Consider the following 61,887-nt stretch of genomic DNA (forward strand, 5'->3'; position numbering starts at 1 on the left):
AAAATACAATGTCAGGGGCATAGAGATTGCTCCACCTCCGGAGCTGCCGAACTAACCAAGGGTTGCCCATCCCTCGGCAGTTCCAACACATGACATTCATAATGCTAGGCGGGGTTGGTCAATACCAACCTCCGCCAACAGTAGGTGAGCAGCTTCATGAGATGGACTCAGCTTAGCACGCTTCAAAGTACCATCACCCTCATCAGACACCAATTCACAGTGGTCATTCGAGCGTTTATTAACCTTGTCAGGGGGGTCCATATCCATTCCTTGCAGTGCACCTTGGACCTTCCCAACATCACGGACCAGTCTTTTCAAAGAGTGGGGCTTTTCACCTTTTCCCTCCTTTAAACTTTTGAAGACAAAAGTATTAGAGGTTGGAGGGATCATACTACTAGGCGCCAAAGCATGGGATAAAGTGCCCCCATGTGGATAATTAGAACACTCCACTTGTTGAAACGTGGCAGGGGGGTCATAATTGATGTTCCCCACCTCACTAACATCAGCAACAATATTATTCTCCTCCTGAATTAAATGCAGCTCCTTTGCAACAGTATTTAAAGAGGATTCAGCCCCTCTTTCTTCATTATTCACCATTGAACCTGCACTTGCATCATCAAAAAGAATTTTCTTACAGCTACGAAATTTGCTCTCCTCCTCAAGCTCTTTTGTTCTGCCTTTTCGTGGAGTAGCTTTCAAACCCAGATGCCAACCAAGTTTTTCACATTTATCTTCTTCAAGGACTGAATGACAGTCCTTCTCAGAATGCCCCATAACACCACAAGCCAAGCAAAAATAAAGGAGACGTTCATAAGAGCTATCAACCTGAATTTCCTTCCCTTTCCTGTCCCTCATTTTTCGAAAACGTCGTAATGGTTTGGAAACACCAAGCATTACTTTAACACGACGATACCTACCAAAACCTAAAACATCTTCCTCCATTTCAAGAATTTCACCCATATTACCAATTAAAGCCTTAACAACATCATTGGATCTACTATTAAAAGGCAAAATTTTCAAACGAATCCAAAATGGAGAATGGTTTAAAGATACCTGGTCCGGTTGTTCATCTCCGTCGGCTTCTTTAAGCAAAACAAGCATATTATCAAAGCACCACGGTCGACCGTCAAGAACCTTCATCATATCACGCCAATGAAAAAACTGAAACACATATAAATTAGGGCTAAGAACCCTAATAACAATGCCATGCTTCGGAGCCCATACTGTGGTGATTGTTCTTTTGAAAGCTTCGACATTATAATTCCGTTCTGTAAGTAATCGTCCCAATAATAGTAAAGATACGGTGTTCTCGTTATTAGGGTTCACCGCTTCAAGATCAAGAATTTGGTCCTCTTCATCATCTATGCGTAAATTAGAAACAATATTAGTGATCTCCTCAGCCATGAATGACTAAGGAGCGCTGCCGCCACGGCGGAGGGCAACCAGAAGGAGGGTTTCTCTATCGGGTAGAGAAGGGTTTCGCCTTTCTTTCAAGGCAGTCCGACCTTGAAGCCTAACAAGGTTAGTAAAACTTCATAATTACCACCTATATATGCAATTTAGAGTTAGCAAATTAAATTAAAATGGGTCAAGTAATGTCGGGTTTATCCATAAACGGCTAGATTTATTTTGTCAATCTTAACCCAACTCACCTAGCCAATTTATTTTACGGGTCACTTAGCCAATTTACTAATTCATTTTATCAATCACACACATATAAAAATAAACAAAACAAAGCCACCTAGTAACTTTGAACCTTGTCCCTTTAAATCATTTCTTTCATTTTTACAGGTTACACTTTCACTTTTCATATATGTCAATGCAAAACTTTGAGGACATATATCTCTAATTTTGTATTTGTAAAAATTATAAAAAGTACATATTAAAAAATACTCTATATTAAGACGTATCTAGCAAGATCCCACATGACTATATTTTTATTCACGTATAAATCACAAACAATGATCAAAGTGAAATTTGTGAATAGTGTAAATTGTCAAAGTGTAACATGAAAAAAAAAATGGAGGAAGTACAAATAACGAAACAAATACAACAATCAACTAACAAATCTAATATAGTTAAGAAGAAAAATTAAAGCAATATAATATACTAACAATAATATTAATAACACAATTGATTTAAAAAAGGTTATCGTATCTTTTGGGTTCAAGTTTAAAAGTTCAACTCTAACCCAACCCGCTTAATGAATGGGTTGTATCGAGTCAATCCACTTGTTTAATGGGTTGAAAATTCTAACTCAAACCTATTAATTTTATATTGAGTTGTTAGATCTTAGACAGTTAAATGTTAGTTGTTTGTCAGTTGTCACCCCAATTTCGAGTCCACAACTAACCTTCTTTTTGTCCTTGTACTATAAGCTGCGTTTATGACTTAGGTTGTAGCCGTGCTTGATGATGGTCATGATCATGAATTCATGATCATCCTCGTGAAGTAACTGAAGTCTGGCTACTGGCTATAGCCTATGCATGCTTAAAATAAGATGCTTTTAGTTGTGTTGTAATATAACAAGCGTTTGTAGTCCAACGGTTAGGATAATTGCCTTCCAAGCAATAGACCCGGGTTCGACTCCCGGCAGACGCACATATATATTTTTATTCTTTAATTTCTTTATATGAAAATATACCTTTCATCTGACTTTTTGGTGACGTGTCCGTAATGAAGACCAAAGTAATATTCCCCTCAAAAAAAAAAAAAAAAATCAAATATCCAACCTATACAATCTAGTTATTCTCCTTTTAATTCTATGAAAATTTTAGTTTTCAATCATACCTATACATAAATCTTAAGTAATTGATATACAATTATATAATATTATGCTCAATGCAATCGCAAATTCGTAATGTCTGATATTACCTTTGTTTGTTAATACATACAACATTGAAAATTATACACTGTGCACTACATTCCATTGCTAATATATAAAAAAGTATTATAATATAAAATATTGTTAGCTTAGTTTCAATATATATGTTGAAAATATTAAATTTTTATAAACTTTACTAACCAATAATTTGATATTGAGATCAAAATAATACATTGATTAGTAGTATTTATAAAATCTAACTGTTACATGTATTAAGAGTATGAATATTGCGAGTCTTGAGCAAAGACTATGCAATAATGTTGAAAGAAAAATTTAAGAGTCTTAGAGTAGATTTGATAATTTAAAACTCCATCTATATATGGATGATAAATTTGGATTACGTACAAGCGTGTGCACTATATTTGGCGTAGTAAATTTTGGGCTTTGGATCGTTTTAATTTTAACAAAGTCATTTTAATTTAACAGTTGGGGTTCAGGAGTTTAGGCTTCATTGAAATCTCTCTTCGCCTCTCTTTCTCTCTCTTCCTGGTGCTCCATCTTATTGCCGAACAAGAAGAAAACTCAGCAGCTAATTACTGAAAAGGTGAAGCTTTTAGCTTAAGTTAGCTTCTTCAATCTCAATTAACATATAATTTTGCTTAATATTACCATGTTCTTAACTTCACTTAAATCTTTTTCTTTGTTAAGTCAATTTTCAATTCTGGGTATCCCATTTCTAGTCGATGTAGTTTTTTGCTTCTTTCTTTTTATGCTTCTGATTAGTTACTTAACTTCATTCATTAAAAATTTCCTCTCTTTTTTTTCTGGGATTGTTTTTGTTCATCCTTAATTTCTTCACCATTATCAGAAATTGGTTTCCCATTGATAAGTAACACCTGAAATGAAAGATAATTTAATTGCATTTTAGAAGATGAATTAATTTCTTCTTATGTGCTTGAGATTTTCCATTACTACTAGCTTAAACATGGGTGTGAATGTGTGATAGGTTTAGATTACAAAATGTTCTGCAAGATGTAAATGCTTGTTGTTTTTCTATTTTTGTTGCTTGGTGTAGATTTGCTGATTACTACATCAACTTTACCTTGTATGTGTGCAGGAAGTATGACGGTACGACATTAGTAGGTTATCAGTACAAGTTTTGTGAGGATATTAGAGTAGTATGTACTATGTGGAGTAGTTGTTTAATGGTTCAGCAATTTCCTTCAATATTAGGGTTTTTGTAATTCATGAGAAGATATGCACCAATTTTTTTAAGGAAATTATCATATAATAATCTTAAAGGTTTGGTTCATGCGAAGGATTGTCATGAGCAGTTTTCGATTTCCTTTGGAGATCAGGCTTTCTGCCTGTCAACTAGGTCCCATGTTTGGGAATGTGAAGAAGGAAAACACATTGATGCAATTCGAATACCCCATGATGGGGAACTTCTCCTCAAGGATAGGGGTTTTAGGACAAGTCAACAAGTGCTTGAACTTGTTCAACGAGGTTGTCTTCAACCTGACCCCTTTTTGTATAACAGATTACTGAAAGAATGTGTGGAGTTGGGTGATCTTAGAGAAGGCAGAAATGTTCACGCACATGTCCTTAATTCTGAATTCAAGGAAGATATTGCTACCCAGAATAGCATCATCGACATGTATGCTAAGTGCGGAGAATTGGGTGAGGCTCGAAAATGTTTTGATGAGATGCCAACTAAGGACATTGTTACTTGGACTACTATGATTATCGCTTATACAAAGAATGGTAGGCTTAAGGAAGGTCTTTCTTTGTTTCCTAAGATGCTTTATTACGGCTTGAAACCTAACAACTTTACCTTCTCCAGCCTCCTCAAGGCCTCCGGAGCAATAACTAATGCCAAACATGGAATGCATATACATGCTTTTTGCATCAAATATAATTGTGAGTCAGATGTCTATGTTGGAACTTCTCTTGTGGATATGTATGCAAGATGTGGTTATATGGATGAAGCACAATCAATATTTGACAGACTTGTGTGCAGAAATGAGGTCTCTTGGAATGCCCTAATTGTTGGCTATGTTAGAGAGGACAGAGGAGAGGAAGCTCTGAAATTGTTCCAAAGGATGAAAAGGGAAGATTTTGAGCCTAGTGATTTTACATATTCCATTGTGCTCAATGCATGTGCCAGCGCAGGAGTTTTTGACCAAGGCAAGTGGATGCATGTTCATGTGATAAAATCCGGGATGAGGCTTGTTGCTTTTGTTGGGAATACTCTTCTTCATATGTATGCAAAGTGTGGGAGCATTGAGGATGCAGAAAAGGTGTTTACTAGATTGACAGAGCGAGATGTTGTTTCGTGGAATTCGTTGTTGACTGGCTATGCCCAACATGGTCTAGGGCACAAATGTTTGAAGCAGTTTAAGAACATGCTCAAAAGTGGAATAGAACCTAATGCAGTAACATTTCTTTGCTTGCTTACTGCTTGCAGCCATGCTGGGCTCTTGGAACAAGGACAATATTATATTAGCATGATGAAAAGATATGGTATAGAGCCTAACAATGAGCATCATGTCACAGTTGTCGATTTACTTGGTCGAGCTGGTAAACTTGATCAAGCGATGAACTATATTAGGGGTATGCCCATTCAACCTGTTGCAGAGATATGGAAATGTCTGCTAAGTGCATGTAGGACGCATAGGAACTTGGACTTGGGTGTTTATGCCGCTGAACGTGTTTTTGAACTCGATCCTTATGACTCGGGTCCCTATGTGATACTTGCAAATATTTATGCTTTATCTGGTAGAAGGAACGATGTTGCTAAGGTAAGAAAAATGATGCAGCAGTGTAGTGTAAGGAAGGAACCTGCTTGTAGCTGGGTGGAGGTTGAGAATGCAGTCCATTTGTTTGTTGCAGATGATGATACTCATCCTCAGAGCAAAGAGATTTATGAAAAGTGGGAAAGTATAAGTTCAAAAATCAAAGAAATTGGGTATGTGCCTGACACAAGCCAGGTTCTCTTGTTTGTGAAAGAGTGTGAGAGAGAAGCAAAATTGCAGCATCATAGTGAAAAGCTTGCCTTGGCATTTGCTTGTCTACATACACTGCCTAAATCCACCATCCGGATTAATAAGAACATCCGAGTATGTAGTGATTGTCATTTAGCTTTTAAGTTTGCTTCAATGGTACTCGAAAGAGAAATTATAGTGAGAGATACAAACCGTTTCCATCATTTTCGAAATGGTTCTTGCTCTTGTGGGGATTACTGGTAGTGTTAAAGATCTAACAACCATATACTTAATCTCTTAGATAGTGTATATATCAGTGTGCTAAGAGTTATGTGCTTGTGAAGTTCGGTACTGTAAACTTGTGGAGCAGAGTTCTGATTCATCAAAGAGGAGCTGGAATATATTGGGCTTTTTTGCTACATGAGATACTACTAACAATAGGATTCTCTTGTGAAGAAGTACAATTTATGCCAGTGGATGCAAGAAGTGAAAAATGTGCTGAAAACGGTTGCCTTCGAAACTTCTCAAGGTGTTATTCACATATCGGGGTTTTCTTCTTCTTTTTCCCCTCCTGTGTATCGTTTATTTGTAACCACCATTGACCATCAGCTATAGCCTATATGCATATTAGTATTGTCTCTGCTTCAGGTACTTCCGGCCTGGGTGTTCCATGTGTGTGTTCATCAGATTAATCTTGTCGAAATAGTCTGATACGTTCTCGACTATGCCTGTCCATAAGTTTGTATCCCAATGATTAAGTTGTATTAGAGTTATGGTATGTTTAACTGTCAAAAAAAATGAGTGATGGTATGTTTAGGAAACTAGAAATTAGGATTTTATTTTGATATATGAAATATCAAGAAACACTAATGTACAATGTAGCATGTAAATAGTAAACAAGAGGAAGTAACAAATAACATAGCATCAATTTAGTCTTCTAGGCTTTCGAGCATGAAAGGTGAAACAAGACTTCATTGTACAACACTGCGTAACGCCAGTTGTAGGAAGGAAGATCCATTTGAACACATTCAAATCTGTGATCACTCTTGTAAACATGCCAAACTTCACCATTTATCAGATAAATCAACAGTTTGACACCCTTACTAGACCTCAGAAAGTATACTCCCATATCCGGTATGGGGAAACTTTTCCCATATTATTTACTTGATATGATTAGATGTAACCCATATATGATTTAATAGCTAACTGATATGATAAGATATTGTTAGGATATGATATAAGATTTCAACTAGCAAGCCACCAAAAAAAATGAAAAACAAAAAATTTATCATTTTTTAATATTACTTTCTTCATAAAAATTACATAAATGCCATGGTATTGGTCCATACCCGGTATGGAAATATTATTGCTCTACTAGACCCATATGTAGTAAAATGATGTAACCATGGAGTGATTTCAACAGATCTACATGTAGTACGCGTAACATTCAAAAGGATCTTCCATGATCCAACGTCTCCATAGCTTTCGAGCTCCCACACTTGTAGAGAGTCATGCTTTCTCATATGATGGGGTGGGAACGCAATACATAGAGTCATGCTCTTTGATTTGCTATTTGACGCTCTAGTATTTTCTACTAACGCCCTAAATACAGTATCTTTATACTATGTATTTATACCTCCATTTTTTTCTCTCTTTTCTTTCCCTCCCTCTCTCCCTTCACTTCCCCAACCCCACCTTCTCCAATTGCAAAAGTTCCCACACCACCAACACCACCACCACCACCACCACCACCACCGCCACCGTATCCCACACATACCACCACCGTTTGTCAAGTAAATGTACCATCATTGTTTTACTTCTTAGGTATAGATGTAGCTACTAGCCAGTGTAACAGTGGAAGTTACATTAGATGTTTTCTTGTAGGTGCCAGCATTGTTCTTCAAGTGCTCAGTTTATTTTACCCCTCCTCCTGAGTACTTGGCATCGATGTATTTCTTCTCTCCTCTGTTTTTTCTTAATTTTTATTTATTTTTAAAAAAAAGAGGGGGGCGCCCACCAAGGACGCCCCACTACCGGTGGAGGCGTCCTTGGCAGGCGCTCAACCACATGGTGGAGCGCCTGCCAAGTACGCCTCCACCGGTGGTGGGGCGTCCTTGGTGGGCGCCCCCTTTTTTTCTGAATTTTTTTTAAAAAAAATAGGTAGGCATCCACCAAGAACGCCCCACCACCGGTGGACATGGTGAGGCGCCTGCCATGGACGCCTCCACCGGTGGTGGGGCGTCCATGGTGGACGCCTACCTATTTTTTTTTAAAAAAAAAATCATTGTAAAAGAAAAAAAAAACAAAGAAGATACAGTCGTTTGGTGGATGGGTTTTGAAAGTTGGGGTTTTTGTGGGTGTGAGGAGAGAGAACGTGGTGGATTGAGACATTTTTTTTCTCGCCGGAAAGTTTGGTGGATGGGGAGTTTGAGAATTGAAAGAAGTGTATTTATGTTTTATAGAAGTATATATATTTTCCTTTTTTTTCAAAAAAAAAACCATTATGGGAGGTGGTGGTGGTGGTGGTGGAGGGGGGGAGTGAAGGTGATGGTGGTGTGGAAGAAGGGGAAGTGAGGAAACTAGAGAAAATGAAAATTTACAAAAATACAGTATTTTATACAAATACAGGGCGTTACCGGGAAATTCTAGGGCATGATTTAGCAAATGAGTAATGCAAGTGTATGTACCCTAAACCCAATCTTATAACAGGGACAATTTATAATGTCTAGTTTGTATCACCTAATGAAGGAATATAGGTGAATACCCAAATACCATAATTTGGTCTCACTTGTCAATGCGTAGATGGTGCACCAAGGTGTAGGATGAGCATCCTGCACCTTGTCCAAAACGCAAGGCAAGAAGAATAAAACGCACAATTCAACATGCAAAAAGTAATTGATTTGACAGCCAATGTACATTCCCCTTACATCCAATGTACATCCAATGTACAAAATCGAAAATTCAAAAAGTAAATGATTTGACATTTACTGTTCACCATTTAATAACTGATTTGATGTCCCCCCATATACTGTTCACTACTTCTCTCTTTTCCACACTCAACCTCCTTGTACATTCTTGGCTTCGTGGTTGTTCATTAACAAAATCAAAATGTACAATGACAGCCCCCAGCTGAAAGTAACCCAATTCCTGAAGCTGATGTCAAGTGAGTAATTTGCAATCTTTGTACACTAGGTGTGTTGATGTTTGTTCACTAATGAAATTCAATATGTACAATTACAGTCTCATACCGAAATTCACCACTTCTCTCTTTTCCACACTCAACCTCCTTGTACATCCTTGGCTTCATGGTTGTTCATTAATAAAATCAAAATGTACAATGACAATCCCCCAGCTGAAAGTAACCCAATTCATGAAGTTGATGTCAAGTGAGTAATTTGCAATCTTTGTACACTGGGTGTGTTGATGTTTGTTCAGTAATGAAATTCAATATGTACAATTACAGTCCCATACCGAAATATGTCAAGTGAGTAATTTCCATTCTTTGTACACTGGTGTGTTTGATGTTTGTTCACTAATGAAATTCAATATGTACAATTACATTCTCATACCGAAATTCAATAAAATCACAATGTACATTGATGGTCATTGCTTTGATCACTGAAAATCCCTAAATGTACACTCGTAGATTATTGTACACCAAACCATATGCATTTGTACATTAAAAAAATTGTTTCACGTGATGAGAGAGAAAGAGCTGGCCCACTTTCAAAAATATTGCCAAAAGTCAGCCACATGGGCAAGGTGTAGGATGCTCATCCTACACCTCGGTGCAGGATCTAATTTGCGCTCACTTGTTGAGGTACAAGAAAAAAAAGTTGTGGGATTCGAAATTGTCCGGCACTCTCGAGTGAGGAGATTACAAACACATACTGTTTTCTTTGGAATGAAGCCATAAGGCATAAGCACACCAACCCATTACATGAACCCACTATACTAAACGATCCATTAGGAAAAGATTGACTATCCAAGCTAAGAGTTAACCTATTGTTCCGGTATGGGACAAGTTTATCAGGGTATGAACCGGGATGTCTCTTAATCAATGAAGCCGGTTCTAGTTCCTGCAAGAAAGAACACGTAAATTATGCTTGGGGGTTGATCCAAGGAACGCCCCTCCGATGCCTAAGTCAGTTATGGGAAAATCGGTAGGTCTCAAGTATAGATTCTTGGGATTTGTGAACGTACCTCATGACTCAGATCAAAGGGGTATTTATAGGGAACCCCGATAGGCCCGTATACAGGTTGGGCCCTGTATTTACGGGGAATATTCTATGTATATTCCTTCAGGATATATTCTTATCTTGTGTACAAAATCTATCTTCAGGCCCGTAGGTGCTGATAGATGAGACTGGACCTGGCCCAAGCCCTTGGCAGAGGGCCAGTGGAATAATACCGGCAAGACGTATGAATAAGACCGTTATGACGAATTCAGCAATGCCGTAATAAGCGTGTGATCACATTAATACGTCTCGGTCTATTTGGACCGGTATGGGACTTAGTCAACCCCCATACACCTATGAATATTTATATCTTTGTCAGAGCCATTATATGTGTAGCTTACAATAGAAAATGTCAAATCTTTTTTGACCAAAATCCCATGGTATGTAAGTGATTTGTGATTGAATCGTTGGAATTGTAATTTGACAAATTTGGGGTTGAAATTGTGGATAGCCAATGTTTGATACAATTTTTGTTAGGGTTGTGAGTGCGTAGCGGAAGCAAATTAAAGATGTAGAGATTGAGATAAATAAATAGAGTTGGAAATATGTGACAAGAAAAATAGTAAAAGATGGACACACAATTTAACGTGGGAAAAGTCCTCAAATAGAAGCAAAAAACCCACGGACGACGAGTACCCAAAATCCACTATATGAAAATAGGAGAGTATAAGAACCTCAGTTAAGAGGGTGAGTATTACAATAAAACTCTCACTATAGTAGGAACTCACTAAAGAGTATTACAAACAGGGATAGTAGATTAATAAAATAGGTGGATTAATATACAAGGAGGGAATTTAGGAAGGCTAATGTAGTATGTGGCTTCTTGGATTTGTTTTTGTTGTGCCTCCAAAATTTGCCCAAGCTCCTTTTATAGTATGGGGAATGGCAGTGAATAATGTCGGCAACTAAGTCTTGAGTTTTGTAGAAATTTTCAACATTAGCTGCAACCATTTGGAGATTAGTCTAGAACTTATGATATTGGCCAATTGTAGCCTGTAGGTGTTCTAGATAAATCATGAATAATCATGATTATTGCAATTATATGAGCTCAATCCTTGAGTTAGGCGGTAAACTATAATTTGTGACTTACTTGCCATTCTTGGGCCAATAATAGAATTTGGGCCATAAACCCAACAATTTTGAATCCGGGTTACTGAATTTAGAGGTAATCTAGATTCTTGGGAGGATTTCGGTAGTCACAAGGTCTTCATGTATATTAGGTTTAGGGCTTGTCTCCGGCTTCTTCTTAGAGGGCTCTAATTCTATTTTTTTTCATAATATGATTATGTGATATTTCCTCCGTTCTAAAATATAGTTTTTATTTTCATTTTAGGTGTCCTAAAATATAGTTCCCATTTTCATATTTAGTTGCACATTTTTCTGTAATTGCCTAGAAAAATCGTGTCCCATTATTTATTTGCTTCTTGAATTTGGTTTTTTCCTTTGTTTATTCAATCAAAGTGTTACAATTAAGGGTAATGTTATATGTAGCCCTTAGGGCTAAGGATAAGCATTAAATACATTTCTTATTTTAGAAATAGTTTAAGAATTCAAGACAAAATTACACATCATTTGAGATAATATAGCATGGTTGGTGGTTTGGGTGATTATCTAGGGTGTCCGATTATTTCCTCGCGTGTTACCAAAGAGACTTTTGCCAAGCTTTCTTCTAAGGTTGCTCTTCAACTTCCCAAATGGAAAGCTAATTCGTTGTCTCAAGCGGGTAGAACGATCTTGGTCCAATCCAACTTAGCAACTAAAGCGAATTTCCAAATGCAAAGTTTTCTGTTGCCCAAGTCTATTTAGACAGAACCTACCGGAATTTCTTTTGGAATAAAGGGCCGGATAAAGGGTCTGCCAATCTAATAGGCTGGGACAGGATTTGTAAACCAAAGGAAAGTGGAGGTTTGGGCCTGCGTAAAGCGGAGGTTAATAATGTAGCTCTACAGTTAAAGCTTCTATGGAAGATTTTGAAGGACAAAAATAGCTTGTGGGTTAAACTGGTGGTTAAGAAATATATCAAAAATAACAATGTCCTAACTCATTCTGTACCAAGTTTAGCTTCGTGGCAGTGGAAAAATCTTATGAGTTTACGAGATCTTTTTCGTCAAGGCCTCCGGTGGCAATTAGGGAATGGTGAGGATATTCGTTTCTGGATTGATAACTGGGTACTCCAGTATCCTCTAGCTTCTGTTGTTGTTCCACCCCCAGATGCTGATTCTCTGAGAGTTATGGATTTTATTTTTCCCAATAAGTGTTGGGATCGGGCAAAGCTGCTTTCCTGTCTTCCTCCCCAATTAGTGGACAGGATTTGCTCGCTTTTTATTCCGGTTCATTCGCAGCCGGATTCTCTGCTATGGGGGCTTACAGCGGATGGGGAGTATTCAGTCAAGTCTGGAGCCAGACTAGCCCAAGGACTTTCTCCTGAGAGAAAGATTCCTGTGGATTATGCTTGGATCTGGAAGCTTGCGGTGCTTCCTAAGGTGAAATTTTTTCTTTGGAAAGGATGCAATGATGGTTTACCATCTAAGTCGCGTCTTGAACGTAGTCATGTTTTTCTTCCTCAAGAATGTTCCTTTTGTAATTTTCATTCAGAAACTATTAATCACCTTTGTTTTTCTTGTCCTTTTGTGGTTGATACCTTCACTAAACTTCATGATGATTATGCGTGGCCTGACCCTCCTGATCTGTCCCATTTAATTCATCAGCCTTTTAATCTGATTATTAATGCTTATAAGTCGATGGTCCCGGTTGACGTTTTCTGTCAGACTGCTATAGGTTGGTGGTTTATTTGGTATTTTAGGAATCAAGTGATTTTTCAGAATGCTGCTATTCTTTCTCTTCAGCTGCGGTAGTTATTAATAATTTCTTATCTGGCTGGCTTCGCTCTTCGGGGGAGGAGCTGAATGATTTGGATGGTTCTGCCTTGCCTCGGAAGAAGGCTGGCAAATTGCCACGCCGGGGTGATTCGGTCATTTGGGCCCGTCCTCCTGCTGGGTTTGTTAAATTAAATTTTGATGGTTCCAAACTTCGGAACGGGCAGTCTTCCTTTGGGTTTGTCATCAGAGATGAGGCTGGTGAGATTATCTCTGCGGGTGCCCAGTCTCTTGGTTCTTCGATTTCGATTCTTCAAGCGGAAGCCTGGGGTTTGCAAGCGGGTGTTCGAGCGGCTGTTGGGCTTGGAGTCAAGGATATTAGCATTGAGGGTGACAATCTTGTGGTTATCAATTCCATTAAAAAGTCCTAGTCAGTTCCGTGGGAGATTGCGAATCTTATTTCTGACATCTCAGTTGATTTACGGGAGTTCTCTTGCTTCAGGATTTTCCACATCTTCAGGGAGGCTAACAGGGCGGCGGATCTTATGGCTTCCTGGGGACATCAGCATAGCTCTTTAGTTTTTTATTCTCCCCCATTTGATATTGATTTTTCTCTTATCATCCGCAAGGATGTTTTAAGCTGGCCCCCGGACTAAAGGAGCCTATCTAAATTTTCCTTTCCTTATCAAAAAAAAAAAAAAAAATTAAGTAACAACCCAACCAAGAAGATAAAGAATGTCTCAAAGGCCAAAAAAAAGTAAACAAATTCATGAATTCATAATTTCATAATTTCATAATCTCTTGTTCTCAATCAGTTAACCCAACCGGCCAACCCACCTTCTCTAACGCTGATCTGTCCTTCACTACCAAACAACCAAACTCCACATTCCCGTTTTAGAGAGAGAAACTTCTCCAACTTTCTAGAGAGAGAAAGCTTCCCCACTTTCACCGTTCGTCTAACGTCTACTCTTTTCTTCGCTCTCTCAACTCCTTTCTCTCTCTTCAACTTCTTCTTCTTCTGCGCAGATCAATCATCATCGTTTTCTCTCTCCTCAAAACCCTAATTTCTGAAGAATTTCACCTTACTTTGATCGATCAGATCTGAAGGAAGCTTTAAAGCTATTTTAATGGCGGCGGTGAAAGTGCCGAGGTCAAGAGGCCATTCTGGTGCTCCGGCAAAGGAGAATTTACCGAAGCTTGAAGAAAGTTTAAACGCTTTTCGTAATGATAGGTTTGATCCTCAGTCGTATGTTCAGTCCAAATGTTCTCTCAATGAGAAGGTATTCTTTAATTACGCGATTAATTTCGTTTTCGCCTTAGCTAATTTGAATTTCTACTACTTAATTCGTGTAATTTTTGAGTTTTATTTCGAAAAATTTGAATTGCCGAATTCAAGATGATGAAATGCTGGTTAGATCAATAGGTTTGAATTTCTGGCGAAGGTAAATGTAGGAGAAATTGATATAGCAGTAATTAAGTTGATGAGGATATGTTTTCGGTATCAAATTTAAGGAACTATCTTGATGTAAATCAGGTGTATACTAGAAACCGATGTAGTTCTATTTTTGGAATTTTTACTACACAACAAAGTGAGGAGTATTATTTTGGCATATGTGATTATGGTGTTCTTGCTATATAAGACAAGTTCACAGCATTTATACTGGTTAATTTGGAATGGGATATGTATCTAAAGTAAGGTGATTGATATATCAATTGAGGATAAAAGCAGAAGGAATTAGGAGTAACTGCTAACTTTTTACTATAAAATGCTACAAAAGATATTTTCAACACTACTGAATGAGTTGTTTTACTGGAATGATCATTATGCTTTTGTCTGGAAATCACTGTAGTAGTGTAGTATATTGGTGAAAATTATTTTAGGCGGAGTTGTATTTCACCAAAATTGTCATTAGTTTCACTCTTGTAGCCTGAAGGATGCAATTTGACCAAATCGATTGAGAAATATAAGTTTTTTTTTTTTTTTTTTTTTGAGGCACCCCTCCCTTAAAAAACATAGGAGTTATTGGTTTGGTTTCCTTTTTATGGACTTCTCAAGACACAGCTAGCTTGAATTCACAAGAAGTAATGGACAAGGATTTTGGTTAGCTAGAATTATAAGTTATTTAGAAAGGCATCTATCTGATCTGGTTTGTTCACTATTATGGTTTACCTAATTTGTAGAACCCTGGCAAAGTAAGACCCAAAATAGTCGAAACGTTGCATGCAAATGGTATACTTTTGGGCTAGTTTAACAAAACTAGGTCGGGAATTGCGTTCGTCTACGCACCTTTGTACTGCGAATTGGATTACATTGGTTTTGATTGTTAACAATATCTGATGAGTTCCTTGTATGAGCATGGGAAGGTATATGTTAAAGCAATTAGCATTTTGTACACCGGGTGTAGAATATATTTATTGTTGGACTAGTTATGGATCACTTTTAGATCAAAATGGGTAAAAAGTGTAGATTTTCACCTTAAATGGGTTACTTCTATATGGAAGTGACTCATTTAGGACAAATAGTTACCCCTTGACTAGTACTTTTTTTACCTTAAAGGATATTCACTTTTATATGAGTGACCCATTTAAGGCAAAAAATTACTCCTATAGTACAATAAATTACTGCGCACCCGTTTCATACAAGATATATCTACCCGGTCACTTTGGGTTCTATACAATCATGAGAGCTGATAACCCAAATTTGTGCTTTGAACACAGGAAATAAAGCACTTGTGCTCATATTTGATGGATCTAAAGAAGGCGTCTGCGGAAGAAATGCGGAGAAGTGTTTACGCTAACTATACAGCCTTTATACGGTGAGGACTGTATTAATGTGCAGTTGTTTGCTGTAATTTTTATTATACACTTCTCTCCAACATGGTCTGAAGTGTTTGTTGCTAACCCAGCAGATCACATAAATCTAATTTTAGTTGGCTAACCAATTATCAAATCAGCTATTTTCCTTTAGCGCAACAATAAGAGAAATATCTCCTCCTGTGCTGCCTCTTCTTTTTCGCCGACTCTTAGTTCTTTGTTTTGTGCTCTATTCCTCTTTGTAATTTCTCAGTGTAACTACAATTATTTATCTCCATTGTGTTCTGTAGTTGTATAGCCTTGATCGCATGTGAGTTCTTCTGGTTTGCGTGCTGTGGTGGCCAAACACTGCCATCCTATATCTCCTCTCCTCTAAGAGGAAAAGGGGGGGGGGGGGGGTTGAGCCTTATAGGAACGGGAAAGGAACATAAGACTCGATAGTTTGGAATCTTTGAGTTTTAAAAAAATGATATGCTTTGTGTTCGAATGGTCTATTATTAAAATGCTTGATCAGATTTCTTGTATCACCCTCTCTCTTTATTAGATGGATTTTAGACATGGGAACCTAGTTTCTAAATCTACCATTCCCTGAATAATGACTGGAAAAATTGAACATTGTCCAACTGGTGACATGAATTTTTCTGATATGGATATCTGTTCAACTATGTTATATTGTACATCGAATGGAATCTCTTTTGAAGATGTAAGCAGTCTCACACTCTGTACTAAGTAGACCTGTGTTCGGATGTGCAAATAGAGAAGTTTTCTATATGGAATTTTTTGGCTTTTAGATATGAGCATGACATGCAAAGTAATACGACTTCATCATTTATAGCTTAAATATGTCTCTGATGTGAAACTACTGAGACTTGAAATTTCCAGTTTGTCCTAGCATATTAACAGTTGAGGCGTTATAATGCAGTACATCGAAAGAAATATCAGATCTGGAAGGGGAGCTTCTTTCCATCCGAAACCTTCTAACCACTCAAGCAACTCTTATACATGGGCTAGCAGAAGGAGTCCGCTTAGAATCATCAACAACTACTTCTGAGGGGTCTGTTATGAATGGTACAAGTAACAGTGAAGAAAGGGAACCTTCAGACCTGGAAAAATGGTTGGTTGAATTCCCTGATCACCTTGATGTGCTGTTAGCTGAAAGAAGAGTGGATGAAGCTTTGACAGCTCTCAATGAAGGAGAACGTGTAGCCTCTGAGGCTAAGGAAACAAAAACACTCAGTTCAGATGTGATCATGTCACTTGAAATTGCTATTAAAGAACGGAGGCAGAAATTGGCTGATCAGCTAGCTGAAGCTGCTTGCCAGCCTACAACTCGTGGAACTGAGCTTCGTGCTTCCATATTAGCTCTTAAAAGACTTGGTGACGGACCCCGCGCTCACACTTTGCTTCTCAGTGCACATTTACAACGATACCAGTATAACATGCAAAGTATCCGTCCATCCAGTAGCTCATATGGAGGAGCCTACACAGCTGCTCTTTCTCAGCTGGTCTTTTCTGCCATTGCTCAGGCAGCCAGTGATTCTTTGACCATCTTTGGTAGTGAACCAGCCTACACTTCCGAGTTGGTAACATGGGCTACGCAGCAAATTGAAGCATTTGCTCACCTTGTGAAAAGGCATGCATTAGCTTCATCAGCAGCTGCAGGAGGTCTAAGAGCAGCTGCTGAGTGTGTTCAGATAGCTTTAGGGCATTGTTCGTTATTGGAAGATCGTGGTCTTTCACTTTGTCCAACACTAGTGAAACTCTTTAGGCCTAGTGTTGAACAAGCAGTGGATGCCAATTTCAAAAGGATTGAGGAGAGTACTGCTGCCTTAGCTGCTGCTGATGATTGGATTTTGACATATCCATCTAGTGTGGCACGTCAATCTGGGAGGCCTTCGAGCACATCAGTTGCTAGCATAGTAGGGTACCAGTACAAGCTTACAAGTAGTGCTCATCGGCTCATCTTGATGGTCCAGGTGAGTGATTTCTGCTGCATTAAATAATGTCAGTACTTTAGCTTTTCTACTTCTCTTGTCTCTACCTCAGCAATGGGAAGCTGGAGCCTTCATGTGGAGTCTCCTATGAATTTCATATTCATCCTCTGGTTTCTCATGTTACCTATGATTGAAGAAAACTTAAGGAGTGTCTTTCTTCACACAAAGTTGCTGCTGTAGGATTGCACTCTGATTCTTAAATTTAGGTTGTGTAATCATGTTTAGTGACAACAAATGGAGAGGGTTCAGGGAATTGTAGAAATAGGGAAATGCAGAAAGGTTTCCCGAATACCAGAAAAGGGGAAGCATTAATATTTTTAAATAATATTTTCACAGAATATTATCATTATGAATTCTGTTTCTTCTAGAAGAAGATACTAACTCAGAACTTAAAACCAAAAATTGGAACAGACAAAATATGGAATTGGGGAGTGTGAAGTGTAAATTGTGTAGGGAAGAGCCCCTCCAATTTTTCACCCGACTTATTTCCGCTTCTGCGCTCTCTTCTTCTTTTGGTGGCTGTCACTTTTTCCCCTTCCCCTGCTGTGGTGAGAAGAATACACCAGCCACTTGTCCATCCTGCGACTCCCAGCCTATCAATGACAAGACTTAACAACATGACTATCTCCAGCATCCAGAAAATTCTATAACTCACGTGCCTCCCTTGTCAAAAAGTTGTGTCAATGTATAGATCCCAAGGATCTGATATTAAACCTTACATTCTGAAAACAGAATTGGAGAGAGGAATGATTTGAAAATAATAGGCTGTCCATGAAAAAAAAAACTCAGTTCCTTGCATTCCACCAGTACTTTCTAGAACTTGATGTCTTTCCAGTACCAAAATGTTTCAGTTTGTTATCATCTACTTCCTCTGTTCTTCAAAGAATGCAACATTTGAATAATAACCACTATTCATACACCAACCTTATTCCATATTCTCTCACAAATGTATAAGAAAATATATAGTCAAGTGGATCTTATTTGATTTGTCTTAATGTATACTTTCATAATATTAACTTTTTGTACTTTTTTCTTTTACAAATTAAGGATCAAAGTATTGCATTGGATATCGTGTACTATGCAAATGTTGAATCTTTTAAAGAACACAGAAAGTATCATGTAAATAGGCATTGAGTTTTAGATTGTGTCCGCATGCCATCCAGTTTTAAAAAGGTGCAACTACATTGACATTAAACATATCCAAGCCATTTCTTGTTAATTTGCTGGGAGACATTTGTAATATGTATAAATATCATTTGGTTATTTGCTATGGCTGACCCAGAAACCATTTTTGGGAAGTTAGCTGTCCTGATTTATCTAATGTTCTATAGTGCGGAGATAAATGATAATATTGATTGCTGGAAGATTTAGATTTGCAATACGGGTCAACACGTTATATTACATAAAGAACAGCTGGGAGAATTCCATCAACGTTTTTTAGGTGCAAAAGTTACAAATTAAATTTCTGAAGCATTTCCTTTTCCATGCCCTGCCCTCCTAGGCTTTTGCTTTTGGTAAACTTTTACTATCTTCGTCTTTTTTCATTGGGACATTTGCTTTTACACATGGACCAAGGTAGAGAGTAAGAGAATTAAAGATAAAAAGTGAAAAAGGTAGAGAGACGAAGGGTAATATTAAGATAGAACCTACCAGTATAAGGAAAAAGGTCAAATGCTATGTTACTCCGACACCTTCATCTACCTCAAAAACCGGGTGTCGTGTCGTGTCCGACATGACACTTCACTTGGATACTTCATTTTTAACTAAAAACTTGTCTTTTTTCTACAAAATAGCCGAGTCGGACACTTGGACACCTGTATCCGAGTAGACACTCAATCCGTGTCTGAGCAACATAGGTCAAATGTACCAAATAAATAAAAAATTACCCCTAAATGCCAAAATGTCCCAATTAAAAGAAAAAACTTGTGGAATACTTTTGTGCTCTCTATCAATAAAACCCACTATTAAGAGGACAGTCCTGATCAGATTTTCTCTGCATGAGGTGAGAAATCATGGACCTTATTAATTGTGGCATTTGACTGGGTATGACTGTAAACAGAGTCCTTGTGACATCCACTAGCTCTCCCTAATAGCAATTAGCAGGTTCATTCTGAACCACGTGTGCAAAGAACTTCTCTTTTACACTTATGGCACCATTCAGCTCTTGGATTTTCTTCAATTCATCTCAGCTGCTGCTGTAACACTTTCTGCATGCCCACATATCCTATTTAAAACTCGACCATATCTTTTTGTTTGGTGAGGAACATGTTATTATCTTCAGAGTCTTCTCAGTGTCCTTCCAAATCCTCTCGGCTCTCGTACTAGTCCAGTAGGGAAAGGTTCTCTCATCGGGCTACATTCACTTCATTTATGTAAGAAACTGCCTCATGAAGTTCTGAACACAGCTCTCATAGACTCATACTACCTCCATGAGTGAAGAGCCCAACCCCTTGAAAATGCTGGAATTCTAGAACCCAATGGTACAAGATCCAGATGCGAACTTGTGCTATTTAGTGTAATAAAATAGATAATGAAGAGTGTTTTTTAAAGGAATATCAGTGTCAGTAAAGCCACCATCGGTGATTATTCCACTTTCCAGTGTGTCTTGATCGGGATATGTAGTGCGTTGTTATTGTTGTCATGTTGTATATTACTTCTCTGTTAGCTGTCATAAGATTTTTTCGTTGTTAACATTAGATATCTTAGCCTCAAACACCTCTAAATTGCTACGCTTTGCAGGACTTCTTTGAGGATGTGGGACCACTGCAGAGTATGCAGTTAGGAAGTAAGACATTAGAAGGTGTTTATCAGGTTTTTAACTCATATGTTAACATGCTCATAAAAGCATTGCCAAACTCCCTAGAAGAAGAAGCTAATTTTGAGGGAGCTGGAAATAAAATTGTTAGAATGGCTGAGAATGAAGCCCAGCAAATTGCATTACTGGCAAATGCATCATTGTTGGCCGATGAGCTACTTCCTCGTGCAGCCATGAAATTTTCTCAATCTGATTATGATGATGCTCGTAGAAGAACTTCGGATAGACAAAACCGCCATCCTGAACTCAGAGAATGGAAGAGGAGACTAGTAAGTTCAGTTGATAGGCTCAAAAATAGTTTCTGTCAGCACCATGCTCTGGACCTTATCTTTACAGAAGAGGGTGAGAGCAATCTTTCCGCTGATATGTACTTAAGTATGGATGCAAGTGCGGAGGATATTGATTGGTTTCCTTCGCCAATATTCCGGGTATGTTCATAATTAACTGTTATCTTATTGCATTGACTATGGTTAGTATTTTTGTATATTTAACACAGCTCTGAATCTGCCTGCAAGTTTCATTTTATTTCTCCATTTCCAACGTCACTGCTTGGGACTGCATGTTTGATATTTTGCTTTGTGTCAACTGTCAAGTATTCTAGTGGCCACGTGTCATTATTTGTTAGACACTGGATACATATTTCTTGTTCCATCTTACAAAACACCTTTATCTAACTGTTAGTGTTCGCAATAAAGGGGCTGTGTATAATTTTAGCATCTATTCCCCTTTAGCTTTAAATTTAAATCGATGGTTTTTGGCTCAAACCCGCACCTGTTTGAGTATGAGAGCCCCATACCTTAGAGGCTTGGAGGGTGGGTCCTCTTCCCATCTTTTCATAAAAACAGTTGAACGGAATACCAAGTAAGGGTTTGGTTTATTTCAAACCTATAGTTGATTCCAGAATTTATTGAACCAAACGCCTTCTAATATATGTATTTCTAATGTTACAGTCCTTTTTAGCCAAATTCTTTCCATTACAATTGAGTTGGATGTTCAAATTGTTTTTGAACTTCTCTTCCCAAGAACAACATATAATAGATAGTAATTGTGGTTTGTGGGACAACGGCAACAATTACACAAAACTATTGCGTTGATTATATATATGATTATCTTTGTTGGTACGATAAAGAACATTTGTGCAATCCTGAGGTTATTACAGGGTTCATAGACTCTCAGCAATTATAGTTCATGTGGATTAGTATGTTGGGTAACTTGTGGATCATGTTCTGTTTAGTCAATTATTGTTAACATAGCTCCTTTCTTTCTTTTTTGTCTCTTTTCTTGTTACTTCAGACGTGATTCATTTGGAAGTATTCTTATCGAGGCTTATGCTTCTGTCATAACATTTTTACATTTCTTATGAAGCCTGAATATGTGTAAATAATTTCATACAATTGCATTGTAAGTTGTCAATTAACATTTCCCCTTTGTGTCTTATCTGCCTTGTTTTTGGTTCATGGTGTGAGTTATCTTCTGCTCGCTCTAGCTCAGAAATCAAGCTTATACCTGTTGAGCATCAGAAAATGGTGTTGAGTCACTGTGAGTTTGTGATATCACATGGCGGATAATTGATAGTTCATAGGTCCATAGGCCAAAATGATTTTTGGACAGTATTTTGGCAAATTTGGATGGCATTTATTGAGCTTTGCCTACTTACAGTGATGTGGAAGTGTTTAATAAGAGCTCGACCTGTTTTCTTACCCTGATTTAAATGGTTTTTTTTAGGAACTTTTCTTCAAACTCAATACTATGGCTAGTATTGCGGCGGAGATGTTTGCGGGCAAAGAAAGATTTGCAACTCTGCTGTTGATGAAACTGACAGAGACTGTCATCTTATGGTTGTCTCAAGACCAGAGCTTCTGGGATGATATTGAGGATGGTCCTAAGCCTTTAGGCCCTCTTTCCCTACAACAGGTACAAAGATCCAACTTTGAAGTTTCTTCTTCCCTTCAACAATGTGTGGTTTAGCCATTTTAAACTTTTAAGCCATCTGCAAAAATACTAGTACCACCGTAGTCATAATATTGTTGTGCTGCCTTTCTCTGATTTAATGTTTGTCTTGGGACCAAGAGTAGTTTGTAGTTTTCCGCTTGCCTCTTTCTTGCCTGTTACAAAGTTTGTTTTTTGTCTTCTCTCATGCTTTGTACAGCTTTTATCCATTTAGATTGCTTGTTAACTAATAGTAAGCACATCAAACATTGCAGCTCTACTTGGATATGAAATTTGTCATCTGCTTTGCTTCTCAAGGTCGCTATCTGTCACGTAATTTAGTCCGAGTCATCAATGAGATCATATCTAAAGCATTAGCAGCATTTCAAGCAACAGGCAGAGATCCATATAGGTAAGTTCTGTTTCTGATAACTTGCTTTATAATTTGATAGATCTCCGTCATTTTGTCTTCCCCTCGACCAGTTAAATTATGGCATCCTTTTCTGGGTTCCCAATGTAGAACTTTGGATTCTGTCAGCAGCTGGGATTGTAGATCTGTTCTAATTAATTGATTTAGATCTATTTTGACTTGTTATGTTCAGTGTACTACCTGAAGACAATTGGTTTAATGACATATGTCAAGATGCAATTGAGACACTTAGTGGGAGGCCGAGAGAGATCAATGGAGATCGCGATGCGAATAGCCCAACTGCTTCTGTCTCTGCTCAGTCAGTTTCGTCATTCAGATCTCATGGGAGTTCTTAGCAGCAGTATGTTGCTCATTTGTACATTAGACTGGAAATGGAAGCCTCCAAAATTTGCCACCAGATCTTTGTTCATAGTAAATGATTGAAAATAATAATCCTTCTTTTTGTCCCTCCGTTTACCTTAATTTTTATTCAATCTTTTCGCATTATTTCGGTGCATGACTCGTAATTTTGTAGATCAATACACCACAGATCAATACACCACAAAAGCTTCAGGATAGAAATTCTGTGACATCTGGAAACAAGTTTGTAATTACATGCACTTCGATTATGTAATCTAGTGCTATTCTTTGAGTGCATTTTTTAAGAGCCAAAAATTGAAAGGCAGATCTCATTTGTGTCCTGTGCTATTAGTGTACACTGTACAGTTGCATGTCTTTTATCAAGATTGACCATCTTCAGCACCAACCACGGGCCCAAGTGTAAATTTTGCCGTAACTACCAATGTACCATAGCCAGAAGTTCTGACCTGCAACCATTTTCCCTATAATTCTGTCACCTTTTATCCAATTCTTATACTTCTTCCATAACATAAAGAATGCAATAATTGAATATTTTATACCTTACAAATAATATCTGATTGTTGCATTTTTTCTGTAACTGAGGAAGTATTTTTTTCATTGTTTTTATCCTGTTTGGCCGTTCATCATGGACCACCTATGCAACTTAGTTATCTTCTCCTTTTGCGCCCTCTGCCTGAGGTTTTCAACAACTCAAACCCCTTTGGTTTTGAAAGTGCTACAATATTCAATTCAGCTTGTGATATCAACATTAAGAACCGCAGGTTCGCCTCCCCTTGTCTATCTCCACCATCAGAGAGGAGTCAGAGGACGTCTGTACCCTCAGCTGAAGTTTCAGTTTACTTCCACACATTCCGCAAGGCAAATCAAGTCACCTCCTACCTTTCCGAATTTGGTCACTCGGACCACGCTGCAGTTGGAGCTTTTACTTTAATCTCAGGATCTCATCCCCCATCTCAATCAGTTTTGCTAAGGAAATATCCTTGTGAGGGATTTCCTATCTTTTTCCTGTATTGATTTAAAAGAAGAAAAAAAAAACCTTGTGAACTGCTGCACTGTTCATTTTAACAAAAACTATGTTCATGTTCCATGTTGTATTGCACCGCCCATTGGGTTTCTTATCAATTCAACAGTACGTCATTGCACCACAAGCCAGTCACCACTCTTCTGTCTATTACACCCGCTTTAAAGGTTCCAGTTCTAAATGTACTTTACAATCAATCAAAATTTTTGCTTCCTTTAGTAATAGATTAACTATATTACTATTTACAAGTGCTAAAGCTAACAAAGAACATTAATTCAATTAAAACCTCTACTTGAAGACTTCTGAAAACGTCGCTACAATTTCAAAACTATTCCAATGTGAAAAGATGCATCTGAAATATACTCTTGAGAGATGCATCTGAATAATTCACAAAAGTGACAAAAGAAAGAATGAATTGACATCATATTGTTACAGAATGATGAAATGTAAGACTTTCAACTCCGCAAGTGTGTTATTAGCCAGCATCACTAGATCAATTGTTTGCAATGATGTTGAAGGCCATGGGAGAGGCAATATTTTGACTATCTGAATTCTAATAATAGAAAAAGAAAAAGGGGAGAATATCAAACAGTATTCTTAGCCCAAAAGTGAAAAATGAGACCAATATAATTCCCTATAAACCAGTAAAATTGAATATAGGAGTACACAACAGATTTCGACCAAGAAACGGAACAAAAAAAACTCGATCCTCCAAAACCGGATAAACGCTCCTACAGCAGTAAGCCTCTTTGAGTTGGACGACAAATGTTTTACTCTCCAACAGTAAAGCCAAAACCAAATTTGTAATCTTTCTTTTTGTGATCAATCTGCAACGCAAGATTATGGGATGCAGTCAAAATAATGGATAGAAGTACATCACAAGCCAAGTTAAAACCGTGCATATGGATATATTAGAACTCATGCACGGCAGTCACGCATGCCAGGCCCAGCAAGCTGCAGCTTCTGGATGACATGGGCCATGAGGGTTGTGCCATGCTGGCCATCCCAGGGACTAGGCCTATGACACACCACCTTACATGTTTTCCTATTACTCTATTAGAAGTTTGATTGTGCTGGAATGCCAGCCACCCATTAGAGAGGTCTCTGCAAAACACAGACCGCCAGGGTAGGACTTGTGCCAGCACAGCCTACTGCCACACGAGATCATGCAAAACGTTTCATCATAAATTCTGAAAACAATGACAAAAAGAGACACTCTCCTAAATGGTCTAATAAATGAACAGCATAAGCACGAGTACAGAAAAATTAGTAGTAAATTCTAGAGATCAACAGAATTTCCTTCCAATTCGAGATCACCAATAACGCCAACAGGAATTCCCAATCTTTTTCAAGTTAGTATCAATAAAAATTAAATAACAGATTTCGAAAGGCTGCAAACCTACAAAATGAAGATCTGGCACATAATATCTCACCTCTGCAGAAAGTATAAAATTGAGACCCAGATTAAGTCTCTCTTCAAGAAAACCAGTAACACAACCATTGGAATCTATCTTCCCTCTAACACGTGCCTGCAGAGGAAATGCAGCAATATGGAATGTGTTAGCTTCCAATTGAGAATCTACTTTTGATTTAGCAAACATTAGATACGCTCATCATCATTGTAAACATTACCCTGGATGCCTCTAACAAGGCTCGCACAAGGCAGAAGGGAAAAGGTACAAAGCTTAAGCACCGTGATCAAAGAGCTATTTGCCACTATTAGTTTTTGTCCTGAAATAGATAGCTCTTTCTGAAAGATGCATCTCTATATTCTTTGTACACCGAAGAGCATGTAAGAGTTTGTGCTACTATACTCGTGCTTTTAGAATTTTTCCAAATGTTTTTTTTCGATCTTAAATGCACTCCTTTGAACTATCAATATCTTTAGTTAGGTATTAAAAGAAATTATGAAAGTAACTATTGAATAAATCTAATAAGATCCCACATTATAGTATTTTATTTCATAAATTAGTTGAAAGATGGAACCAAAATTTTCAAAGTTTGACCATGAAAAAAGGAAGTAAAACAATTCAATATAATAATAATGGAGTATGAGCAACGAGTATTGTACAGTAAGCCAGACATTCAATGTGGAAGTTATATAACCACAAAAATGCCACGGCTTTCAAAACAATAGGTAAAATTGTATATCAAATTTGAAAATTTCTCCAAATAATCTTTTTCTAAATCAGTCCTCCCAAGTCCCAACACCCCCCCATATATCTCACAAAATTGAGTCAAAAGCTAAGTTGCCAGGGTTCGAATTCGGGTGCGTGGACAGAAAACAGCAAGATTTCAAGGTTTTAGAAATGGGTACACATACCCATACAGAAAACGTACTGGGTACGGGTACGGTTTTATATTACCAAGATTTTCTTTTGTATAGAGAAGCTTCCATGAAAGTTTTGCATTAATACATACAAATATATTAGACACCTCATCTGATTCAAAGATAAAATCAATCACATTATTGCCTATAATATTTAGTAGGAAAATTTGTGAGCAACAACCTTTTTTAAACACTATTTTGCAAGAAACAACCTTTCAAATTTTTTTTACCATTTAACAACCTTAACTAATTTTCTTTTTGCGAGAATAGACCTCAAGGCTTTTTTTCGGCGTTGATTCTGGTTTTCGGGAATCGATAAAGGTCTTTTCTATGTGCAATCCCCGCAACTTAAGTGTTCGATGCCTTGACCAATGCTTGTGATCAAAAATTAACATCGGAAAATAGCCTTGAGGTCTGATCTTGCAAAAGAAATTTTGGTAGATATTGTAAAATGCCAAAAAAAAAATTAAAAGATTGTTTCTCGCAAATTTTCCAATTTAGTAATTTACTATCAGAGAGTGCAACCTACTGAGCAATCAACAAGATATTACAGACATTCCGTATCCACCCTCTGCTCTTGTATGACTGACTGCAAATGATATCTGTTAAAATGCATCTCTAATTTTATCTCCTTTTCCATTTTACATGGTCATCTTCATTATTTGTATCGACAAATATCCTTTGATTTCCACTAGGGGTGCTTATCGAGCGAGTCGATCGCGAGCTGGGGGTTGCTCAACTCGTGCTCGTTAAGTTTCGAGTCGAGTCGAGCCGATCACGAGCTGCTCATTTAATGTTTTGGCCCTCTTGATTTTCAATTTTTTTGAGGAAATTTATTGATTATATTTTCTTTTCTTTATGGAAATTATTAATTATTAAAGTGCATTAATTTATTATATTAAGTGTCAAGGTTAATTTTTGTTTTCAAAGATTTAACGTAGAAAATTATTGATTTTTCAGTAAAATTATTGAGTTTCGAGCTAATTCGAGCGAGCACGAGCGAACTCGAGTCGAGCTTTGACCGAGTCGAGCTGCTTGCGAACTGCTCAGCTCGATTAGCACCCCTGATTTCCACTAAACAAGGAGGATAAGTGAACCTACTTTTACTTCCCATGATCAGCCAAATAAATGAGAAAAATAACTTCATAGGAAATATGAAAACGATCACTAACTCTTTCATTTAAGATGACAAACTAGTGGTCACAAGAACCTCTATGACAAAAGTTCAATGCTAACAAATTTGCACTTCCATTGGGCCCTACTATAATTTCATAACAGAAATACAGCACTATGTAATTATAATAATGATAAGTCAGTTAACAGCAATGAAACAGGAACAACTTATTACTTGTGTTGAAAGATGATTGTGAAAAACATCTTTAATAAGATTAGCTTTAAAGATAACAATACTAAATTGGATCATCTGGAATTTTGAGAAAATACCTGACGTAGCACTGCATCATAACCTACGGTAGCTGTAACATCTTTTGACATATGGTTATATGCAAATTCTGTTGCTAGAGAAACCTGCATCATACGTATGGCATCAGGCTTCAGGCGAACTTATAATCAGCCTCACTAGAGATGATATAGTCGCTGGACTAGTTTGCTTACCTTTTCAGATACTTTCTGGACATAACTAAGGGCAACCATTCCTGTGCTAGCCGCTTGCCCAGTTGCAACCTGCATATGTACCCGACAACATAAGCAAAGGCAAAGTGAAGCATCAACTACATCAAGCAAAGCCCAATCCAGTAAGAATTGGTAGATGCATTAGGTCTGCAATATTGACAGTAAAAAAAGAAGGGAAAAAAGGCAAACAAGAAAATATATGGGCACACAAAGATCCACTCGGCCAGCTAAAATAAATGAGGCCACGAACATAATTCCGAACTAAATAGCACATGCACATAAATTAAACGAATAGCTACTAAATTATCTCACTTACATTTCCGAAAATAAATGAGGCCACGAACATAATTCCGAACTAAGTACCAAAAACACACCTTTTCACCTACATTTCTTTTAAGATAATCAAGAACTTCTTTCAATGAAAAAATAATCCCTCCGTCCCACAGATATTTTCCACCTTTCTGTTTAAGGTAGTCTCTTTTTGTAGTCATCTTTCGTAATTAAGTGTATACCAACCCGATTGAATTTCTTTGTTCCAATTATACTGACACCATTGATCGATGCCAATCATTAAATATAGTTCTCAATATTTGTAAAATTTCAACATGGAAAACATTGTTGGACTGTAGACAAAATCAAACGAGAAATTTGTCAATTTTAGCAGGACTTGATGATTGATGGAAAACCTGGATAACGCTGGATGGTACTTTTACTCAAACAAGTAATATCTCAGATTTGTAGGTTGTACATCTAACCAAATTAAAAGCTTCGAGAAACTTGCCCCAAGGGAGCACGCACAAGTGGAGTGAAAGAAGAAAGGCAGGGTTGTTGCCCCTACAAAGGTAGTGCCCTGACTCTGAAAATCTAATCCTGTACCACAAAGACCTTATTATGCATATACTTGATTAAAGCCCGTCTTCTTCTGAATTTATAATGTGTGCATCCCCGTGCCCAAATGCCTAACACTGCCACACAATTCCTTCTAATCCCCATTCCCAGTCTAATTAGGGAAACAAGAGAGAGAAACGATGTATAATCCCCTAACCCTGGCTATGCTGCCATTCTACTTATATATAAAAATTACACATACTCCTTTCTTATTTATTTTCTTTTAAAATGATGTTCTACAGTTTTATACTAGATTATTAAATATTTGGTGCTTATTAGATTCTTCTTGAAATGCATGAACAATCAAAATCCAATCTCCCACCCAAGAGAACCAAGTAAATATAGCGTTGCAAATTTCAACTGATTAGTTAGGATTAGTAATAGAAGGACGGAGAAACCAACACAACTAAACGAACTCTTAATCCTCGTACAAAAGATGAGATATCAAATAATAGATAGTATAGGCCATACATTAAAAGGCATTGGTTGTCAAAGGTTTCCAAAATTCTAACACATGATAACGCCATACTCTTGAATGTGACAAGTTGCCACATGCCCATATCAGTTCATGAAACCTTTTACTTGACGCCACACCATATACTTACACTCCCGCTGTTTCAATTTTTTTTTTTTTGACAAGAAACACTCCCGCTGTTTGTAAATGTAAGGCATGCACTTCTTGAATTTGCTTTTACTAATATCTCTAATAATATTTAAATAAAATAATAAAAATTTATACCATTAGATTTATCTACACATTACTTTCATAATATTTTTCTATTGTAAATTTTCACAGTATACATTAATTTGACAATCAAATTTTGACCTCTAATAAATGATGTTCTAGAGTTTTATACTAGATTATTAAATATTTGGTGCTTATTAGATTCTTCTTGAAATGCATGAACAATCAAATCCAATCTCCCACCCAATGAGAACCAAGTAAATATAGCGGTTGCAAATTTTCAACTGCATTTAGTTAGAATTAGTAATAGAAGGACGGAGAAACCAACACAACTAAACGAACTCTTAATCCTCGTACAAAAGATGAGATATCAAATAATAGATAGTATAGGCCATACATTAAAACTTAAAAGGCATTGGTTGTCAAAGGTTTCCAAAATTCTAACACATGATAACGCCATACTCTTGAATGTGACAAGTTGCCACATGCCCATATCAGTTCATGAAACCTTTTACTTGACGCCACACCATATACTTACACTCCCGCTGTTTCAATTTTTTTTTTTTTGACAAGAAACACTCCCGCTTTTGTAAATGTAAGGTATGCACACTTCTTGAATTTGCTTTTACTAATATCTCTAATAATATTTCAATAAAATTATAAAAATTTATACCATTAGATTTATCTACACATTACTTTCATAATATTTTCTTATTGTAAATTTTCTCAGTATACATTAATTTAACAATCAAATTTTGAGCTCGAATATTGTGCATGCCAAGTATTATGACACAAGTGCCTTGTCACAAAAGAAGAATTCATGAGAGATAGATAAAGGAAAAGTCATCTTTCATAGTAGTAACAAGTAATAACAGTTTTAGATGGTTGAATTTATGGAACTTCTGCGATCAAATTTAACCACCTAAAAGATTTGATAGTCATAGTGAAAATAATCGATGGGAAGGCGGCACTAGGAATGCGTTGTTGGTGAGAAAGTTGTGGCCAAAGATGACGGTGGTCACCGGTGAAAGGAGGAAGAACATCTGGTGTGAGATAGGGGTAGATGAACAACATATGTGAGATAGGTGAAGGAATATGTGGGTTCGGGGTCTTATTCCTTTTTTCAGTCAAACCAACTAGCATGAAAGAAACTAAAATCATTTTCCTCTCTTCAACGAAACACATTAGGGAATCTAGAGATTTTGTGTTTCCTTTTCCATTTTTTTCGTTCAATTTCCTTTCCCTTTTCCTTTCCCTTCTTTGAACCAAATGCCCCCATGATCTATTTTAGTATCACTAAAATATGTGCACACGGCACCACTATTGGTATTCTATAGGATTGTGATTTTCTCTTTATTCTATTCAGAAGCTAATTCTTTTCTGAAAGTAAGAAAAGGAAGTTATAGGAACTACTAATCCTTTCAAGTCAATATTTTTTAACACGTCAGTTTTACATTAACGTTCAGTTAGTGCCTCGCTATGCTAGTCATATGTGGGTGTTTGATTTAGATAAAGTGCTTTTGCTTTCTAAAAACAATTGTTGAGCAATATTGATGATACTCCCTGTGCTCAATACTAATAAAAAAAATAAAAATGATTTTATTTTGAAATCCTATATTTAAGGAACATGGGTCCATATCATAGTGTTGTGGCGTTGATATTTCAACAGAGTTACTTGAGGTGAAATGAAGTTGTCTATTAACATAATTTGTTATAAGATCGCACTAAAAAAAAATGTAAAATCTGTTGCAAAAGCTTATGCTCCATTTTTTACTTCGCCACTAATGCAATGTCTAGAAAGTCTATTTTAGATAACGCACTCTTTTTCTAACTTGAAATCCTTCATTTGTAAGCAAAAATCTTGAGTCAACCTATACTAAGAAAGGTGGGAAGGACATTTCAATAGTGAATAGATTATGTAGGCAACTGAGTGTTTCTAGCTCCCCAAATTTAAGATCCTAGCTTCGCCATGTTAACACGCTAGTGAAATCATGGGAGTACATAGCAACACATTTTACATTAACATAGACTTGAACCTTCAATGAAGAATCAAATACCAACACTCTTCTAAAGGATTTATTTATCTTCTTCTTGCTGCAGAAGCCTAGAGATATCTGTATCCGGAGTTCTAGACTAGGTATGTTTAAAAAGCTTAAGTAGAACAAACTAGAAATGAAGAGATATGAGAACAAAGTAGAGAGCTGAAACATAACATCAATTTGTAAAACCAAGAGTTTTTATAGACCATGATTCCAATGTAACAAAATGTTATACAAACTTAAACATGTGAAAACTCATAAAAGTTAAGTCATATTACCACTTTATCGTTGCTGTATCGAGCAGCATAACCAACACCAGACTTTCTATGCTGACCAGCCCAGAAAATTTCACCACCTAAAGAGAGATGTGGGGTCACACTCTGCACCCATCCGCCAATCAAAGGAAAATTGATATCAGAAATTATATGTGTATGTACAACTCCACCCATATAAATAATTTACAAGAGAAGAAAGAAGATTCAAGCAAAACACGGGTAAAAGCAGAACTCAGAACAGACACTTTCATACAGGTCCAATTCAAAAAAGCTGGTATGCAAACTAAAACAACAGCTTGACCTTTTTACCTGTATGTAGTTTGCGCCACAAAGTGCACCACTTCCTAGTTGAAGCTGAGCCCTATAGTCTTTACCCTGGCATAGGCAATTGTCACCAGATAAACAAACAAATGAGGATAAATTCATGCAATATAATATAGAAAGATAGATAAACTCAGACTCAGAAATAGTCATCATTATATTAGAAACTAAAAGGGTAAAAAAAAACTCGTAACCTGCACAATTTTAGTTTCTAAATCGAATGACAGTAAAACAGAATTAAATTCGTATGTACAGCTTAAAAGACGAATGAGGCTATTATAAATAAAGTGATGAAATAAAGAAACATGGATCAATATGATAGCTTCATTCAAATGCGATCAACCAGAAATGCGGAGTAAACATAGGATACTTCACAAAAGGAGCAAATTTTTTACATAAGAGCATCTATTTGAAATTAGTGTGGAAAGGCCAAGGAAGAGACTCAAACAGTATTCAACTTGTAAGTAACTATGCGAAAAAGGATTCCCACAACGTTGACATTTGCACATCAAGACAAATTCCATCAGTCTTAAACTGAAGCAAAATAGGGACATTCCTATTTGAAGCATATATAAGCATAATTTCCCAGTTGTCATCTTTGGACAACTAATGAGCCAATATCTCAAATAATTTAGCATGAACTGATGAACTTCATAATATTATATTGCTTTCCCAGCTGAGATCGGGATGGATATCTTGTGAGGAAAACCTTTTCTTTTTCCGGTTCTCATACATGGACTAGGTTGATATATTATAGGGGGGAAAAGAAACACAAGTATAAAGGTCTTACCTTGTGATCTAAAGTACCCATCGCGTGAGACATGTGAGGCTCACCTGTAAGCTGGAAAAGAACACAAAGCCTTATTCATCAATCGCAAAAACTTATCAGCTATAAATTGAAGGTTTACAGAAAAAAATATACTAGAAGAACAACAGAATTACCGAAGCATTTCCCTTCAAAGTAACATTCTCTGTCAAATCACACTTAAGTCTTGCATTTAGTCTACCGTCATGTGAGACCCTTCCAATAAGCATCAACTGTGAAACACCGATCAATTTAACTAAAGGTTAGTGCAATGCGTGAAAGAAGCGATTGGGTGCAAGATCACACTTTCCATTTTCATAGAACAATCATGATCAAGCTTAACTAACCTTTGGGTCTAAAAAGTTAGCACCAAATTCATAATTCGCAACAGGTATTTTAATGGGCTCTGGAGATTGCGAAGGAACTTCAGTCGGCCCCATGGACACACTGAAATAATTCAGAAAGCACAAATGAATTCATCAATACCAACAGGCGAAGTTAACAAAAGTAAACACAAACGAGATAAAAGCATGAAGTACCTGTGACTAAGAAAGAATTTTGGGCTAAGGGCTTTAGTAAAATCAAACCGCATCCCTTCGAAAGTTTCTGGCTTCAGAGACACTGTCAACAACCAAAAAACAGATGAATCAATTTCTTCATAACGATTCTTAAGCATTTCATTTTGCATTCCCAATGCACTGACACACCATTTCCAATGAGAAAATTGAACCCAAAATGAGTGAGCATGAACTAACCAAAATGAGAAATAACCATTAACTATTCATCAACAACAAGCACACATATCATAATTACAGCTCAATTAGAAATTCATATAAATACACTAAAAATATTAGATGTCCAGTAAACACCCAAATCAGCTGAGGAACAAGACCAAAATTTTATTGACCATATCATCATAAAGTGAAATCACACACATCAACTCCAAATAAAATTAGCCAAAATTTAATCAACTTCCTAAATTTAACATATAATGCAGCATTAGTGTATTCTAATGTACCAATTAGAATCCACCCAACAGCACATAAAACAGCAAAACCCTAAAACCCCAGAAAAAACACAAGAAAAAAATATATAAAAACCCACAAAAACGACTACCCATAATAACAAAACCCAATCTTTCTCTCAACCCCCGCCCAAAAGAAAATCAGAAAAAAGACCCATAAAGTTGAAAATACTAACTTAAAGATTCACGGTGAATTTCTTCATAAGGAAGAGGGCAAGGGAGATTGCTGTAATCTACAACTTGTTCAGTTTTTGGAAGTTCGGTTGATTTTTCACCCATTGCTGGCACTGTGGGAGGAGTTGCTGCCATTTTTGGTGTAAAATAAAAGCTTCAAATGTTTAACTAGAGCTTGATAAGTCAACAAATAAGCAACAAAATTTGTCCCTCTTCCTAAAGATTACAGATCAAGGGGTATAAAATAGCAGAGAAGGGTTTTAGGAAGAGAGAGAAAGAGATGGGGAAGAAAGGGTAAAAAAGAGGAAGAAAAAAATGAAGGGTTATGTTTATGACTTTAGAAGAGGGGCTTTAGGAGGGTTTTTGGGTCTCCTTTTTTATGGGTTCGGGTTATCAGTCATGAAAAATCTGGGTAATCCGTTTGAGATACTTCTATAGTTCTATGTGTCTATGGACCATGTCTATGTAATTGATCCAATTTTCAAAATAGAAAGTGCTTGATTGTATATGTATATGATTTTGCTTTTTTGAAGTTGAAATTGAGGAGCTCTTTTGTACGGGTTGGACTCGGTCCACGAATATTTGGAATCGAAGGTGATATTAATATAAGTTATATTATTAGGCTATGTCTATTACCTGGTGCTCTATTATGTTTCTGCTTTTAGGAGTGTACTTTTTAAGACATGAGGAACATACATTTAACTTGACTTTTACATAGTGCATATTACTATATTTTATTCGGATTTTTTAGTTCTATTATATTGATTCTTGATATTATTTACCTATTTTATAATGGTAACTTTGTATTATTACATGTACTAAAACATACAATCATGTGGAATCTCGTTGATATGGTCTTAGCATATATTTTCAAAGGAACGCGTATGTGAGTCAACCTCCTAAACCCATAAATAGATTTGATGGAATTAATGATATCTTGGAGTCCATGGGGATTGCTGAAAAGTATGGGGGTGAATTCGTTGTGGATATTCTTGATAGCTTTCACAGTACTCTAGGTGTCATCGATCTTTTCGTCTCTTTGCGTAGTGATAAAGGCGGAGTTCAATTCTTGAGCAAGCATTGTACATTTTCAGATGATGTCTATAGGCCAGAGATGCCTATAGATGATGATAATATGTTTTATGACTAAGATGGTTATTGTGAATGATAATTTAGTTAAAATTGTGTGACTTTACAGTAGACTACTTTTAAGTTAGAACTTTTAGTTATTTTATGTTTAAGTCTATTTTATATGTGGAACTTATTATGGAACTTATTATGTTACTTTTAGTTATTATCATATTTTATATGTTTGTGTAAATCAAATTGCATTAAATATATATGTGCCTATGTAGAATAGATGAAGATTTGGTGCAACAAAGTTTGACGCGTATAACATTGCATGAGATGAGGAGATTGACAACCCAAGTTGAACGAATGCCTTTGCATTCGGGGGAGAACTGGGGCATCATTTCATACATAGGATGTTGACAGACTATCGTAAGTTGTGTAAAGAACAACTTCGGGTAAGTAGAGAAATATTTATAAGCCTTGCTAATATCCTTAGAGAACAACAACTCCAAGTAGCTGGTAGATGTATAACCATTGAAGAACAACTTGGGTTAGGTTTGTACATGTTGGATAAACCTGCTTTTGTTCGTGATACTGCTGAAAGATCTGAACATCAACTATTTTGAAGTATTTCAAAAAGGTATTACAAGCATTGGAAGCATTGTTGAGTCAAATAATTCGACCATATCAAAGTTTGTATGAAACACCTCCTGAAATTCAAAGCAATATCAAATATTAGCCTTGCTTTAAGGTACTTATCCTACATTCGATGACATTTATTATTAATTAACATAATCTAATATCAACATGTATAGTCTCAATGTAATGACGATATATACTTGTGTTTTTAGGATTGTGTTGGTGCCATAGATGGTACCTTTATATAATCAGTTGTTGCAGATGATGTAGGCAGGACATTTAAAAATCGTCACGGGGACAAAACATGAAATGTGATGGATGTGTGTTCACTCAACATATTGGTTACTTACATCAATGTGGGATACGAAGGGAGTGTACATGATACAAATGTATGGAGGCGAAACTTAGGAGATGCTAGAATGGGATTCCCTCATCCACCGTCTGTAACTAGTTAACTTATATTGCCATGATACCATGGAAAAATACATTACTTTAGCAAACTAACATTATGATTGTTGTATAGGAAAATACTACATACTCGATTCAGTGTATCCTAATACACTCGAGTACTTGAGTCCATATCTAGTATATGGGTTGAGGTATCATTTGCCTGATTTCAAAAGAGGGACTCCACCATAGGGAATGTATTGGCAATTCAATTACCGGCATTCTTCTTGTTGAAATGTAATTGAGAGAGTTTTTGCGATTTTCAAAATAGGTGGAAGTTTCTAAAATCGATGCCGCAAATGGACGAGGCTAATTAGTTGTAAATTATCGTCGCTTGTTTTACCCTACACAATTTAATTCGTTTACATGATTTAGGTATTCCTTTCACATGTACACCAAATTGAAGTCATGGAACAAAGAAATGATCATAATATGTAAGATGATAACTAAAATAATAGCTATGAATAGTGTACTACAGAAAATAATTGAAGAAATATAAGAGTTAATGCAGAATAATCCCGATGTGATGAAGCAAATTTATGGACAAGAAGAAGACGAAGAATTAACCCATTATGAAAACTAGTTAATGTTCGATAGTACTATTATTGTGCCTAGTAGTTCAACTATCAAAACGTGTATTTTCTTTTATCATTTCAACAACGACAAGTATTATTGTTGTTATTATTAAGGAAAACTGGACAGGAATAATCCACATTTGCTTACTAAATCAATTTTTTGGTCCCAGGAACATATTGACAGGTAACAACAAGTTATTTATAGCATTTATCCGGTTTTCCCTTCCCTGTTCATCTCTTTTATCTCTCCCACCCCCACCCCCACCCCCACCCACCCCCACCCCCTTCTCCCATTCGCCCCATGAACTCGTCACTCCTCCCCCTCTCCTCTCCCTTCGTATCTTTTTACCCCTCTCATTTCCTCTCTCTGAGCTTTCCCAACACCACCATTGTTGACGACGATCACCACCACCATCTGAGTCATAATCGTTGTGTAGGAGAGATGGCCGAGTGGTTTAAGGCGTAGCATTGGAACTGCTATGTAGGCTTTTGTTTACCGAGGGTTCGAATCCCTCTCTTTTCGTACTTTCACCTAATTTAATTCGCTAACATTCCTAACTGTAACAAATCAAACAACATAAAATCCTATTATTAGAACATAAGAGTTGGATCCTTCTTTTATTTTGATATATATTTATTCTATTTCGAATTGCCGCGGTAACACAACCATCGCTCGAAGAGAGAGATATCGTACAATCACCACAACATACACGCGATTCGAGGAGAGAGAGAAAGAGGAGAGAGATAGGAGGAAGAGAGAACCGGCGACGGGGAGAGAGATGGGGTGGGGGCCTGGTGGCAGGTGCGGTGTCCGGTGGCTGGGGTGGAATCAAAAATTAACTTGGTTTACCGGTTTGCCAAGTTACAAGTTTCTGGGACCAAAAAATCGATTTAGTAAGCAAAGGTGGAATTATTCAGAATAATCCAAAGGTGGGATTATTTTTGACACAGATCGGACAAAGGTGGGATTATTCCTGTCCAATTTTTCTATTATTAATAGATTATTGTTGTCATTTATTAAAGAGTATGTACTTTGAACAATGACATATATTATTGAAATTTGTACTTCTTAGACTTGAATTATCATTTCAATAAAATTAGCAAAATCATATAGAAAGAATTAGCAAAAATAATAATTAGCAATATAATAATAATAATATAATTAATATTAATCATAATAATAATAATATTTAAGCAATAGTAATAGGAGTAATAATAACAATAATAGTATAATATAGTAATTGTAATCATGATATTGATATTTATTGTTTGGCCTCAATTCAGCCATAGCCCAATCATAAGGTGGGAGGCCCAAACAGGTGATCTTGCCACATGGTCTCAGGGAGCTTAACCAAGTGAATGCTTTCCAGCTGGAGGTTCCAAAGCACTATAAATACCAGTTGCCTCATTAATGAGCATGTATTGAATTCTTACCTAAGAAACCAAATCATCTCTCTCTAGACTTTCTCTCTCTGGATTGATCATCAATTGACTTGATCGTCGGAGAGACGATCCCGGAACAACCCCTGGGCAGTCCAACCTTACTTTTGCAGGATTCCGGTGTACGGACAGATTACTCAGGACAATGATATCTGGACTGATACCTAATCAGCAAACCTTAGCACACATAATTTTTGGACAGAAACATTTATAATAGTAGTAGTAATATTAATAATAATAATTATCATTATCATTATTTTATTATCAGAGAATTAAATTACTGAACTAAACTGAACTAAAAATAAGCGGGGAGAACAACCCCTAAGAATTGTCCATATTCAGTCAAGTCAGGCTATCACATCATTACTTTGTAGGATTCTTTGTCCGAAATTACCTTTAACTTTCATGTTTTTGCGATAAACTATATTATAAAAAATTGTTGTCCCAAACTACCTTAATTTTACCATTTTGTTGTTGACATCTACCTTATGTCGGTTTTCGACGTTGACTTTTATTTATTTTTTCCAAGTTTTTAATGTCATATTATATCACTTAATCTCTTCAAACCCTTTTTTAATTTTCCCATCATAATTTCCCATTATTCTGTGTGCACGCGCTCTCTCTCTCTCATATCTCTGTGACACTTTGTACCACCGATCCACCATTAAATTTCTATTCTACTTAAACTAAAATTAAAACAATCACCCTCTCAGTGTCCTCGAATCTCAAGCAATTTCCACAAGGGTAAATTTATTTTTCCACAATTTTGAACTGGAAAGATAAAAGAAGGCCGAACAGTGGCATAAGGTAGCTGTCAACAACAAAATTGTAAAAAGTAAGGTAGTTTGGGAAAATAATTTTTTTATAAGGTAGTTTCTTGCAAAAACTTAAAAGATAAAGGTATAGTTTGGGACAAAAAATCCTACTTTTTACCTAAACTCTACTAATGGTGATTGTCCTAGCTCCTCCGCAAATTCTGTTTTTTTTTTTTGAGAAAATGTGGAATCTTTACATCCCTCCAATTGAGAAATTTTATATGGAGGATGTGTAGTCATGCTCTGCCTACCTGTGTGGGCCCTGAACTTTTGTTCGTCACCCCAAAATTACTTAAGATCACCCCCAAAAAAGTTGAAATTATATTTATAACCTTTTTTTCCCTAAACCACCACCATCCACCTCCTGCCAGGTTGCCACCACCACCATCCACCTCATGCCAAGCTGTCACCACCACAATCCGCCTCCTGCCAGACTGCCACCAACACCTCAAACCAGCATACCCCACCCACCCACCCCCACCACAACCAGCAACAACCCCCCTATTTCACCTCAAATTGCAGAACTGAGTTCGTTTCTCTCACCACCATCGTCGTATTCGTCGGCTTTTCTCTCACCACCATCGCAATCTAACTAAACTCAAAGAAGCTACCCCACCATCGTTGTATTCATCGGCCTTTCTCTCACCACCATCGTCGATCTATCGCTTCTTCAAAGTTGTCGTCTCTCACCATGGCCAGATCTCTTCCCTGCGTAGTGATTCCATGACAAAATAAAATTTTTTTTGGGACCATGGGGGAGAACGTCCCGCCTGGACGTTCCACCCATGGTCCCAAATAAATTTCGGGCGTATTGTGTACATACAAAATATAAAAATTACTTGATGAAAAAGTTATTTTCTTGATATTTTTATTAGTTGTCAATGGATGTTGATATATTGTTGTTGCATTTCAAAATTTAGGTAAAATTAAAATTTTATGTCTTTGGTTTCATAATTGATTTGAAAAATGCTTTAGTTATGTTAATTTGTTTTTCAATCAGGTATGCTATATACAGCAAAAAAAAAGCTAAATACAACAAAATATATTAAAAGACTAACCTACCTTTTAGGGGGTCATCTTTGACAAATGACCCCCTTTTGGGGGAGTCATCTATGACAAATGACCCTCTTATATGGGGGTCATCTATGATAAATACTTCATTCCCGACATACCCCTATCGCGTCAAACATATAATATAACTTAACACGAAAACTTTAGGTGTCGGCTATTATGTTAGGGGGACGCGATAGGCCTATTTTAGAATTTTTCCCAACCGAAACGCATCCAACTTTATAAATAAATGTGACACGTTGGCTTGTGTGCATAAGTACTTATGATAATGTATTTTGCGGCATTGCTACACCCTGCGTACAAAATTTTTTTTGTTTATTAAAAAAAATTAAAATTAACCATGGTTAAGTTAGACATAATTTTAGAGGCTGTATTTAGTCTTTTTTTTTTTTGCTATATATAGCATTTATGTAAACTTTTTTCTTTCAATACACATACTTTTATGAAATTTTATTTTAATTACTTTATATATATATATTTAAAAAATTTAAAAGGGTTATATTTAAAAAATTAAAAAGGGTTATATATATATGTAAAATTTTTTCTTTCAATACACATACGTAGGGCTAACCTTCCTACGTCCCTTTCCATGGCCACCAACGTCACTCAGAAGGGATACCTAGGGAGAGAAGCTCATTATAATATATAAGATCCTCTCTAGAGAAATCTCGAGTTAATAAATACACCCAACATTTCCCCACTAAAAATCACCAAAACTTTCATGCATTGATTATTCATTATTAAAAATGATAAATTAATATATTTGTTGAGCCAAATTCAAGGATATCTTGTATGTATATACTGGATTTTTGCACATATAGAAAATGGAAATTTCCTCAGGTACTCCTGAGGTTTGGTGTAATTCCCAAATTACCCCCCACATTTGGGGAATTCCTCAGATACCCCTGAGGTTTGTGTTTGTGCTCAAAAAACCCTTACTATGGATGGAAACCTAACGCCGTTAGGTTTTCCTCTCCTTCTCCCTAATTTTCTTTTTCTCTCTCCATCCATCATCCTCCATTGATGAACATGGAAGCTTTCTCTCTCCTCCCACCCCACTCTAAAACCCTAACCACCGAACCCCACCACCTCCCTTTCCCCCCACCCCCTGCGTCGCGCTCAGTCGCATCCCCTGCCTCGGCCGCCGCTCGCCGGAGCTTCGCCGGCCACCAGCATCCTCGTACTCTCTCTCCTTCGTCGCACTCTCTCTCTCTCGCTCCTTTCCTTCGTCGATTTGGACGGGTTGGGGTGGGGGGCTGCGGGGGAAGACCACGAGTGAGGCGAGAGAGAGTTGCGAGCTCCGGCGAACGGCAAGCGAGCAGCAGTGGTGGTCTCCGACGATGTGGCGCGCGGGGGTCGCTACGTATAGCAGCTCGACGAAGGAGAGGAGCGAGAGAGTGCGACAAAGGAGAGAGAGTACGAGGATGCTGTTGGCCGGCGAAGCTCTGGCGAGCGGCGGCCGAGGCAGGGGCTGTGAGAAAATTGGGAAAAGTTTGGAGGATGGTGGGGATGGTGGGAGGAGAAAGAAAGTTTGGAGATTCATCCATGGAGGAGGGTGGGAGGAAGGAGAGAAACTGAAGAAAGAGAGAAAAAAAAGTTAACGGCGTTAGGGTTCCGTCAAGAGTAAGGGTATTTTAGACCCAAACACAAACCTCGAGGGTATCTGAGGAATTCCCCAAATGTGAGGGGTAATTTGGGAATTACGTCAAACCTCAGGGGTACCTGAGGAAATTTCCCTAATTCTTTTTAATGGAATGAAAGGTTAAAAAGTGTTTTCAAAGGGACCATAACTCCCTTACTTATATAGGAGAAATGATAAACATCTAATTGCTAGATGTTTGCCAAACATCTAACATTAATGTGACAACATGTGAGTGGTACACATGTCACTATATTGTTTATCCAAACAAATTACTTTTTCCAATTTTTTAAACTTGTATATCTCAAAAATATATTTTAGAAAAAAATAAAAAATATACCAATATTCATATATTTTTATTCTCTACAAATAGACATCCATCTTGATATAATTTCATCATATTTTTATTTTACTCTTCTCTATCTCTTATTTAGATATGTAAAAAAAAAATATACGAACACTATCTGTTTATACACAAACACTAGTGTGAGTTGCATAAACACTAGTTATAGTTACACGAACACTAGTTCTAGTAGCATGAACACTGTATATTAGCATCGGAATCTTCTGACAGTGTCCAATTAAAAAAATACGAACACTATCTGTTTATACATAAACACTATTTTTAGTTGCATAAACACTAGTTATAGTTACACGAACACAAGTTGTAGTAGCATGAACATCATATATTAGCATCGAAATTTTCTGACAGTGCCCAATTTTCGAGATTATTTTTTTGTTTGACATAACTTTTTTTCATGTATATTGACAATTTTAATCTACACACTTTGACATTTTACACTATTCACAAATTGCATTTTGACCCTTATTTGTGATTTATACGTGAATAAAAACATAGTCATGTGGGATCTTGTTAGATTCGTCTTAGTATGTATTTTATTAATATGTACTTTTTATAATTTTTACAAATACAAAACTAAAAATATATGTCCTCAAAGTTTTGCATTGGCATGCATGAAAAATGTAAGTGTGTAGATTAAAATGAAACAGAGGGAGTAATAGAGATAGTAAACTTCCGGAAATTTTCTGTCGCATTTTCCTCAAAGAAAAAAAAAAAAAAACTTCTCTCATTAGTCATTAGTCATTAGTCATTAGTCATTAGTCATTAGTCATGTCTTGAAGCGGTTAAAAAAAAACCCTAGCCTCCCTCTTTCTTTTTTCTCTCTAAAACCCTAGCCTCCCCTACTTCTTCTTCATCAGTTAGGGGCTGCCATGGATGATTTCATCCATGGTAAGCCCCCTTTTTCCTTTTATTTTCAGTTTTTAGTTTATTTTCTTGTTTTGTTGAATAAATCAGTATCTCTTTATGAGATTTCTTCAAACCCTGTTATGGGTTTTTAGTCTTTGTTGTGGAGATCTCCTTCTCCTCTATGGGAGTTGTGAGTGTGGTTGTTTTGTTTTTAGGTATGAGAAATTGTTCTTGTTGGTTGAAGTTCAAAACTCAACATGAAGGTATTGGAATCTCGGATGCGGTTAACATGGCTCGATCAAGAAGACTCTTCCCAAACTATGTCAGAATGATAGACTTCCTCATCAATAGCTGTTTGATTCAGCAAATACAAGGGGGCTGCGCTGTATTGCTCGATCTGGTTCATTATAGTTTCTTCGAAGACGAATTTGATTTAACCTTGTTTAATTGTATCTTGTTTTTCTTTAATATCTATTGTAGATGCCGTTTGGCCTTCAATTAATGAAATTTCTCTTTCAAAAAAAAAAAAATGTCTTGAAGCGGTTAATGCTCGCGCCCTTTTTTGTGAATGTCGGTAAGTTTTCTCTCCTCTCACTCAAACTTCAATTATTTCCGCTTCATAAATCATATGTAAGCTTAATTATGGCTGCCTTCAATTATATTTCGCAATTTACAGATTCTCACATTTCTTGCTGCTGCTGAATTTGTACTTTTTCTCAATTAATCTACATTTTATGAGTCTCAATTCATTTTGTTTGACATTTTTTTTAAGAAATTGATAGGATTTTACTAGTTTTGATGTCAAATGCAGTAACTTCTTTTTTAGAAGTTTATAGCGTGAAATTCGTTGATTTTTTGATTGATGTTGTCGGAAGCAAGAAAATTCATGTTATTCAGATTGTTAAATTGTTCAGCTTATTCTGTGAATTAGGGCTGCATTTGAGCGTAAAATTGCACCTATGTGTAGCTGTTAAGTGATTGATTTTGTTGAGTTGACGAACTTTGAATGTTAATGGTGGTATCTTACATAGAGAATTTTTGAGGCACTCTTCCACTTCGGCGATTTCACATTGATGAACAATGTCTTTATCAATCTCATCATTGCCTTTTAATAACTGTTCCTAAGTATTTGAAATGCTTTACTTTTGGTATGACATCTCATTTGTATTGAAAATTTTGAGGTTTATGGTATTGGTATCTTGCCTTTGCCTTATCCTTTTACTTTAAGGTTTTGTTCCAAAAGTCTAACTTGTAATTGATGCGTCCAAAATAAGCTAGTTATTCACTTTGATGAACCTGCATTGTAGGAATTTGGATGAAATTTAACGGCAGATGACCGTAAGGTTGAGTTAGGGGTGTCCTTGGTTTTGCTTATCTATGTAACTAAGGTAGGAACATATTTCCATATCGTATAGAGTCAAACGAGTACATTTTGGGCAAATGCTCGTGGGTTTAATTCAACTATGTTACGTGGACTCAGGTGCCCATGTCGGATATAGGTACATGTCTAAGCGTCTGACCCGTCTATTTTATGTAACTTTTTCATGATGTTGGCCTAGAATGAAGTATCAAAGTATCCATACCCTTGTTCAAGTGTCAAGGACCTGGGCACTTGAGGTAAATTGGAGAGTCTGAGTAACATAAGGGTTCAATGCCTTCTATCGAAATGGAAGGAGTTTTATATTCACTTATGATATGAAGTGATGGTTTTTGTGGTTTAGCTTCAGTATATGAATGTTAAGAAGAGCTGAAGGATGTTTTTGTATTTCTCCTATTGAAGGCCATGAATAAAGCTAATACTAATAATGTTTCTTCTCATAGATTTCCTGTGTTTACTCTCTGATTAGGTTGGGAAGTGAGGGGAGCAACTGGCTATATTTGTAGACTTTCTTTAAAAATTCTGCTCTTCTAATTCTGTCTATAGGCTATGATCTAGGTTGAATTTTAGAAACTTGGTTTATAATCTTCCACAATCCCCTGTGCGTCCACATTTCTAGTGGCACCAATTGGATCCGTGGATGAACAATAACTGAATACTGTTATTTCGTATGGATTAGATGTAGCTTTTGTTTAATTTGTCTGTATCTTGGGACTTGGGATGAGTAAATATTTTCTGTTGTTGTTGCCTTCTGTTGGAGGGGAGGGCCCCGACCTTATATCATGAGAGCTTTATTAATAATTGAAGCTGTACTTTCACAGGAATCTAAGCAGGTTGTAACTGCTGTTTTTGTTGTCAACGTTTTCAGTTCCTTGACAGAGTATTTATCCTTTTTTCGGTAGCAGGATTTTTCAAATCTTTATCAAACTGGAACTTTGTATAGTTTAAATACATTTGGTGAGTTGTTTTCGCATGAAGGGTTATGTTTTTTTTGTTATTTTCCATTTAGTAGTCAAATTTTAAAACTTATCTCTTTAATTTACAGATCCTTATTGAGAACACTCTAGTTCGAACAGATTCCTGCAGGGAGGCCTTGCGTATCTCCCCCTCTATCATCACTTTTTCATGGTAGGTAGATTCTTTCTGGACAATTGCCCAAGTCTGGTGGATGATTGGCTTGCTGCTTTATGTTGCAAAAACTTTAGTATCATTTACTTGCAGTTTATAGGAAATAAATATGTGATCTCTTTAGCTTGAAATTATTTACTAGAGTCTCACAGAAATTTATTTGTTTGTGCTCCTTAAGATCTAATAGTTTGCATTTATGTGTTCTTTTAATTGAAGGCTTCAAGCTGTTCCCGTATTTATACAGTTGATAGATTACATATCATTAGTTTATATGAGGGAGGAGCAAGATTGGAAGCCCTGCTGAACGTGTAGGATTTTCCCTTTTTGTCCAGCAGATCTGTGCTCAAACATGAAGCATTAATTCTGCATCCTTATATTCTGCTCATAATTTTCTGAGATATAGGCATGATTTGCAATTTGTTTGCCTGTGAACGAGTATCTTGTACTGGAGAGGCTTGATTTAATGAAAGATGCAGAATACATGCAAAATTCTGTCATTTATTTCTCTACATAATCAGCGTCTCTGCATTAAAACAATGTGTTTAGGAGTTTCTGATTGTATACAATTTTATAATCACAAGAAAGAGACTTTGTAGTTTGTACAAGAGATTTCTGGCACAACCAGCCAGTATACATCCCTATCAAGCAAAGCAAAAATCTTGCATAACATTTTTAAAGTAATAGAAAATGACGTTTCCAGTCCACTGCAGCGCACTGACTGTTACCTCATTTCTACCGGGTAATCTTGCTCGGACCTGGGTGTCTGTGGATAGGACATTACATTTTTAAGCTGATCAACAACTTCCCTGATAGTTGGTCTTTCTAGAGGGTTCTGGTTGACGCACTTGCAGGCCACATCGAGCACCTGCAACATCTCTTGCTCATATCCTTTGCCCCTCAGGACTGAGTCGAATATTGCTTCATGTTTTCCTTCTCTTTTTAATTGCTGCACCCATACAACTATTTCTCTTGATGTCTTTGATTTGGATACCTCTACTGGTCTCTTTCCTGTGAGTAGCTCAAGCATTACAACCCCAAAACTGTATACGTCACCTCTTAATGTGGCTACCCAAGCCTGCCCATACTCTGGTGGAATGTATCCTAGTGTCCCAACTAGCTCAGTTGTGACATGAGTTCGATAAGGGAGAATGAGCCTGGATAATCCAAAATCAGCAACATGTGCTTCGAAGTTCTCATCGAGGAGAATATTGCTCGACTTTATATCACGGTGCACAATGTGTGGTTCACATATTTGGTGCATGTAAGCCAGACCTTTACCTGCTCCAAGAGCTATCTTCAATCGTAGTGGCCAATCAAGGTGGGATGGGCCATCAGGATTCTCATGCAACCAATAGTCAAGGCTTCCATTTTCCATATAGGAATACATCAGTAGCCGTAAACCATTATGAACACAATATCCCAGCAGAGAAACTAGGTTTTCGTGTTGGGCCATCGATAAAACTTCCACCTCTGCTTTGAATTCTCGTTCTATCAGACACATATCTCCTGAAAGCTTTTTGATAGCAAGCTTAGCTCCATTATTCATGGTTGCTTTATAAACCAAACCAAAGCCTCCACAGCCAATGATGTTTTCCTGGTTAAAATTGTTGGTGGCTTTCAGTATGTCAAGTATTGTCAAATCTTTGACCTCAGAGGTATTGCTGGGGAAGACTATTACTAGACTGGTATCTTTGCCAACCTCTCGGGAACTGGAGTAGGAGTTCATTTCTGTTTCGTACTTGTCATTGTCACCTCCTGGAAGGATTCTTCTCTTGGACATTATCCAGTACACCAGAATCATGAACATGCCCAGAAAGCCTAAGCAGACACCGAGGGTAATGCCCAGCAACAGTTTCTTGTTCAGGCGGTTTTCATGACGAGACTGACTTGCTGTTCCTGGGACTAATTGGGCTGAACAAGGATGACGCTGCAGGACTCGGCCACATAGCCTTGGGTTTCCAATATAGCTAAGTTCTGTAAAAGTGTCAAACTGACCTCCTGTTGGTATTGATCCCTCGAGGTCATTGTAGGACACATTAAACTTTGATAAGAAATTTAGGCTTTGCAGCGATGCTGGTATCTCTCCAGTCAAATTATTCTGAGAAAGGTCTAGCTGTTCTAGATTTGTGAGATTTGAAAATTCTGATGGGATGCTGCCTGTGAAGTGGTTTTCGCTGAGATCTAGCACATGGAGGTTCTGAAGTTGACTTATATCAATTGGGATATCACCACTGATATTGTTGCCCTTCAGGTATATTGCTGGAGGCAGGTTTGCAAGCTGGTTGTATTGCTGTGTGCTCGCATTGTTGGGGGCGACAAAGACTGGGAGCTCAAGATAACTTCGATTTAATTTATTGGCAACCTTCTCTGATATCACCGCTGGCAGGCTGTTGAGCTGCACCGGATATTTTCCTGTAAGAAGATTCATCGACAAGTCCAAGTAGAAGAAGTTTGGCAGAGTTCCAAACCATTCTGGAATTGGGCCTGTGATTTTATTGAATGACAAGTCCAGAACCTCTAGACTTTTGATATGCACTAGCCACTCTGGAACTTGACCATTCAGTTTACATCCTCCAAAAGCAAGAACTTGCAGGTTTGTGTAGTCTCCTGGCCCTATGAAGCTCTGTTCGCCAGGTATTACTTCGTTGTAAAAGTTTTTTGACAGGATGAGGGTGGTGAGGCTCTTGCTACTCGCAAATATCTTAATTGCATTTGATACATTCCTGAAGCTATTGTTAGAGAGAGAAAGGAAGGTTAGAGATGTTAAAGCCGATACATTGGGAGAAATGGGTCCTGTTAAGTAGTTGGTGGCTACTCTGACTGCAGTTAGTGACTTGCATGAAAATAAGCTTTCTGGGAGATTTCCAGTAAATCTATTGTTACCAAGGTCAAGTATTTGGAGCTGGACAAGTCTTGAGAAATCAAGTGTAGAGATGTTACCTTGCAAAGTATTAACTCGCAAAATAAGCTTTACAAGTTTTGTGCAGTTCATCAAGGATGCTGGTATAGAACCACTGAAAGTGTTTATGTGAAGGTGCAATTGCTCCAAGTTCGAGAGCTTCCCAACGTCCCGAGGAATCATCCCCGAAAATTCATTCGAGTACAACTCAATAACCTTGAGGTTGGTAAGGTTAAGCATGCCTTCTCCAATTGTTCCGCTTATGTTATTTGCAGGCACTGATAACTCTACCAGTGACTGCAAGCTGTAAATGTCATCAGGGAGTAATCCGGACAGAGAATTGAAACCTGCCCGGAAAACTTCGAGTTTGGTGCACCTGCCGAGACCAATAGGAATTTCTTTATTAAATTGGTTGTTGGAAAAATCAAGCGTTATGATGAGAGGACAAGTTGTACATATGGATGAAGGAATTTGACCATCAAAGCCATTATTGCTGGCATTAAAACTGGTCAAATTCGATTCGAACATGAACCAAGCAGGATCAATCTTGCCATGGAGTTGATTGCTTGAAATATCTACAACCTGAATGGTGGAAGGGAAACTACCATTCAGGGAAAAAGATGCAGAGAAATTACCATCCAATCTATTGGAGCTTATATCTATGATCTCAAGGCTATTCAATGAACTAAAAAGTCCTTTTGGGAGAAAACCAGAAAGCAAATTATGAGAGATATTAAGGTGAGAAAGACTTGTAAGGTTCTCAATTGAAGAGGATATGTTGCCTGCTAATCCTCTCCTGGGTAGCCACAACCGGGTGACTCGGCCCGTTACATCACAACCAATCCCCTCCCAGGCAGAGCAACAATCAGAGGCAGAACTCCAATCCAGTGGACCTGAAGAAGAGGAGAGAGAATCAGAGAAGGTTAGAAGTGATTGTTGATCATCTGGATGACAAGCTTGCTGGTGAGAGAATGTGAAGGAATATAACAGTAAGATGAAGAGAAGATGATAACTGCTATGAGAAAATGAAGGCTGAAGTTCAACAAGCATGGCTTAAAGAATTTAATTTTGGTATGTGTGATTAATGTTTTGTTCTTCTTGTTGTTGTTGTTGCTGTTGTTGTAATTGCTGTCTCAAGTAGGGGACAATTTTGTTTATTTTCCTGTGATTGATCAGGAACAGAGGAAGAGGACATGAAGATGAGTGCTTGGTCCAGTCATGTGGGCTTCCACTTTCTGTCTTTGTATGCAGACCCATCTTCAAGCCATTGCTCAAAAGAGAGAGAAAGTAGAGTGAGAAACAGATTTAATTATTTTTAATTATTTGATGTTTGATGTAGATGTGGATATCTTTTCTCCCTTTATCCTTTTAAAATTATATATTTTCTTCGTTAGTTCTTAGTTGTTACACTTTTATTTTTTTGACGTAAAACTTGCAATCTTTTTATATATATTTATAGTATATTTTTTTATAAAAAATATAATAAATATATATTTTGAAAAATATGTATATTTAGAGTTGAGACAGATCCAAATGTAAATGTTATATTAGAACTTTATTTTTAAATATCAATAATAATATATAATAAATAATGTCGAAAGTCAAAACAAAATGATTAATAAAAAACGAAGGGAGTATTTAACTATTTATATAAAAATTTCATCTTTCATAATAGGGCCAAGAAAAAGGAGATGAGATAATTAGCTTTTATGAAAGCGTTTACTTTTGGGCGGCTATGGAGAGTGGACTTTGTTAACAAAGATGGTTTAGAACATTAGTGAGATAATAAAGTAAGCAAGATTTTAGAGAGAGAGAGTCATACTGTCATGAGTAATAATATAGAATTAGTAGTGAAAAAAACAATTGATTAGAGGAAAGATAGTGCGTATCAATTTGCATAATACTAGTAAGTAATTATATTGAAACTTATCATAAGAAATGTCACTGTGTATATAAAAATTGGAAATGGTTATTGCAATGACTTGCTATGCATACTTTGAGAGAGTGCTCTTCTTAATAATATTCTTTTTGAAGTCTACCATCTTTGTTTGTTTCCCATTTTGGACCCCCCACTCGGCCTTTTTCCCTCCACCTTCAATAGCATCATACACACGTTTTTGGTAGCTTGTGGGCAAAATCATAGCCAATGTTGACTCTGTTATAATGCTATTGTTTAGTGAAAGCCTCTAAATTAGAGTATCCTATATATCTATCACCCCTCCCTCTAATTACCTAAATTTGTCCCAAATTATTTTTGGTACCAATCATATCAAGTGGAAAAGGTGTAAATTTTGCACCTTAATAATTTTTTTCCTGTTTTCTGATCTTGTGGTAAAGGTCTATCTCGCAATCAACCTTGAAGGAAATTTTAATAAAAGTATTTTTGCGTGGGAATCTCTTTATATTTTGCACCTTGATAAATTTTTTCTGTTTCCTGATCTTGTGGTAAAGGTCTATCTCGCGCAATCAACTTTAAAGGAAATTTTAATAAAAGCATTTTGGCGTGAGAATTTCTTTATATTTTTCTCTTAAAGAAGATTTTAATAGCCAATAGAAGCATATAAAATGAATAAACTCTTTATGTATTCTGCTATTTCTAAAGACATTGCTAATTTGATTGGGTTTGATGGATTTGTATGACGTTTTGGTTAAATAACTCCATTTTTGAAATCTTGTATCATAATTATTTTTTTTAGTAAAAAGAAAGTGTTAAACATATTGTGAAATAAATTGAGTGTGTAGAGTATATAAATTTTGGAAACCTTGCCTTTTATGGCTAACCTTCTAGGCTCTATTTTTAGTGGTTACTCTTAAAGTCCTTATTATAAATATGTTTCTTTTGGTTCTCTAGTGGGGTTTAACCTTTTCCTTATATAATGATGAAACTTTTTCGTGGCATGTATTGGTTAGTTTGATGGCTTTTGGTATTACTTTGTAAGACGTTTATATTTGATATGTTTTGCCTGTTGAATTATATAGCTATGGAACAAATGAGTTTAGAAAGGAATAACTTTTTTCTTTAAAGTCTTAATATTATATTTTCTATTTGAGAATAGTCCTAAAGTTATATTTCTAGCCATTAGTATCATAATATTGTTGCAATATGGATAATCTATTTTACTGTTTCTGTAGATAATATTCGTGTATGAAATATTGCATAAGTTTTAAGATGAATGTTTGGTTGATTTACATAAAAAAGGAAGAAGAAGTTCCTTCTTTTTTATAAGAAGATGAAGCTAAGTAGAGGTTCGCCAGGTTCCTATAATATTATAATATGCGAAATTGGTTAATTGGAAAAAATGTAAGAAGTTTCATGAAAAGACTAAGTTTCTTATCTAGGATCTTGTAAGTAAGTAAAACTTCATTATGTTAATCAAACAACTTATTACATTCTAAGAAACTAAAATAAACTATAGAAATATTCATAGAGAATATTATTTTCGATGTTTAATCAAACAAATGCTATCAGATTTATCGGTGGTGCACATATGGTTAATGATTTGACAGTATCACATATACATGTTTGTGACTTTGCACTATGTACATAATTCGCTAACACGTTCACGTCAAGACTTGACCCCACACATTTTAAGGAAAAAGAATTGTTATCTCTACGACTCAAACCAGGGTATTGTAATGTTTGATTAATGCGGAACAAACCAATGAAATAATAAGAATGAGAAAAGCAATAAAGAAGATAATCAAAAAGAAAACACAAGGATTTACGTGGTTCGGTTGTCCATAGGTGGGAGATTCGAGCTTCTTCACTGTGATGGAGAAAAACAGAGAAAATAATACAAGGGAGTCCTAAAATACTAGAGGCTAAAAGTTATGTGTATATAATGAACACCAAGAGGGTCCTTTTATAACATAAGGAACCCTAACAAACCCTATAATATACTCCCACAAAACCCTAGAAAAAATCGCGCATTTCGCGTCAAAATCCCTGTCGCCTGATCGCTGTCCAGTCGGGCCAAAACCCACCCGGTCGGGCGCGGGACGAAATTCAGTTTCGCCAACTCTTCGTAAAACAACCATAACTTTCTTGTTGCTCAGCAAAATTGGGCATATCACTTGTCGTTGGAAAACGCTTGGAACAAGCTATCATATCCAATTTGAATCACATCAAAAACGTTTATAGATTGAGATATGTGATTCAAAGTCAGCCTTATATCATTTTCACAAGATTTCAAGTCACAAATAATAAGCAACATTGCTTGCTAGCTACAATGTCTCTCAATGGTAAGCTACATCACTTTTTAGCTTGTCATTTTTTTAAAAATAGAAATAAATAAAAGTTTTCACATGGCATATCATAATTGGATGTGTTCCCTCTTATTTTTTCAAGCTACTCTGCTTGTTTGGGCTACACTTGCTTGCAAGGAGGTTTATTTCTCTTCTCCCTAGTGGTTAAGCTGCAACTACATATTTAGCAAAAATTGCAAGCATGCCCTTATATGAAACCATTGGAGATGCTCTGAGCAACTCAAATGATTGTAATTTTGGACCTGCTTGCAATATTGAAAGTAGTGAGCAAGTTGCTCAACCATTGGAGCAAGATAATTGATACCTGCTTGAGAGCAACACCTACTCCCATTGTTGTTAAAATCCTGATCCGAATCTTACGATTCTACGATTTTACGATCCTAGAGGACCTCACCGATCCCGATCCTACGTAGGATCTTAATTCTATAGGATCTTTCGATCCTGCTCAACCACAAAAAATCACATGGTAGGATCTTAACACGATTCTACGATCCTACGACTCTACGATCCGATCCTACCATATAAAAATCATAAAGTAATTTCACATATTATATTTCTCCTATTAGATTTTGATCGCATGTTACTTCAATCTTATTGTATTGAAAAACTATCATCATTTGCTAACTAAGAAAATCATTATTAATATGTGTAAAATTTTTAACATGAGGTTCTCACCATATTTTAGTATAATTATCTCTATTTCACCGAATTGTAGGATCTTACGATCCTACGATCCGATCCCACCGATTCGATTCTACCAGCCCCTACGATCCAAAGTAGGATCCCGATCCTGATAACATTGCCTACTCCACCAAGTTACTTGCTTGACTTCAAAAAGGCAATATGGCTTGAAATTGGAAAAAATGAAAGGTGATGCTCACACTTTATAGTTTATATGATTGCTGAGCGCATCTCCATCTACAATAAAGGCAAAATTTTTTTTGTTTGTTTCCTAGCTAATTATAGTTGAATAAAAAAATTAAAGTTGAAAATATTGATTGAGATGTGGGACCATTCAAGCAACAATATATTGTAGCTTATCATGAAATACTTTGTAAAAACTGATGTGGCAAGTCAAACTACAAGGTGTTATAGCTCACCATTAGAGTTGCTCTTAGTTGGTCTCGCGACACCCCCACATGGTTGCCAGTATGTCACCTCAACTCCCATGATATTCCAAAACTAGGGATATGAAACTTGAATTTGATTTAAATTTAGTTAGATTCGATCTGTTTTATATTATCTAGATATTCATTTAATTTTTTATAATTTAATGGATCAAGATCGGATTTGGATCCATGAAATACTTTGTAAAAACTGATGTAGGAAGTCAAACTACAAGGTGTTGTAGCTCACCATTAGAGTTGCTCTTAGTTGGTCTCACGACACCCCCGCATGGCTGCCAGTATGTCACCTCAACTCCCATGATATTCCAAAACTAGGGATATGAAACTTGAATTTGATTTAAATTTAGTTAGATCCGATCTGTTTCATATTATCTAGATATTCATTTAATTTTTTATAATTTAATGGATCAAGTTCGGATTTGGGTCAATGCAATATTGCATTACACATCCATGAAATACTTTGTAAAAACTGATTTGGCAAGTCAAACTACAAGGTCTTGTAGCTCACCATTAGAGTTGCTCTTAGTTGGTCTCGCGACACCCCCACATGGCTGCCAGTATGTCACCTCAACTCCTATGATATTCCAAAACTAGGGATATGAAACTTGAATTTGACTTAAATTTAGTTAGATTCGATTTGTTTTATATTATCTAGATATTCATTTGATTTTTTATAATTTAATGGATCAAGATCGGATTTGGATCAATGCAATATTGCATTACACATCCAATATGATTTAATTTTTCGAATCCCAATCCAACTAATTAGTCTCATCTTACTTTTTAAGGTAAATATAAATGATATAGTTTTCTTTAATCTTGTATTTTTGATGTCCTATATATTTGCTCTCTATTCCAAAAATATAAATGAATTCAATGCATATTTGAGATGCATAATATAAAACATGAATTTGAAAAAATGTATTGTCATGGTATATTAATTATATAAAGATGTTTCTTTTTTTTTTTTATAAAAAAAGTCATGTGCTTATATACACTAAACTCGTGGACTCATTTGATCTGAACTTGAGATTTTTGAACACAAACCATTCCAATTAGATCCGAACCTATATTGCTAAAAACAATCTAAATCCAGAACCAAATGTATATTACTCAAGACCACTCGATTTTCCTCGTACTTCGGGCCTGTTCTCTTCGGCATAAAACAGCTGAACTGAACTGAACTGAATTGAACTGAACTGAACTGAATTGAACTGAACTGATCTGAATTGAACTGAACTGAACTGAAATGAATAGTGATATGTGAGTGTAAAAGTATTGTCAAGAGCTGAACTGAACTGAACTGAATTGAACTGAATTGAACTGAACTGAATTGAACTGAACTGAACTGAACTGAAAACAAGCTGGAGTGAATAGGCCCTTCCATCCACAAAAGCAAATAGAACAAATGAGATTATCAATATGATTAAATATGCATTTGTCGAATTTTATTTTTCATAAGTACTCCATCTGTTTTTTTTTTTTTTTTTATCATTTTTACTTTCATGTGCGCGTCCCTCAATGCACCTCTTTAAACTTAAATATCTTTCATCATATATTAATAAAATTATAACGATTGAATATTAACAACGTATTAATTGACACAAATCAAACAAGATTCTACATAACTATATTTTTTTCTTATAAATTTAGAAAATGGAAAAAAATTATTTCTAAATATGAATAGGCCAAAATTACAAATGAAAAAAAAAAAACCAAGGGACTACTAGTCAGTAGTCAGTAGTCATGTTTGTTTTCATATGATCCCAACGCCTTTGACCTAGAAATTTAGTAATTAACCCTCTCAAATTCCTGATCTGGTCAAGCTAATTAATCAAAGAAAAACCCATATGTCCAAAACACAATTCCAAAAAAAAAAGGAATGAAAAGAAAAATAAACCCATAGAATCAAAGAAAATTCTCCGTATCTTTATCAGTTGCATCATATTTTGAATTGACTATTATTCTGCCTTGAATAAAGATATGTTCATGATATTCAACGGTTAATACAACTCCTATGCCAGAATATTCTGTAAGTGACTTCACCTTCTAATTTTCTTTTTGTTCCCATCTTCTGCTTCCAAGAAAATTCTGTTTTTTTAGGGTTTTAATTTTGTCCTCAATTTGTGAAATTTGACCTTTATTGAAGCAAAGATGGTAAATTTGTGAAATTTGACCTTTAATGAAGCAAAGATTGGATTTTTGGGAGGTGGGTCAGCTGAGATATTAATTATTCACAAAAACAGAGTGATTTCATTTGGTGGGCAATTAATGAAATTGGGTTTTTGTTATGATTTATTGGTTTATTTGAGATAAAGATTATGATTATGTTCTTGTTTCAGTAGAAGTAGTGAATTAGAAGATTGGTTTTGGAGTGATAATGGTTTAATGGGATTTTGGGAAGTGGGTCAGCAGAAAGATTGATTATGTAGTGAGAGAAAAATGGTTGAAAAAGATGCCAATTTGGTGGGAATTTTATTACATTAACTAATTTTATGTTTAAGTTGTGTTTGGTACTGTATTCTTGTTTGTGATTTGGTGCTGTATAAAGTTTATGATATATACTTTGATGTTTGTAGTGGAGAAATCATGCAATTAGTAATAGTTAATTCCGTGAATTAGGAGCTTGATTAAGGGGTGAGAATGAGGTTAAGAAACATGGGTTATCAATTGATTGATTCTTTTTTTTTTTACTAGAATTAAGAAAGAAATACTGTTCATTAGGTGGATATTTTAATAATATGATGATTTTGCTGTTCATAGTTGTTGGGTCATTGTTATGATTCTCCATTGTGGGGAATTACTGAGGGTATACTTGTTTAAGAAAAACTACAAGTGGGAATAAAATAAGATGAATTTGAGATTTACGTGAATCATTTTAATCATTTCCTTTCATGTTTATGGTAGACAGTTGCAGTTGTTACAAGTTCAGATGGGATCATGAAGTTATTTGTTGGTCACTACTCACTTGTATTGGCTGTGTGTTCAAGTGGGATTTATTATATATAGTTGAAAGAAAGTCAGTATGATTTCATGCCACTACAAAAGCCAACTTTGCTTAAAGAATATCACTAATTTGTGATCTCCTGTCTTGTGCTACTGGGTTTATATTGGTGTTTGACTTGGTTAGGGTTTTTAAAGCTGAACTAAGTAGAAAATTAGGTTCTTACTAATTTATGGCTACTTGGAAAGAGTGAAAGAGATAGAAAGAAATAAAAAAGGTCCATTAGAGTGTTCTAGGTTTGAGAAATTCTTGTAAAAAATTAACATTATCCTGATGTCTTTGAAGAGGTCTTACTAGTATTGATAGATTTGTGGGGAAGAAGGGGGTGGGGGGGAGGGAATTGGATGTACTCGACATTATCCCCATGTGAAAAGAGGCTGTTTCCATTAGACTATTATTCAATTAATTTTAATCCAAAGGAAAACGATAGTTAATCTTTCTGCCACAATGAAAATGGATTGGTTCGAGAAATTCTTGTATTAGAAAATAATATCTTGTAGAATCATGTACGAGTAATATTAAGAGAGAGATATCTATGCTTGTCTTGAATTTGAGTGAATACATATGGTTCTTCTCTGTTACCATTGGAACCAAAATATTCACTGTGTTCCTATGTGTAGAAAGTAGATTTATTATATATTGCAGTTGGATTATAATGGACTAAATCTTAATGGTTCATTTGACTGAGTGCACTTTGTTCTTACTGTATAGTGGCAAATGTTCAATTGTTCATTGTATTCTGATATTAAGGGCCACTTGGAAAAAGACTTTGTTATCGCAGGTTACTGTGTAGTGGCAGATGTTCAATTGTTCATTGTGTTCTGAAATTAAGAGCCATTGGAAATGGATTTTCTGCTATCTCAAGGGGAGGCTGTGTAATCTTTAGAGGGATTTGGGTAATGTTACTGTTGTGTACATATGCTGAACCTCTTTCTTTCATGAAATTCAATGCTGTCTGAATGAGATATAGAGTCACTTCAGGTGCACCAGATTTATTTAACACTATGTTCTTTGTTGTGAAGAGAGTCTTAGTGTGGCTCTATGAATTGAAGCACGTAAATATTTTAGACTTGGGGGGTGGGGGGGTTGTGACTGGTTAGGTTCTAGTGTGCCTCTCCCACAACCTTGAGGGTTGATCTTATGGAGAACTTCTCTTAGCTGGATAAATTACTTGACCGTTCGGCTGTTCGCCTGCTATATAACTTAAGGTAGATGATTACTTCAGTATTCTAAGGTTTCTACCCAATTTGCCCACCTATAATTAAAGCCTAATACAAAATTTGCCAAGGAAAAAGACTACTTTACAGATTAGCCTCCTTTCTTCTCCTTACAAATGGATCTGCTTTTTCTATCTTTGCTTTGAGCCTCCTATCTGCAAAAAGCTGTAAGGTGCAAAGGGTTTGAGGAGCCAAGGTGTGAAGCAAGGTGCACTACAAGAGGTGCACTTTTTTACAAATGCTTGTAAATTGTTTTTACTTTTTTGTTTGTTTTGTTTTTGTAAATGTGCTTTCTGGGCTGAATTCTGAAAAGGCAACAGCAAGAAAATGTATAGAGGACTAGTGGAGTGCGCCTCGCCCGTGCCTGAGGTAGCTGGAGGCTGGTGCCTCGCAGTCCCTTTGCATTCCCCACCCCTTCCCGGTCTTACCTTCCAACAATTTATTGATCAAGAGTAGGGTTCATTAAAGCAAATATGAACATAAAAATTCCTACCTGTAATGCTCGAAATTGGATCAACCGTGGTGGTAATTCAATTTCTGATTCTGTATGAGAAGGTGAAAGCAAATTTCATTGTCAATTACAGTAGAAAGGGAGAGGTTCAGAAGATAAGAAATAAACCATCTGCCTCTCTCATTATCTCATTCGACACCTCCCTGTAGGTTCTATCAGTGTCAAACATTGATTGTCCGTGAGCACTGAGCATGGCTCGAGGCTAGTGAAATAAAAAAACAGATAAGGAAATTAGGAAAAATATAAGAATATAATATACTATGATTGTCAGTGGATCAAAATGCTGATTGTGCCTTTTGCTCCAAAACTGCAGCCTTGTTTCTATTACAGTAGCAAGGGAAAGAATCAGAAGATAAGAAATAATAGAGTTTTGGCATAGTAACAATAAAGAAAACCAGCTAGGTATTTTTTCGCCTTAGGTCAAGTTTAAGAACAAGGCGTATGGACTATGGACCTTTACAGGTTGTTCAAGCAGGACCTGAAATGAAGTCTTTTAAAAAAAAAAGAAGCTAAAAGGCATATAGTAGTGGTGAAAGCATAGTAGGAATTATAGTAGTAGCCAGTAGGCATTGAAGCTATGGTCTTAAGGATTTTACATCTGAAAAAAAAACAAGGAGAGTTGTTAATGCATGAGAGAGACAAGTGGAGTACACAGGAAAGGTCAACCTACTAACAGCTACAACAGGGAATGCACTCACCTAGAGTTTACTACCTGAATCTTCAAGGGTCACATATCCTATCTGGTGACTTGAAAAATAGTTCAGAAAAACAATATCTCATCACCGGATGGTGATCCTTCATAACCCATCACTTGGGAGCTGAGTTGCTTTTTCTTGACTTATCAAAAAGCATCAAACATGATTCTCCCACATATTATCTCAAATTTTATGGAAGTTGGACTGTTGGAGTCTCTTTACCATTACATGTTAGTCATTATAAGAATTGTGTTGACAGAAAGGACATTATTGGGATGGCTTTACTTGAGATTTTTCCTTAAAGATTATGAGAGGATATTGGATTGCTGCTATTCATTTGCATGGTTGTGTACTTTTGGGCTAGTTGTGACTTGTGAATCCCATCGAATCTGGACTAAAAGCGATCCGTTGAACAAGATCTATGAGATTTGTGTAGCTCATCAAAAATGGCGGCATTGATTGGTGAGGTAGCTAGTGTGTTAAATAGGTATGTCATTTGTGTAATATATTACTTACTGTATCGTGATCTAAGGATGATAGGATATTTGGCTGCTGAGACACAAATTGGGACATATAGCCTCTGTGTCTCAGCCATATGGTTCAGAACTTTGTAACAGAGAGTATCTAAAATATTGGCTCTTAGAGCAATCCCCTAGCCTATGAAGATTTGGATACTTTTTTCTATCATGCTTAAACATCTACTTGGGCATCATCATTCAGTTCAACTCAAAGATCTTATACTTACAGGCTGTTTTATGTCGTCCTTTATGGAGTAGAGTCCTCATTGTGATACCTTTTGGCAGGCAGCAGCTACTCTTGATTGCTATTGGCCATTGAGTACTTTTTCTTGAACAATTGAACTTATACTTGGGATCCAATTACAAGATTTCATTTCTAGCCTGTCTAACAAAGACAGAAGAAGAAAGTGTAGAAATCTAAAGTTATGATCTTATTCCCTATTTTATTGTTTGTTGGGCAGTAGATCCAATTACAAGATTTCATTTCTAGCCTGTCTAACAAAGACAGAAGAAGAAAGTGTAGAAATCTAAAGTTATGATCTTATTCCCTATTTTATTGTTTGTTGGGCAGTATACTGTTGGGTTTCATGGATGACATCCTCAGATGTGTGAGTTTCTGTACTGATATATTGTTAGGTCTCTCCGTTGTAGATTGTTATAACTTATAAGCTAAGCTGACAAGTGTATAATTGTTGGTATTTGTTGGACTATATATGGTTTGATGCAGATTACAGCTAATGCTTTGTTCGGGATTCTATGTTATTCGAGCTCTTCATATTACCTTAGGTAACCGTCTTATATCCTCGTCACTTTGATATGAGTATGGACGTACATGTACCTGTACCTGTGTCTGGATTGAATTCCCATGTACGAGTAACATAGTCAGGAGTCATCGTGTGGAAGCAAGAACGACGAGAATTTCCAAGATTCGGTTGTTGCAAGTTGGCATTAGACTTAATTCAAGATGATTCAAATTTTTGATCTTCCAATTGTTAATGAAGGATAAATTTTAGCCACAAACAGCTAATCTTGTTGGCGCGATCTTGAAATTGTTTGCCTGAAGAAGATGGAAATTTATTCACAAGATGTGGAGCTGGAGCTTTGATCTTGCAGTCTAAGCTTGTTTTAAGCTTTCACTAGATCCCTTTTACGGCTTCTCTGAAGCTTTTTGTTTTAAACATGTTTTCTTGGCCAAATTCTAGCATTAGGTGTTATATTCTTTATAATTGTGGCACTATTTTAGTATTTCCTATGGGAACTTGGTCTATTTTTGTAAATGAGGTATATCTTTCGCTACTTGAAAGGTTTGTGATAGAACGGAGAGCAAATCCTTTTTACTCCAAGGGAGAGAAGAGAGTTTATGAACAACATTAGGTAGAGTTTTGAATGAATAACATTGGTTAATTTAGCTTGTAAAGCTAATTTAGATGCTAAACTTTTTGCACTGGTAATGGTAGAGTAATGATAAAACCATATCATTCAAGTGATTTAGTAAGATAGGATTGTAAAAGCATGGGAATGGAGTATTCCCTCAAATTCCATAAGCTAGTTTAATAATAATTTTGAAAATTGTGCCATCCTCACTCCAAACCTAACTCTTTAACCTCACTCTTCAACCCATCCACCAGAGCTGTAACTTAACGTTTGATGCCGGAAAATTCGCCGGAAAGAGACATGAATTAACTGTGTTTTTCGTGAATTGAAGGTATGTTTAATTACTTGAAAATTGCGTGGGTTTACATCATGAAATTTCTTGGGTTTAATTCATGAAAATTGCATGTCTTAATTTTCTAAACATGTCTTAATTTCGTGTATTATAACTGGCGTTTTATTAAATTTC

The 61,887-nt window shown here is 36.4% G+C and overlaps 4 protein-coding genes, 1 long non-coding RNA gene and 2 other non-coding genes across 7 annotated transcripts; 5 read left to right on the top strand and 2 right to left on the bottom strand.

Annotated features, from left to right (window-relative positions):
• The first annotated feature begins 2,529 nt into the window (after window positions 1–2,529).
• TRNAG-UCC (transfer RNA glycine (anticodon UCC)) lies at window positions 2,530–2,601 on the top strand. The gene has a single exon. It is a non-coding gene; the product is annotated as a tRNA-Gly (tRNA).
• A 685-nt stretch (window positions 2,602–3,286) lies between these two features.
• On the top strand, window positions 3,287–6,450 carry LOC104899647 (pentatricopeptide repeat-containing protein At3g24000, mitochondrial). Its single transcript, XM_010686877.4, has 2 exons — window positions 3,287–3,428; window positions 3,942–6,450. Exon 2 carries the CDS (start codon window positions 4,072–4,074, stop codon window positions 6,070–6,072), a length of 2,001 nt encoding a protein of 666 aa, XP_010685179.2. The 5' UTR covers window positions 3,287–3,428; window positions 3,942–4,071; the 3' UTR covers window positions 6,073–6,450.
• Window positions 6,451–13,436: 6,986 nt separating this feature from the next.
• On the top strand, window positions 13,437–23,508 carry LOC104899648 (exocyst complex component EXO84B). The gene is made up of 7 exons (XM_010686878.3): window positions 13,437–14,142; window positions 15,581–15,678; window positions 16,599–17,652; window positions 20,410–20,913; window positions 22,211–22,399; window positions 22,690–22,826; window positions 23,017–23,508. Exons 1-7 carry the CDS (start codon window positions 13,990–13,992, stop codon window positions 23,177–23,179), a joined length of 2,298 nt encoding a protein of 765 aa, XP_010685180.2. The 5' UTR covers window positions 13,437–13,989; the 3' UTR covers window positions 23,180–23,508.
• A 1,113-nt stretch (window positions 23,509–24,621) lies between these two features.
• On the bottom strand, window positions 24,622–34,733 carry LOC104899649 (mitochondrial import receptor subunit TOM40-1). Its single transcript, XM_010686879.4, has 11 exons — window positions 34,400–34,733; window positions 33,739–33,820; window positions 33,547–33,646; window positions 33,337–33,432; window positions 33,185–33,235; window positions 32,383–32,448; window positions 32,077–32,178; window positions 28,169–28,237; window positions 27,998–28,081; window positions 25,659–25,754; window positions 24,622–25,052 (listed from the first exon to the last, which is right to left on the bottom strand). Exons 1-11 carry the CDS (start codon window positions 34,530–34,532, stop codon window positions 24,996–24,998), a joined length of 936 nt encoding a protein of 311 aa, XP_010685181.1. The 5' UTR covers window positions 34,533–34,733; the 3' UTR covers window positions 24,622–24,995.
• Window positions 34,734–37,565: 2,832 nt separating this feature from the next.
• TRNAS-GGA (transfer RNA serine (anticodon GGA)) lies at window positions 37,566–37,652 on the top strand. Its single transcript has one exon. It is a non-coding gene; the product is annotated as a tRNA-Ser (tRNA).
• An 8,640-nt stretch (window positions 37,653–46,292) lies between these two features.
• LOC104899651 (tyrosine-sulfated glycopeptide receptor 1) lies at window positions 46,293–50,034 on the bottom strand. Its single transcript, XM_010686880.4, has one exon. It carries the CDS (start codon window positions 49,757–49,759, stop codon window positions 46,532–46,534), a length of 3,228 nt encoding a protein of 1,075 aa, XP_010685182.2. The 5' UTR covers window positions 49,760–50,034; the 3' UTR covers window positions 46,293–46,531.
• A 5,337-nt stretch (window positions 50,035–55,371) lies between these two features.
• Window positions 55,372–61,520, top strand: LOC125499340 (uncharacterized). The gene is made up of 2 exons (XR_007276139.2): window positions 55,372–56,134; window positions 60,775–61,520. It is a non-coding gene; the product is annotated as an uncharacterized LOC125499340 (long non-coding RNA).
• Window positions 61,521–61,887: the final 367 nt, after the last annotated feature.

This window comes from Beta vulgaris, chromosome 7 (genome assembly GCF_026745355.1).
Source record: "Beta vulgaris subsp. vulgaris cultivar EL10 chromosome 7, EL10.2, whole genome shotgun sequence".
NCBI lineage: Eukaryota > Viridiplantae > Streptophyta > Magnoliopsida > Caryophyllales > Amaranthaceae > Beta > Beta vulgaris.

What these genes read in the sequence shown, in the direction of transcription:
- LOC104899648 (XM_010686878.3), top strand. Translation starts at nt 13,990, where the DNA reads ATGGCGGCGGTGAAAGTGCCGAGGTCAAGAGGCCATTCTGGTGCTCCG. An exon ending in AACTATACAGCCTTTATACG is followed by an intron (nt 15,679 to 16,598) that starts GTGAGGACTGTA and finishes GTTATAATGCAG; the next exon opens with TACATCGAAAGAAATATCAG. An exon ending in TTCCTTCGCCAATATTCCGG is followed by an intron (nt 20,914 to 22,210) that starts GTATGTTCATAA and finishes GGTTTTTTTTAG; the next exon opens with GAACTTTTCTTCAAACTCAA.
- LOC104899649 (XM_010686879.4), bottom strand. Translation starts at nt 34,532, where the DNA reads ATGGCAGCAACTCCTCCCACAGTGCCAGCAATGGGTGAAAAATCAACC. An exon ending in CTTTGAAGGGAAATGCTTCG is followed by an intron (nt 33,236 to 33,336) that starts GTAATTCTGTTG and finishes GTTCTTTTCCAG; the next exon opens with CTTACAGGTGAGCCTCACAT. An exon ending in TGGGTACTTTAGATCACAAG is followed by an intron (nt 32,449 to 33,184) that starts GTAAGACCTTTA and finishes TGCCTATGCCAG; the next exon opens with GGTAAAGACTATAGGGCTCA.
- LOC104899647 (XM_010686877.4), top strand. Translation starts at nt 4,072, where the DNA reads ATGAGAAGATATGCACCAATTTTTTTAAGGAAATTATCATATAATAAT.
- LOC104899651 (XM_010686880.4), bottom strand. Translation starts at nt 49,759, where the DNA reads ATGCTTGTTGAACTTCAGCCTTCATTTTCTCATAGCAGTTATCATCTT.